General features: G+C 46.1%; 1 protein-coding gene across 1 annotated transcript; it reads left to right on the top strand.

Annotated features, from left to right (window-relative positions):
- The first annotated feature begins 15,910 nt into the window (after positions 1-15,910).
- LOC144148203 (uncharacterized) lies at positions 15,911-68,936 on the top strand. The gene is made up of 4 exons (XM_077679787.1): positions 15,911-15,951; positions 16,303-16,359; positions 17,877-18,845; positions 68,762-68,936. Exons 1-4 carry the CDS (start codon positions 15,911-15,913, stop codon positions 68,934-68,936), a joined length of 1,242 nt encoding a protein of 413 aa, XP_077535913.1.
- Positions 68,937-72,089: the final 3,153 nt, after the last annotated feature.

The raw sequence follows: 72,089 nt of genomic DNA, 5'->3' as shown, positions 1-72,089 counted from the left end.
GTTACTGCTAAGGCGCTTGAAAGCTTTCATTGGACGTTATTACCTCGCACGAATGCTATACAACACAGCGTATTAACATAACCTCGCCGAGAAGGGTCTGGCAATCGCAATCGCAGCTTCTTGCCATTACCCGGCACTGTATTAACCCTAGGCGATTTTCTTATCATTAATATCGATATTTTCTCCCGTGGCATCATCTAGAGGACCCACTGACTGCAATGACTTGTGTTTCGGAAATCTAAAACTGTTCACAGACATATGCGCGAAAGGACAACGATGACGTCATTAGGGGATTAACGATGCAGCAAAGAGACTAACTGCATGCGTCTCGTCTTCCCGTTACTCGTTAGCGATCCGCGGGGACGAACAGTTAGTCCGCATTTGTGCACACGGCACATTCTTTGCCGCCGATACTCCCCTTGAAGATGAACGGTGGCCCCTGAAGACTAAAGGCTGTATTTTAGTCTCTATTTTAGTCCTTTTTGCCTAAGAGTGTAAGGTCTCTAAAATGTGTGAGGTGAGTCAGCGAAGTTAACAGAGGTACGAAGGAAATATCAACCACATCTATTGTGTCAAACCAATGTCCGGGAGGTAGGTTTTGCGCTGGGTTAGCTAGCACAGAAGTCGGAAGCACGATACACTGTTACGATCGTATTTAAGCGCAAAGAATTCAGTCGCTAACGATAAGATTTTTGGGGCAATTTAGGGGACGTTTACTCAACGGGCGCTTTTCAAGATATACTCACTTTGGTTGCTTGGGTGCAAAGACTAAATAAAAATGTAAACAGGAACCCAATAAATTGTCACGTATTCTAAGAAGGAAAAAGAAGTTTATTGAAGTGAAACTGTTCTCCCGTACAACTCAATGAATACGCAGGCGACGAAGGAGCATTGAACAAATTGTCGTGCGCTGGCGATTGTTGGCGAATCGTATACCGCAGCGTCTGCTATGCGGGAATTTATATTTACGCGAGAGCTTCTCGAGCCGTCGAATAACTTCGATGACTCTGTTGATCAAAAAATATTCTAGGATAGCGATGTTAGGGCGAAACGCTATCCCTATCAACTGAGATAACCCGTGCAACATAACAAATTACTAAGGGAACACGCTCTTCACTTGGCGCACAGACCACAACGCCAGGTGCGGCCATGCGGTAAAAACAAAATGTAAAGTAACAAATTTAATGCATAGCTAGCCTCAATTTACTTCCTATTTCCGCCTCTCACAGCGTTGGCGTATGATTGTGTGGTGTGGAGCACTATTTGGCTATCGGCAGGTTTGAATCTCCCAAAGCACATGTTCCTTTAAAGTTGTTTATTTGTTTTTGTTCGATGGTTCCAATAATGTTCTTACCAGTTTTGCGCTGTCAGGTTCACGGATCCATGGGCGATTCCGCAGAAGACGTGAAGACAGACACAGGCTCGCTGGCAAGCTCTCGTTGGCCTGGCGTTGCCATATGAACCGACTCCTTTGAAGCACAGTCCAAGATCAGCCGACAATTTGCATGGCGCCAGCACACCTTTTAGGATACTGGCCGAAGCCTGGCAGATACAAAGGAGGGAGAAAATCGTGTCCCATTTGAGCGTCTCCGGTGAAGCAGAGGTCTCCGGTGAAGCAGAGAGGTAAATGCCCTGCATTTACTCGTGTCCCTCGCGCGGGGGCATGCGACGGATGATTTTTGACCACAGCCGAAAACAAAATATTTCAATTTTTTCGGCATGATCAAATCAAGTAGCACCTCAAAAGGCCGTCACAGGTTTTGTTGGTGCGGCCACCAACGACCACGCATGGTATTTTTTCGTGTTTCGGGCATTATAAAATAAAAACCGCCTTATGTACCTAGTAAATGATGAAATGTGTGTTTATTTGAAGGAGCCTACCGAATTCAAACAGAAAAATGAGCTTGAAAATTTTACTTCAGTTTCCCTTTGTGTGGTGGTGGCTTTTCTTGAAACATAAACCAGATTACGCACGTGGTTTATATAAGTGTTTCTACTTTAAAGAGGCCGTGAAGACAGAATTCAAGTTACATTCATTCAAAACATTACCTCGTCAGAGTAACACTCTGATTTAACGCTATCTACACTGAATTAAGCTATATATTAAGCAACAATGAAATCGTAATGCGATCCACTACCTTTTTTCCCAGAATAGAAAATACCATGTATTATAGGCAGTGATTGCCTCACGCTGCCGAAAGCACACGCCTTAGCGTCGGCTTTGGGCTTTCAGCAAGAAACATTTTCCCCTAAACTTATTGCATATTATTCGTTTAGCAGTGATGGTGGCGGGAGTAAACAATGAAGGTGGTGAAAGCATGTTTTAGGAAGTTGCCTAATTTGTGGCTTCAGGTGTGTGTAGGGTATTTTCATGTCTTCTCTAATTCTGGATGCAGCAGCAGTCGTCATCTAATCGGTCACCTTATTACCGGGGCGCTTCTAACGGACCACCTAGATGACTTATTAGTACAGGGTGACCTAAATTATTTATGTTAGCCTTATAAAGCAATCGGCTAACCTAAATATTTTTAAAACAAAATAAACAATGTAGTTTTTCTATGACTATCTTGATGACAATATACCGACGACGCTCCGCGAAAATGTTTAAATGATTGGCGTAAGGTTCATGGTCAACTATTTGCCATAAAACAAAAGAATGATCTATGTTCCTATCATAAATATCACAGTAGTTCTACAAACCCGTGCTCAGCACAACACACCATAGTGAAAGCTTTCGACGCATCTTTGAGAAAATCTATAGCCCCAAATATTTCCTGCCGATTGACAAATAAAAGTTGCTAAATACAGAGTTTGCGTATCCTGTTTTCATTAAAATATATTAAAAATAGAAGTCATACGACAGGCGGCGAAGGGGCCATGGTGCTAAAAAAGTAGTGTGAAATGTTGTCAATGTGTTTTAAAAGGAGCCGCCCTAAAACGTCGTTTTCATTCTCACTGTCTGAAAGACGGGAACGCAAATTACCGAGTGATATAAAAAGAGTTTGGTTGTGGTTGTAACAATAAAATCAGATTTAAAGAGATGGTTACCCAATGATGACATTTGAGGCGCATATAAGCCGTTGAGATTTGCTCGCTGCTGAGCTAATGACAATCTGTAGCAGTATACGTAATGACTCTGGGGAAAACCAGTAAAGGAGGCAAAACCCTGGGGGCAGCACTGGGTCGACCATTTGAGGCCACTTTTTGTGGCTCACCCGTAGACAACCTTACAATATTCCAACCGATACTCTAACAAAGCGGTATAAAGGCGCAGCAGTAATTAGTTATGTGCACCATACCTTTGGTGAGATAAAACGTTTACAATATTTGTTGTTTTCCGATATTTGTCTTTCAGTTGTTTGATGTGACGAATGAATGTGGGTGTTTTGTACAACCCCATGACTAAAAATTACGCCCATCTTCCCGCAAGGGGATCCCTGATGTGATGCGACGCATCGGGGGGTTCAATTGGCGTTTCCATTGGTTGATTCTCTATTGTTGTAACGTTGCCTTCAGCGTTTGGGGTGACGCTGCTATTGGATTGCGTCAATCCACTCGCTGAAGAGACTGTCGCTTCCAACACGTCTTCATCAGAAGAATCAAGCCAAGCACGAAATCATCAATCGAAGTCACGCGGAGTCGAACGAGAGCGATCGCTGACTGAACCACCGCAGCGCGCTACCCTCTTCATATCGCAACCCCTGAAGGAGAGGAGACAGCGAAGGAGGGTAGCGCATGCGCGTATTTGCGCGCCGGAGCAGACGGGAGCGGAGCGAAGTGCTCGCACGCAACTGTTGTTATGATAATGACACGGAGTGAGAGTGTTACGCACAGCTGTCGGAGAGAAGAACGGGGGAGAGTTGCACATGTGCAATGAGCGTGCGGACAACGCCGACGGCGGAGGGACATACCCAGAGCAAGACCTAGGTATTCAGTGGGCAAGACAGGTGCAATAGCGGAGGCACTTAAGAAAGATTTGTACTTGGAATAAAAGTGAGCATGTGTAATAGCATGATGGATGTTTTGGAATGTTAACAACCATTAGCCATTTGTTGCAACATTCGTCTCGCTTTCTTAACTATTGCTGGAGTGCTACGTTGTCGGTGGAATGAACAATGGGGCGATAAATGACACAGTCGCCCGCGAACAACCGAATGCTTGAAGAAATGTTATCTGGTAGTTATTGATATAGACGATAAAAGTAAAGGTCCGAGAACTGACCCTTGAGGAATACCAGAGATGACAGGAGATAAGGAGGAAGAGCTGTTGTTAGCGTAGACGAACTGTTGTCGGTTAGGTAAAATGTTTTAAGCGATACAAATACATCTTCATCAATGTGTAAATGTAAAACTTGAGATGGCAAACCCTTGTGAGGAATGTTTTCCAAGGCCTTCTCGAAATCTATGAAAATTGCCTAGATGGGGTTTTTAACTTCTAAATTACAATTGATGTCGCTTAGTAAGAGCGCCAACTGAGTGCCGCCGGAGATACCTTTTAGGGAGCCATGTTGATTGGGGTGAAAAGGCTTAGCAGATTTCAGAAAGCTTGCTATGTGTGTGGAAATGGTATGTTCCATTACTTTAGAGCTAACATATGTAAGACAGATTAGACGGCTGCCGTTATCTGAGGGTTTCTTGAGGACACGTATTGTTTCTGTTTGCCAATCTTGTGGAACGGAACCTGTTGATAGTGAGTGCTGGAAATAATGGTAAGGAATGATGCCGCAGAACTGTGTGGTGTTTTTAGGAATTTTCACATTGATGCTGCGAACACTAGAGGGAGAGGATAGCTTTAGGAAATCAAGAACGTTTGAGATACCGTGTGGTTGAAAAGTAATGCTGGGCATGATGGAATGCAATCGACTAGTGGGGAACGCACGGCCATCCTCAGTGTCACGCGTGAATGCTGAGCAGAAGGTAAAGTTTAAGGACCCAGCAACGTGGCTGTCAGGAATGGCAGTTCCGTAGCAGCCAAGCAAAAAAAACTGTAGGGTTTGTGTGTTTGCATTAATGATCCCCCAGAACTGCTTAGCGTTAGTGCGAATGACAAGAAGGTGGGATATTTTAGAAAGGAGCGAACCGCACTTTCTCGAAGTTGCTCGATACGTTTACCATGTGCGTGGAGCAGTGGAAGATTTGGCTCCCTAAATTGCCTATTTATTTTCCTTTTGAGAGGTTTTAAAGTGACACTGAACCACGGGGATCTGATGCCCTCTGGTATGATTTTTGTAGGTATGTATTTTGCAATCAGACGTTGCATTACACACTTAAAGATTGACCACTTCGTTTCAAAAGAGCGAGTTCAAAATCGTGCAAGAACATTTCGCAAAGGCGGCCCAGTTCAGAGTTCATAAAGAGAATATTTCCTTTACCGTAAATTGTTGCTGTTTTCGACATTTGCTGAGGGCGCTTTTGTATGCAATGCGACGTACCATGAATGACTGCGTCTTGACTGATTCCGATTAGACGGGTGAGCGGAGAGAAACCATCGGAGTGAGAGTCATGACCAGGTCAAGCAGATTGTTCGAGTGCCATCTAGTTCTTGTCAGTGTTGTGAGCAACTGTGAAAGCCTCGAACTGAAGGCACATGTTTTTGAAATTGAGTGCGACGCATTTGTACGACTACGTGCGAGAGGGATCACACAAGTGTATTGCCGGATAGTTAAAATCACCAAAAATACATTACGCGTGTTAAAATGGGAAATTGTGACAAAGCGTAACGCCTAGTAGAATTTGCGTACGAAGGAGGTGTCTGCATCTAGGGGGCGAGCGCATGAGCCAATAATGACTGGAGCGTACGCAGCTGTGGAGTTAATAAACAGTATTCTGTGTGAGGAAATAATGACAAAACGAGAGCATTGCAGACAACGATGGGCTCCCAAAAAGACACAACCGCGTCATCTATTTACACGATCACATCTAAAGACGCCGAAATCTGAAAAAACCGCAGTATTTCTGCATTATTGAATAATGCGTTCAGCCTTAGTTTGGTAGGTATAACCACATTGCAGTCCGTTGAGGTAACGCCGCTGCTTAGCTGGCCCCATTTTCGAAACAATCTACTGATGTTATTGAATTTCATGATATGATACTGTTATTAGAACTGGGAATTGTACCTGCCGTGGTGGCTCAGTGGCTTGTCGTGTATCTATGATGTTGTAGCTTGTAGGAGGTGCCTTGTGTTTTCCCAAATTCTACCAATTACACGCGGGATAGGCATGCGCTAGGAGAAAAGTCTTCAGCTTGAGCAACTCCTGACTCCCTAAATTTCAAGCTGGCACTAATATTCTTAACTTTGTCCTTGAAATTGCGAATTTCCAAATTATCGTTTTTTATCGGTGTGATATGTGCCGAGGGTGTGCTCGCGCTCAATGTCGTACGGTTGGTTATTTATCTCCAGTTCTACTGAATAGTGATTATTACATTTTCTTCGGACAGCGCCCACGTTTCGCCTACACAGTCGACCAGATCGAAAAACAGACTTTTGGCGATTAGCCCTGTCCTCGAAATCGTCAATACAGGAGGATAAATGAGAGACTTGTTTTGCGTTACGCTCGGCTACAGGTTCAATTTCCTGTAACGGTGCATTAAAGCTCACAATGGAAGCGCAGTGTCCCTCTATTTTAGTTATAGTTTTTATGTCGGTGAACATAGTGGCTGTTTCCTTGAGTATAGGTTTCATATATCTACTTTTGTTTAACAGTGTTGGTTGGCTGTTTGTGATGTCATAGAGAATCGCAGCGGCATTATACGGTTAATCAGCAGATGAGGCTCGTTTTGGCGGGCAGTGGTTGTCTTATATATCGCCGCATAAAATCAAAAATTACAACAAAAGAACTCTCCATCAAGAGCAATATTCTGATCAAGAATGTTGGCTCGGCGTCACAACCAAGACGGGATAACGCGTGCGTCACGTGAATAAAGACAAGTGTTTGGTACCTGCGTAAGAAAGACCGTATTCCGGTGAGCCCAAGCCACCGCTCTCGCGCCGCCGAGCCCAATAAAGTGGGCGCAGGCCCCAGGATGATCTTTGTCGGCTGCGGGCGGGGCCGATAGCGATCCGAAGTCCCTTGGCTTCTTGTGGAGCATGCGCAAGACCGCGCATAGCAAGGTTGACGTGTTCTTCACAGCGCAGTGACTTTGCGGCACGTGCCAGAATCAAAGATTCCTTGCCTTCTCAGCCGGAATCCGAGTTTTCGATGAAGGCACGTGTAATCCTCTTATCACGTTCATGACTTTGTCGTGGGCCATGGTGGGCAAGGGCAAGGGCGGGCAACAGCAAGGCCGTGGAGCATGCGAAGATCAGAAGCTGCGTGACAACGACACTATCACGGTGAGTCCAAGCCATTGCTCGCGCGCCTACGCGTGGGCTCGAGCATGAGTATAATATTAAGTACAAGAATCAGTATAACATCAGGATTCGGTGGCATCCCGGACGTCTTTGAAAACCAAACCTATATTTTCCCGGGACTAAATTTAAAAGGATTTTCGTCTGCTCAGCGAGCAAGCACATTCACCCCAAGCTAGACCATAGACATGTTACACGAATTAAAAAAAATTGTATACCATCCACATACACTGAAAATGACATTGTTGGTGGCAATAGTTTTTGAACCAAATTTATCTAACTATAAACACGGTGGAGTTCACAGCACGATCTGAGGCTACCCATTCCCCTGCACGTGCAGCTTTGACAGTGCCTACCCAACTCTGATAAGAAATGTTCATTTGGACATGCGACAAGAGAGAGGGCTCAATATGTTACCCTCTAAGAAATCCAGAGCACCATACGTCTTCATATGCTTTTCAATATAAAAACTACCATAATGCAACATTGCTTATATATGTATGTAGGCTGCTTTATTGTGGGTAGGTGGAACGAGCTCTGCGGTGTAGTTTTTATCTATAAGATAGCCTGAAGATGTGCTCCGCCTTCCAGTCAACGGAAGCTCTTTTCGTGCCCACGCCGCTGCTTCAAATTTTATTGTGCATTTCGGGTTTACAATCTCACTGGCCAAGTACACATTTCCGTATTACTGGAACGCCTCGCTACAAAATCACGTAGGTGCCGCGCTAAACCAATATTTGGGAAGCTGTATTTGTATACTTATATCGGCACCATAGCAAGCAGGTAGCGGATGTGTTCCGCTTTAATTCGGGTGCTACATATCTCATGCCGTCTTCACACCAACACAAATCGTTGTCAAAAACCAAGATTGACTAATGTCCGCCATTCCAATGCGCTAACGTAACGTGCATGTCGCTACTAACGAACACGATCAATGCTATCGTCACACCTGTGTCTTAGCTCTATCTCGCGGATAAGCTATGAGAGAATTATTCACAAAAAGTGCGCTGATGCGATTTACTTGTTGCGAATGGCACGCGGAAGCAACCAATAGCAAGTGTTGCTATGGGCCACTCCGACCGCTACATGGACAGACATTGCCGAACAGCCTCCTGAGTCCCTGGATAAAACTTCAGTAGGATAATCATGATGAGAAATAGCATTTAATTACTCTCGATGTACGGAGTTCTTGATGACGCAATCACTGCCCTCACGGCACATTAAAAAGGCATCAACAATTTTGCTTGTGTGGAGCGCAGATGGCCTTCTATGAGGCGATATGGTATTCATGAAAACTAAACAGCATTTACCTGCATGCATAGGTTATGAAACGAACCAACAGGGTCAATCGAATATCTGCAGGAAAGTAGTATATTTGCTAATTACAACAGTACTTCTCGAGCACAAAATTTGACACCCGTACTTGCAACCCCATCTAAGATTGGTTGTACGGCTTAATGCGCCGACGCAACGCAAGCGATGAGGCACGCCGTTGTAGAGGGCTCAGAATTAACTTTGACCACCAGGGGATCTTTAACGTGCACCGAAATCTCCTACGCTCGGGAGTTGTTTTGTTTTCGCCTCCATCAGAAAAGCGATGCTTATATGTAGAGAATAAACGCAACTTACCTCAATTGGTTTGCCGACTGCAGCTGCGCCCAAGGAATGGGCTCGATTTCCTGTAGCGGCGGATGCTTTTTTTCAGGGTTTCTCTGCGTCGAGAATAGTTGCGCTCTCTTTGCGTCGAAAGGGTGATTACAGTAAAGTTCCCAAGATGTAAAGCTATTTGGGAGCATTCCATTTTGACCGACATCACCGAAAAGGTGTAGCGTGGGCGCGTAAAACCCCTGATGTATGATATTACTACCCTAAAGGGTGGGTAATTCGTATCGTCATTGCACCACATACAGTGCGCGGACTTGCCGCATCGCTCACATCAGATCTTTTTTGGTTGCGACTTTGTCTCATCGGAATCCACTTTTCTCTCCTGTCACCCTGCAGACATTAAATGACGGCCACAGATGATTTAAGCGTTTCAGACGCAACGCCGCGGCGCTTACTGGCCAGCGTTGCTTGCTTGCTCGATCCTAGCTTTGACCAACTCATATCCGGTAATTTCGGCTGGCTTGGTGCTGGTGAAGTTCTGGTGTTTACCTGTCCATCTTCGATGCTTAAACATCTAGTTACTCCTGCGAGTGTCGTGCGTTTTTTACACGAAACGTCTCTCATCGCCGTTAACAGGAATAGTGAGCCAGTGATCCTACCCCAAAGCACAAGAATTCGTATTTCGGCTAAATCAACTGTGTTTTCATTCTTTGTGTAGTCTTTTTCAGCACAAGTGGTAATTTTTATTATCACGTCTTCGCTCGAACCTGCACAGGGACTTCTGACGTTTCTCTCCTGAGATAGAATCTTTACAAGACCTCCGAAATAAACGAAATTTTATTTTCTGTTATCACTTATCACAACCTGCGGGAATCGCATTATTCACCGCAGTCTTTATCGTGTGGCGTCCTCAGGACACGAAGTTATCAGTCTCTACGTCACCAACATGCTTTAGCGCCACACAATTTGGCCAAAAACCAGCTTGGGATCGTCCATTATGATACTAGTCCATAAAAAGACGCATCGGTGCGTCTTTGCATCTATTATTGTGCTTCTTACAAAATAAGCCGAAAAGATGTTGCCCGATACCCGAATCGATGACGTGTTTACTTGTCGATGAACGCCGACAAGTTGGTGGTTTATATCTTTTAGAACTCCTAATCTGTGATCCGGATAACGAAACATCCCAATCCACATAGATGATAAGGAGAAAACCGAGTTCGCCACCAAATAACTGACCGTATGAATGGAAAGTTCTGGAATTGCGAAATTGCAGTGCTTCTGCAACGTTCAAGAGGATTGTTTTTAATATTCTCCACTTTCTGAATTGGATAACTTTCTTACATGTCGAAGATATATCTTTTATTCGAGTTTTTTTCAGCCTCAAAGCGAGTGGACTAAGTTCAAATCAGGCTTGCCAATCCAAGCCTTCCGCGTAACAATGTAAATCGTGGCTTTGTTAGTATAATAAATAACGGTTTCGGGCACATAGTAACCAAATACTGAATTGCGCCCGAGCATTAAAACATTGTTTCTGTCATCAACTTTGCATTACCGTCCAGAAAATAATCTCAGAACCTCCTATGTCTGTCTTGGCACTTCTGTAGCTTTATTCGTACCTTGGCTATTTTGGATCCCCACCTCACACCCGTTTCAATCCGGAACAGCGCGGGTATTAGAAAAATGTGGACATGCATTTCAAGAGTAAAAACCACACACCATTTCACCACCATTTCACCACTGTGGTTCACCACTGTGGCAGTTTATCAAGCCGCGAAAGGACATTCTTCACACGAGCGCAAGTAAGCGTGGCATGAATTTGTTTTTCTTTCAGGACAAAAAACACGCAACAGAACGTTCGTTAATCACAGAGCAAAAGTGTTTCCCTTTTGCTTTTGTGGCAGCGAAATTTCGCAATTGATCATATGCTCCTATTTTCTCGTGGTGGCCCACCCCATGAGCGGAGTTGGTAGCAATTACAGAAGATATATCGGTTCGCCTCTGACGCTGGAACATTTGTCTGAAGTATTATGACTCTGCGGTGAAGATGGAGTTTGGAAAGAAGCACTCCGAAGCAGATACCCTCTCATAGTACTGCTGTTGTCACTTGAAGCTTCACCTACGAGCTCCTCGCTGGGAGAGGCCCTTTTTATCACCCCGCTTAGGCGCATAGCAACTGGAAAGTTTTATGACAACACAATCCTTCAAGAATGGCTTTCTTTGACGTGTAATTATTGAACACTTTTCGCGACACAAACATCCGGCGCAGAACCACTGCGCCGGATGTAATTCTTCGAAGCAACTGTGAAGAATTACATCTTTTTACAGAATGATTCAATATTCGATTCACCACTTCTGAGGCTGCGCTATACCGTGCCTCCTCCGCGAAATATAATACATACTTTTCAAGACGATGGCACAGCTGGTCGTTTAGGCTTGCATGAGGCACATGGTATCACGCCCAGCCTCTTTTTAGGCTCTCCACATTATGCAGTGAGCCGTCTTGCTGAATTAGCAGAAACTTTCAACGTGACTGCTCTTCCAAATAATACAATCACTTTCTCCATTACGAACTCGTAGTTAACTGTGAAAGTAGCTTCAACTGGATCATGGCCTTCCACTGCTGCAGAATATCCCTCGATGGTAACCGCAGTTGAAAACCTCACAATGCAAGCGAAGACCTGTCCCGGTGGGTCTCCTTTGCTACTGATGTCGCCAAATGTACCCAGCCATCCTCTTGCCCCGTGGCGCTCATCTACTCTTCTTGAGCGAACCCTGAAAGCCTTGTTTTGCTTAGCATTGTTTAGAAAACTCTCCAAGCCTCTAAAACAGTGCACAAAACCACTCCAGCTTAACAGCTGCAGGGAAATGTACTAACTCAACACATCTATATGGTTCGTGTATTTTTGGACCCACTATACAAACTAGGGCACAATTTTCACATTTTACGTTTGCCAATAACAGCGTTGTTTAAAATGATAACGGTTACTCGTCTTTTTTCGTTTTCTGTCCACGTGGTTTGTTTACTGATAGCACCTTCCCTACTTTTAACATGTCTAAATGAAGTCCGTCATCTAAACATTTGTCTCTCGTCTCGACCACTTCAATAACTGCACACACCTGTACACTGACACCTGAGAAGGAAAAAACAAAACTTCGCCATGACACCAAGCACCATGCTGACAGTTTCGTCAAGCTTACACCGTGTGCTCTTTGTCTCCCTACGTAAGCCAGGGCTGCACGAGAAATTCCGGCCGCAATTTTGTGATCCTTACAACAACCTGCAAGAAACCTGCAGTGTCAATTATCGAGTGGGACGTTTATCTCCGTATATCGACTGCCAGTACTGGGGCACAGAGATCGTGCATGTATACACACTGAAACCCACCTCACCTTGCACTCCACGACATGCTTCTCCTAAGCGACGTATTTTAAGAAGGGAGAAAAACGGGAGCATGCATTGGTGCGGCAAGGTAGGGTACAGTTTGTATACAAATAAGGTGTTGCCTTCCGATGTTAGGTGCAATTCACCTGCCACTCACCATCTTGTTGTAACTCGTAGCTTCTCATAAACATTCACATTACATTCCCACCAGTGAAGTTTTCCATTGCTGTTCATTAAAAAACGCTTTCCCAAAGACTCCTCATGCACCTATCGTAAGTAATCGCTGTCCTTGATTCTTGCAGCAATATTCATAACAAAAAGATGTTTGTGGTGAACCTTTTTGTTATATTATGCAATCACTTCCAGTTTTCGCACCCCGAAACTGAGTAACATTTGAGTGTGGCTGGGAACAAAGTGGTGGGTGACGCTGCTATATTTAACCCTGCGACTGAATGCATACCCTTGATTGTTTTGAAATATTTTGCACATTTCTGCAGCTACAATATATGGAGTTAAAAAAAAACTGTTACTAAAAGTCTTTGATATGTTTACTTTTACAGATCGGAACTGTAAGTATTGTTGACGTGTAATTGCTAAAAGAACGTCTCGCCAAAGACCAGGCTAAGTTTTGGATATTCGGTTTAAAGAATAGCAAAGTCGTCATTTCAAGCAGACATCCAGTTTCACGTGTTTTGTGTAATACAAGTGTATTGAGATGACAAGAACTTTCACAAACCTTGGTAATTATTGTTTCACATGTACTCTACTGGAAGAGGCATTATTAGTGGTTTTCCAAACGTGGTAGCACAAAGAATGGCTTGTTTTTCTTACGAAAATATTTGGCTATGAATATGTGTGTACAAAGATGTAGTAGGTGTTCGGGGAATTCCATCCTAACTCGATATAATAGTACGGACATATTGTGTTATACATTGAGACACAGCATTTTGGCAAGTATTCAGTGTTACTGCCGTCCTTGAAATAAATCTAAATCGGGATTTTCATAAAACAAATGCTATACGTCATTTCATATACATACACGAACGTAATGTATGTTCTTGGGAAAAATATCAATTATGGAATATCCGCAATCTTTCGGTTTTTTTCAGCAATGGCTATGTGTTCTGGGCGTACTGATATTGCATGCTGGACACCCAAAAGAGAACATTCAAACAGATGATAAAGACAGATAATTTGGCGTTAACCGGGTTTTCCTTCTTCAGCATACGTATACGTTTAGCGCTTTATTTGCCTACCTTTTGAACCGTTTGACAGGGATACGACAAGGCTCGTGTCCAAGTAAAGACTGCAGTGCTCAACACTACGTACTTAAAACGTGGTCTAAGCACTACCAGCTTAAATAGCCATAATGCCCTTCTGATAATGTTTACTGAACTCAAAAAATAATTCCGCGCAATTTGAAATTGGTGTTTGAAGCACTGCTACTTGAACTTGCGTTATGAACACAGAGACGTGATTCCGATGATTATTTTTTCGGTGTGAGTGTACCTGAGAACTTACATTTGTACTTGTGGGTTCTTGGCACATAATGTATTTTAATAAAGCCGATTTTATAAAAAATCAGTGCCCTTGTATGCTGTGAAGAAGAATCTCCTAGGAAGCTCCTCAGAGTGCAGAAAGCAAAAAAAAACGCATGTTTGTAATTAGCAATTAAGCTTATTGAATGAAGCTTGGCAGTACGCGAGCTTTATTCTAGAAGACAAAGATGCAGCTGCATGGTCCCCCCCCCCCGTGTCGTTGGTATCTCAATGTTTTTGTACGACACCAATATATTCCGGTCACTGGACAGGTCTTTGGTAACGTTTACCGTTAACACTTGAGTTTCCTGCAGCACAACAAACCTGTCGTCAGTCAGGACATAAATCCTATAGTGCGCGACCACGCAACCTTCTTCACATAAGTACACTCCCAAACCGTATACTACGAAACTAGCATGTGAATATCTGCCCAGACTTAAGGGTGAGTCTCTGCAGAAAATGCTGCTCTGGCAGCACTTTTAACTGTACAATATTGGATAATGTATAAGTTCCAAGCGGGGAACACGCTGTTAGTCTGGGAAGCATTCGCAGCTACACGACAAGTTGGAATGTGAAGCGGCGAAGGCGGCGGCAGCTTTCTGTTCTTTCAGAGCATCATCGCGCTTGTATACGTGCCCTGACACTCCATAAACTTTGACTCTTCCCCTTCCAAGCGAACCACATACTGCCGTCTGAAGAACGAAATGCGGTCACTGACCAAGTCAAGGTGAAAAACACAGAGACGTTTCGGAACCTGTACGGGTTCTTTGATCACACTAAGCAGGCAAGAGCCGTAAGTCGCTTCTTATTCTAAAATGTGACGTAATGAACGGGTGTAGCTTGCCGGCAGATTGCCATCTGTCCTATTGATAGTGTCCTTGGTCTTTTGAATGAACACGGATTCTGTAAGTAATCTCGTGGTCGGGTTCTTTTCCTTTGCTATTATAGGGCGTTATCCCCGTCGATGGAATGACCGTGATCATCGGCATGCTTGGCCAGGGCATTTGACGCTTTCTTGTTGCTGCCCACGTCCCTTTGGTGTTCCTTTAATCTCCTTCTGAAGTTGCCAGTTTCGCCGTCGTAACTGCAGCTACAGTCTGCGCATTGTATCTTGTAGACAACACCGGGGTATCTCTAGCTGTCCAAGCGATCTTTCACGTTCACGAGCTGATTCCTCAGCTTGTTGGACGGCATGTGGGCAACGCGAAGGTCATACGTTGAAAAGATACGGCTTAAAGCTTCGCTCACCCCAGGAACGTATGGGATGCCGGCGAGTCTCCTATATGACTTGCCCTGGGATGGCGTGGGATTGAGAACACGGTCTGCGGCATTCTTAATAAATTTCTCCGGTTATCCGTTCGTCAGTGATTCTTTATGTATGATTTCAAGTTCTTTCTTCCTTTCGTCGTCACTTGAGCAAATACGTGTTGCCCGCGTCACAAGAGAAGAAACGACGGATTGCTTGTGACAGGCTGGGTGGCACGAATTAAAATTCAGGTAATGTCCGGTGTGCGTCGTCTTCCTGTGCACAGCAAACGAAAGACTAGTTCCGGTACGCCTCAGCTGGACATCGAGAAAAGAAAGGCTGCTGTCACACTCATATTCTGCAGTGAACTGTATGGATGCTTCTATCGAGTTAAGAAGAAGCAGGAGCCGTGGAGCATCGTTCCTATTGATGATGCAGAAGCAGTCGTCCACGTAGCGGACGAATATCTTGGGCTTGGGATCAAAACCAGCGAGAGCCTTCTGTTCAATGGCTTCCATGACCAAATTCGCCGTAGTAACGGATATGGGAGCTCCCATGGCAGTTCCGTGGATCTGCTGGTAAACCTGCTCGCGGTAGGTGAAGTATGTGTTGCCTAAACAAAATTCCAGCAACTCACACACGTGTTGAACCTCCAAAGGTGTGCGTTCCGCGAGCGTTTCGTCCGCCAGAAGGACCTCATTGCATGTCGCTACGGCCAAGTCGACAGGAACCGAAGTGAAGAGCGACTTGACGTCGAAGGACACCAATACGTCGTCTTCAGCCAGGGAAATGTCCCGGACTTTCTCCACGAAAGCTGAAGAATTGGCAATGTGAGTTGCTGTCTTTGCGGCGAGCGGGGCCAACACTTGGTGTAGGTAAACCGAAAGTCGGTGCAGCGGCGACCTTGTGAAGTAAACGATGGGCCGTAGCGGAACGCCTGGCTTATGTACCTTCGGTAAACAGTACATTTCAGGTGCAGACCCGTTTGTACACAGGAGGCGATAGTAAAGGTGCTTCTGCTGCGGCGGTACCAACTGAAAAATCTTTGAGAGCTGCTTCTGCAGTTTTGCTTGAAGGTTTCTTCATTGCTGCGTGAGTATCCCCGTCCGAGAGCAAATCCATCATCTTCTGGTCGTACTCACTTCTGTTGAGTATCACAACGGCGTTTCTCTTGTCCGCAGGAAGTATGGCAATAGAGGCATTATTCCGGAGTCCCTTGATGGCTTCTTTCTCAGACGGTGAGGACCTGGGTTGAGGGCCGCGCGTCCTCCACTTAGATAAAACACCGATTGCGCGGGTGCGAGCCTCGTCTCTTACTTCGTGACAAAGCTGTGCGATGGCTCTCTCCACGGCACAAACCACTCTCGTCGGGTTCGGGGAGTCGCCTGAATTGAAGTTTATTCCTTTGCGTAGAATGGCAACTTCAGATGCAGTAGGTTTGTACAAAGACAACTTGAGGACGGCGGCTTTAGTTTGGGTGGGGTCCTGCGGCCTGAGTGCGTCCAGTTTCCTTTCCTGCGACTTTCTGCAGTTCCGTTCCTTTAGCGTCGCCATAAAGTTGGCGTGAAACTGCACGTCCCGGAAGTCCTCAACAATGATGTGTTCCAGCTGGCGCCTTGCCAAGAACGTTCTTGTTTCCAAATTCTTGATTGTCTGCCGGCATTCTTGGACGCGTGCCGACACTAACTTTTTCTCGGCGTCTCGAATTATCTTGTGGCCCCACGCTGACGCTACCGGTGACTTCAAGCGTAGACTTTTCGGCACAAGGCCTTCCACTTTGCACGTTTTGTTGAAGCAAAGATGGCACTTGAAGGCAGCCATTCTTGACGTAAGAGACACGAACTGGCGAATCTTCATTACGGCGTCTTGCCCGTAGTTAGTTCTGACCAAGGACACTATCAATAGGAGAGATGGCAATCTGCCGGCAAGCTACACCCGTTCAATACGTCACATTTTAGAATAAGAAGCTACTTACTGCTCTTGCCTGCTTAGTGTGATCAAGGAACCCGTACGGGTTCCGAAACGTCTCTGTGTTTTTCACCTTGACTTGGTCAGTGACCGCATTTCGTTTTTCATCATGATACCTGACCAGACGAACTTTCGTCGAACTCTTGACTACATATCATACAGAACTAACTACGGGCAAGACGCCGTAACGAAGATTCGCCAGTTCGTGTCTGTTACGTCAAGAATGGCTGCTTTTCAAGTGCCATCTGACCTTCAACAAAAAGTGCAAAGTGGAAGGCCTTGTGCCGAAACGTCTGCGCTTGAAGGAACCGGTAGCGTCAGCGTGGGGCCACAAGATAATTCGACGAGCCGAGAAAAAGTTAGTGTCGGCGCGCGTCCAAGAATGCTGGCAGACAATCAAGAATTTGGAAACAAGAACGTTCTTCGCAAGGCGCAGCTGGAACACATTATTGTTGAGGACTTCCCGGACGTGCAGCTTCACGCCAACGCTAAAAGAATGGAACTGCAGAAAGTCGCAGGAAAGGAAACTGGACGCACTCAGGCCGGAGTACCCCACTCAAACTAAAGCCGCCGTTCTCAACTTGTCTTCGTACAGAGCTACTGCATCTGAAGTTGCCATTCTACGCAAAGGATTAAACTTAAATTCAGGCTACTGCCCGAACCCGACGAGAGTGGTTTGTGCCGTGGAGCGAGCCATCACACACCTTGGTCACGAAGTAAGAGACGAGGTTCGCACCCGCGCAATCGGTGTTTTATCGAAGTGGAGGACGCGCTGCCCTCAATCCAGGTCCTCACCGTCTGAGAAAGAAGCCATCAAGGGCCTCCGGAATAATGCCTCCATTGCCATACTTCCTGCGGACAAGGGAAATGCCGTTGTGATACTCAACAGAAGTGAGTACAACCAGAAGTTGATGGATTTGCTCTCGGACGGGGATACTTACGCAGCAATGAAGAAAGATCCCACGACAAGGCTTCAAGCGAAACTGCAGAAGCTGCTGTCAAAGATTTTTCAGTTCGTACCGCCGCAGCAGAAGCACTTTTACTATCGCCTCCCGTGTACCAATGGGTCTGCACCTGCAATTTACGGTTTAGCGAAGGTACATAAGCCAGGGGTTCCGCTACGGCCCATCGTCGACTTCACAAGGTCGCCGCTGCACCGACTTTCGGGTTACCTACACCAAGTGTTGGCCCCACTCGCCGGAAAGACAGCAACTCACATTGCCAATTCTTCAGCTTTCGTGGAGAAAGTCCGCGACATTTTCCTGGATGAAGACGGCGTATTGGTGTCCTTCGACGTCAAGTCGCTCTTCACTTCGGTTCCTGTCGACTTGGCCGTAGCGACATGCAAGGAGGTCCTTCTGGCGGACGAAACGCTCGCGGAACGCACACCTTTGGAGGTTGAACACGTGTGTGAGTTGCTGGAATTTTGTTTAAGCAACACATACTTCACCTACCGCGAGCAGGTTTACCAGCAGATCCACGGAACTGCCATGGGAGCTTCCATATCCGTTACTACGGCAAATTTGGTCATGGAAGTCATTGAACAGAAGGACCTCGCTGGTTTTGATCCCAAGCCCAAGATATTCGTCCGCTACGTGGACGACTGCTTCTGCATCATCAATAGGAACGATGCCCCACGGCTCCTGCTTCTTCTTAACTCGATAGAAGCCTCCATAGAGTTCACTGCAGAATATGAGTGTGACACCGGCCTTCCTTTCCTCGATGTCCAGCTGAGGCGTACCGGAACTAGTCTCTTGTTTGCTGTGCACAGGAAGGCGACGCACACCGGACATTACCTGAATTTTAATTCGTGCCACCCAGCCTGTCACAAGCAATCCGCCGTTTCTTCTCTTGTGACGCGGGCAACACGTATTTGCTCAAGTGACGACGAAAGGAAGAAAGAACTTGAAACCATACATCAAGAAATACTGACGAACGGGTACCCGGAGAAATTTATTAAGAATGCTGCAGACCGTGTTCTCAATCCCAGGCCATCCCAGGGCAAGTCATATCGAAGACATGCCGGCATCCCATACGTTCCTGGGGTGAGCGAAGCTTTAAGCCGTATCTTTTCAACGTATGACCTTCGCGTTGCCCACATGCCGTCCAACAAGCTGAGGAATCAGCTCGTGAACGTGAAAGATCGCTTGGACAGCTAGAGATACCCGGGTGTTGTCTACAAGATACCATGCGCAGACTGTAGCTGCAGTTACGACGGCGAAACTGGCAACTTCAGAAGGAGATTAAAGGAACACCAAAGAGACGTGGGCAGCAACAAGAATTGTCGAATGCCCTGGCCGAGCATGCCGATGATCACGGTCATTCCAACGACTGGGATAACGCCGCTATAATAGCAAAGGAAAAGAACCGAGCCACGAGATTACTTTTAGAATCCGTGTTCATTCAAAAGACCAAGGACACTATCAATAGGACAGATGGCAATCTGCCGGCAAGCTACACCCGTTCATTACGTCACATTTTAGAATAAGAAGCGACTTACGGCTCTTGCCTGCTTAGTGTGATCAAGGAACCCGTACGGGTTCCGAAACGTCTCTGTGTTTTTGAGCTTTACTTCTCAGTGACCGCATTTCGTTCTTCATCGTGATACCTGACCAGACAAACTTTCGTCGAACTCTTGACTACTATACTTCCGTCTCATAGCGGGTTCAAATCGGGGAGGTCTGCACCTTTATTCTATCACTCAAACATGAAACTGTCCGAATTCCTTCCAATGTCCTTGGCATCCTACACTCTGTAAAGGACACCAACCCAAACTGAAGCCGCTCGACGAAGGTGGACAGGTAGCATTGAGATGTCAAACTACCAATTTTACATCTACCACCACCACAATGGCACCGGCATAAAGCATGGTTGGACATGCAATTCCCCACCCCCGTGCATCCCCGACCTGTGCACTGATAAAGAAGAATGCGCTGATGCCGGATACATATTTAGGTATGAAATATATCGGCAAAAAAGTCGCTTCGAAAGCCCTCGAAGCTGAAGAGCTCTTGGCTCACGCCGGCGTTCCAACGGCAGAAGTTGTCTTTCACCTTGCGGGATGCGCTACTATTCGACAAGGTGGTTTTTTAGGCATCATCGGCGTATTCAATTGTTGTCATTTTTAGGCCTAATCGGGATTCTGTTGTTCCCCGCAATCATCTGATAACGGGGTTACTGCCATTGTCATCCAAGTGCAGAACATGTGAATGTGGCATTCGTGGTGGCGAGGATAATACCAGTAGAGAAAGAGGGTTTAGTGGTGTCGAGGAGTAGCCTCGTAGGGGTGCGAATTAAAGCAGCGTCACCGGAATAAATACTAGGTGGTTAGACAGATATTCTTTTGCAGCAAAACGAAACAACACCGGAAGGGGCTTAGTGCAATGTGTCGCTGCCTTCCAGTAAGAATGCACTGGAGACAAAGTTATGGTCAGTAGCAAAGTATGGACAAGAGCAATAAAAGAAGTGCTAGACGACGTGGAAAAATAAAGCCCACACGCAATGTTTACATTTTCTGCGGAATGTGAGGAGTCTATTTTTACATCAGTATGTTACATTTTTTTTATTTGTACTCAGAACTTTTGACATCCTTTTGCTCAAACCGTCTTAGTTCAATTTTTGTTTTATTTGTTATTCCTAATAAATTTCTACTATAATATTCCTATCTGACATTGCCAATATCGAAGACACGTAATTGCCAACAATTATTTTTTGATACCGACCAACCAACCAACCACCCACTCGACTGCCCAAAATACTCCAGCTTCATGCAAAATAATGCCGCCAGGTCACCAGCGCCAGTCATTACGCCGCCCTTACCCAACGTCGCAAATAGCCACGCAGTTAGGCTGCGACCACTATAAGGTATTACTCTTTTGATATGCTCGCCAGGTGGGTATATTCGTGCTTCGCTGCTATCACTCGTTACCATTGGGGAATCTTAAAATCACACATTGGTTCGGCGACAGTACTACTAATTAAAATTCCGAAGCTTTCAACCAATGACTGGAAGTGGGGATTACGAGGTTGGAGATAGTGAACATGAGTTACAACGAGCTTGAAAACGTTTTTAATGAAGGCCCCAATTTGGAGATGGAAAACCAAAAGTTTCTACATGGGCTTAAGGTTAGCGTAAAAGCTTCCGGCGCAACGGGAGGCTCAGATTGCTGATCCGAAACCGGCATGACAGGAGAAGTTGCCCATATTACGAGCAGTTGGCCGAACAATTACCGCACGGAGTTGAATAAACCACTCAGTAGTCATTACATTATTATTTGTGGGCATTTCATACTGAATGTCAACAAAACGCCTCAGCTCGTTGCTATGACAAGACCAAAAATTTACCTTCCCATGCAGCAAAAATGAAGAAACGTGCAAAAGCTATCTCATATCAAATCTGCGTCAAACGTGCATAAAAAACCACACTAAAAGTGCTGCCAAGCATGTCTGAAAATGCGTCTTATGGATCATCGATGGTTCAAAAACCAATTCGCAATCGCAAAAAAGGATGCAAAGATTTTTTCTTGGACTAAGTAACAGCATCTACGAATTAACTGAAACGTATAAACATACGTTTTTAATGGGGCGACGTGATGGTGTCATGCTCCTTCTTTACGATCAGTGCGTGTATTGTCTTATGTTGAAACGTGAGTTTTTTTGCGACTTTCAAATAGCCGTTTAGTCACATTAAAAGCCAGTTTTGCCGACGCGGAGTGTGTCCAAGATGGATGGATGGATGGATGGATGGATGGATGGATGGATGGATGGATGGCCAGGTTTTTAAGATGCGGCCCTGTCCTTCCTGCGTGCGTCCGTTGTTGTTGTTTGCAGCCACTCTCCCCCTCTCCTCTCCAATAGCGAACACTCTCTCGCGAGGGGCGTTAAATTGGATTCGATTGGATTGGCTTGGCGTGGGTTGGCTTGACTTGGATTGGATTGGATTTGGATTGGATTGGATTAAAGTGAATTGTGTTGGATTTTGTTGCGTCATAGCCGCGGCACTCTCTCCGCGGTCTCCTCTGCTTCGGGCGCGCTGCGCATATAACCGGTGTGCCGCTCTTCGGCGGCCTTTCGGTCGACGGTTTCTCTGGGCTTGCGCTTGAACCCCCCTCAACGTCGCATCACACCAGGGTTCCCGCGAGGGGAGGTGGGCGTAATTTTTTCTCTCGAAGAAAAGACTTGAGAGAAAAATCTGCAAACCGATGCTTCATGATATTTTTAGGTCCGACAAAACGGCTGGGTATTACACCACTTCAAAATTATAATGGGAAAAACACTACACCAGAAGCCTGTTACACAATTTAAAGTCTGCAGGCAACCAAACATCATAGGAGTTATAAATTTGTGCAGTCATACAAAATTGCAGACGTCTAATTTTACGCATTTAAAATTTTCACACAATATATGTTACACAGTTCTGAAGGCCACATAGTCAAACCAAGAAAAACATATATATGTACACATACATATATGCACGTATATCTACCTACGTACGCACACATAAATACACCCGACTATACAGCGCGAGTTCAGAGAAATTCTTTTGATTGTAGTGCAAAGGCATTTACACACGTGATTCAAATCGGTCCAAGGCTGAAAAATATTTTTCAGTTCAATGAACATTAGTGTGGGAAACAGTTTAGCACAAATTTTATAATTATATTCCAGAATAATTATATACTTTGGCAATTTCAGCGGGAGAGTTTAACGGTATTTAATGCGAACGAGAGGTATGGTTCATGAAATGATGAAATGAAGTGACGTAGATATGTAGGTCGATACTTTGTTAGCTCTAGACTGTTTTTTGATGCTACAGAACTTTTGTAAAGGCATCGGAGCCTAAACACGTGCAAGCTAGGTACTCCAAGCTGCTTGAAATGTTTCTTTCCTTAAGATCATACTACGGTACATTAGCCAGCACCCTCATTGCTCGTTTTCGTGCAATGAGAAGGCGATGCGCATTATGCTGTGCGGTCATTCTCCAAACACGGTGGCAATACTTAATCAAGGTGAAGTATAGGGAACCTAAATTAGGAGTTTGACTTTTGTAGAATGAGTTAATAGGTGATTACATAGGAGGCAGTTTATGGTGTTCATTATTCTATTTCATATTATCAACGTGTATGTTCAAACCAAGGATCTCGAAGAACACAGGTCCACAAGATTTTATTCTGAGCATGATGTGAATCCTGTCATAACCTAAGAAGAATTCTATATTCTCAGTTACTAGCTTATTTCATGTTCAGTGTCTGACAGTTTTGGTTTTATTCGTATTACTTCAGGGCAATTTGTTTGCCCGTGTAATACGAATATTCAAGAAATGCGTTTGCACAGCGGGAAAATTCGCCTGTTTTGTATACCGGGCCGCAATTGCGATATCATCAGCTGAGCTACCACATGAATCAGAAGGGGATGTGGAAAATGTGCTTTACATATACAAAAAAAACAAAATATGCACTAAAATACTTCCTGAAGGGAGGGGACCAGATGACTCGACATCAAGCGCGATGTCATCAAAATACACCATTTATATAAAATACTTGAAGCAAAACCGCCCTTAACAACATGTTTACACTAAGGCCTCAAGGACTGGGTTTTTGAATAGTAACGAGTTGCCAGTTAGGTCAAACACCTTGGAGAAGGAAACAAATTATTGTATAACGTGTCAGCGCTCTCTCTTGGCAGGAGTTTATATGCTGCCTTCGCGTTACCATCGCCTTAGCACGACTTACCATCGCTCGTTAGGGGAAAGGGTGGGGTGAATAAGAAAATAAAAAGAGGATGGGTGGGATTTTTTTTGGCTTAAATAGCACTCTTCTATCATGGGGTGAAAATGAGCTTGCTGTTTACGGAAAAAGCAGCCCTTTTACTGACTAGGGAACTATCCCTTCAGGTAGTGCCGCTGAAGGAAAGAGGGTGATTGGTTCTTTTCGATACAGTGCTCGCCGCTTACGTGTTATGTTAATTATGTCGATTACATCTCGCGATCCCCTTGTAAGTGACCGTAGGTTGACTTTTGGACCAAACCTTATTCACTGCATAGTAAAAATATCCGCGCGCGTTGGTCGGTAGGAAAGTTTTTGCCCTCCACAAAAAAGAGTGCGGGAAAATATACTAATTATACCTTTCTCTCTCATGAGGCATGCAGCTCCTCAAAAGACAAAGCACCCACCGTGATACCAAGCCTTACTGAAAGTTTCTTATTACCTGCTTCGAATCTCGACCCCCTTGGCCATGATCAGGAGATTGAAACCTAGGGCAATCGCCAGCTCTTCCGTTCCTTCTAAATATTTGAGTTGAATAGATGGCCTCGTGATCATGTCCCTCCTGGTTGCCAACACCGCCAGTGCTCTGGTAATCGTCTTGTTTTTTGACGGGTCTCTGAAGACGAGACACTCTTTGCTCTCTAGCAGCTTGTGGAGAGCAGGAGCCCTGGCTTCACACCTGCCAGAGTGGCGACTCGGATTCATACTGGCGCAAGACTGCCCACAAGACTATCGACCAGTCTAGTCCGAGTTGCGAGAGTCCGAGGAGTCCTGGCGAATCGGACTCCACAATTTTCCTCTTTTGTTGCTTGGGTGATCTGAAGAAAACCTGCGTCTCCTCGAATAAGGCCTTCGCTCCCCACATTTTGCAGTGTGCGGACAAGCTTCCAGCTCCACTGGTCTGCTCACCCGCGTAGCGATGCTCTCTGAGCCTGGTGTTTAGGCACCCACCTGTCCGATACAGCTTCTTTTCGATACAGCTTCTGTCCGATACAGCTCGCGAACCGCATGTAGTACGTGGAAATGTTCAAATACTGTCCCCAGTGAGAAGGTTGTGTTTGGTACCTCCATATCTGGCCGTCAAACGCTCACTTCCCCACTACATAACTGACGTGCTGGCGCTACCACAGCAGGGCGAGCGGCTCGACCGCTGACTACCCCGCTCAGCTCGGGCAGCCAGCATAAGGCGGAGCATGCCCATCGGTTGCTAAAAAACGAAAAGCGGACAAGCATAGTCAATGACCGTGCGTACCTCGAAGCTGTACGGTCTCTAAGGGGTATTGTGCGCGTTGGTGATGTCATGGCATCCACAGCGATTTGGAGGGGCGAAGGGAGGGTGAAAGCTGCAGGCCTTATTGCCAGCCCTATTGATGAACAGAAGTTACCTAATACTTAACGCTTTTAAACCATTTTTGTGGGATGCCGCCCTTAGATAGTACTCCAGTGATTGCGCACGTAACATCGCAACCTTTGGAACCCTGTTTAGGGCCCCTTTTATTCAAGAAAGAAGAAAATGTGTGATCCAAGTGGGGATATTTGGGCGAAAGTTGAGAAGTAGTTCGTGGAAAAACTGCACGAGTTTGTAAACCTGCATGAAAGGCTGAATGTAGAATATGAAGAAAACTGGAAAGTTGCGTTTTACAAACGTATTCCTTGAGATTTACTATTACCCAATATAATTTTCGAATATAACGTTGTGATTTTCTAAGTACTTGGTGTATTGAGAGTGAATAAAATAACCCACAACCTTGGGTATGGTGCTTGGTAGAAAAATTACCTTGAAGTTTAAAGGTGAAGTGCAGTCCCCAGATTGAAAGGTTGGTACTACCTCGGCTATCCAGCCATCATTGAGCATAGCACCGTTCATAAAAGACTGAAACAAGTGCCATCAGAGTTCTACAGACTGTGGGATATACTTTTCAGTACATTGTATATAATACCAGTAGGATCTGAAATAGATACAATTTAAAGTTTTCTTAAAATGGACAGCAGTTCCACGTCAGTTTGTATGGAGAGTTTCCAAGCCCCATTGAAAGATTCGATAAGGGTTGCGTGGCTTCATTTCATGCGAATGAATCCTTTAAAGAAAAATTCGATCCCTCATTCTGCGCCTGCAGGCTCTCTTGAATATCCCCATTAAGCAATACCATGCATAAAATGCGGATCACTGCTTCACGAAAATGTTTCAAAATACCAGAGGCTACAAAACTGCTAACAGGTATACATCACGACTACACAGGTTTGCACAACGCGCAATACATAACCTGCTAGCACATAATCAGTGGGAGTGCAGATAGAGCAGCAGTGCCGGGACCAATGGGTCGACCTTCTATTTGAGGTGTTTTCCCGGAGACTTGGTTCCAGGTTGCCAACTGATAGACGAAGGAATAGATAGTCCTGGTTGCGAATGGTACAAAGCACCAAGGGAAGGCCGGCTGGTCCTTGCCCAGCAGATGCATTGTCGGTTGGCCAGGGGAGGTCCTGGCAAAGCTTTTGAACGGCACTGACGGGAGCCGACCCACGACAGCCAGCAGCAGCACCTGAAGGTAAGTAATCTGTGAGTGGACTGACGGTTGTTGAAATACAAGAAAAGGCCACACAAAGATCAAATGCTCAGATCAAGCGGATTTGTAATCGCTTAAGAACAATAACTTTGGAGGCAAAAATAAGAACATTCCAGCAACATATAAAGTTAAATTTAGGTTACGCAAAGATGCATTTGGGTATTTATGTATAACCAAAGCTCACCCCTAAGATAATTTGCATTGAACGCATGCTAGCGAGCTTACCTGGGTCCCTAGCTTTCAATTGTGACTGGTGTGTGCTCGGTGAGGATCCTCTATTGACTGCCTGGCTTGCCTTTGCAAGTTAGGTTCTCCATTATAAATCGATTTTAGTCCGGGCCCACAGCTTTCTTGTTAGCCTTTGTACGGCCTGATATTTGGGATAATGTGAAGTTGACATCTTGCTAAACTTTAGGCACTTAGTTACAACAATCGAGCTTTGTTGTAACTCCGATATCGAGCTTCAAAGTTACCGTGAGCTGCTTCGACGAAATCAAGTGCACGCTCTTCAGCATGTACTTCGACGTCATCTGCTGCCCACATTGCTTTTTCGTATACCGTGAGCATTCACGAGTGTGTACTGATCACAGCGCTGTGCAGCTCACGCGAAATTCAGACGGAATCTGCTGTAGCGAAGGCAGACCTAGCGCACAAACACCAGGGTGGTACAGAACCTCACGCGATGTCATATAATAACAAGCCCTCTACTACAGCGCGAGAATCGTAGCAAAGGTCTAGCTCCGCGTAATTTGATGCTGACTGGCTCGGAAACCGTGCATTGGTAAATCCAGGTCGCCCAGCAAGTATGCAAGTCCCGTAGGATTTCAGAGAAAATGAGACGAGGGTTTAGTGAACCCCTGACCCATAAACACCAAAACCCATTCCAAACAAGCGCAGGTTAATACAACTTTTCTACTTACCCTAGCAGAAGCGATGTTTCCTACGTAAGATACTCCTTTCTTGACGTCTTCACTACCCTAATACCTATGCAAATTGTACGGCAGCTATGCTATTCAATTTTAACACACAGTCTTTTGACACGGGCGGTGATGATTGTTCATCCATTCCCGTGTGTTCAACACATGAACATGTCAGAAGAACTGACATTACCCAATGAACTTATATAAGTACAATTTCAGCTGGAAATCTGCAGATAACTGCGAAAAAACGTGCGAGCGGTTCTGTGCACAGCAAAAATGCGGGATCTTCACAAACGCTCACACAAGGTTAGACATATTTGCCGGGCTGCATAGCAGCACCTGTAGGTTTAACAAAAGTCGGATTACTACAGGAATATTGCTAATAATTTTTCTGTTTCGGAAATCTACAATGTTTATATCTCCAAATTGAGGCTTTTTACGCAGAAGTACATTTTAATGAAACACCCTGACATATTTAGCCTGATGTTCAAGAAGTTTTGAAGTCCGCTTCTCCGGTTAATTTGCGGCGGTTTCTTTTATTTGAGAGAAAGAGGCAACAAATATTATGATTTTTACAGACTGCAAATATGAAGGTGGTCGCCAATGTCAACGTGGTTGAAAGCAAAGTACAAGCAGGTATTGTTGTAAAAAAGAGCTAATTAATTCCTCACAGCGAAAAAAAAAGGCGTGGCCGAGATTCGAGCCAACGACTGTCAAAACTGAACCCGAGTATCCTACCGCTGCGCAATATCAACATTGTTTTCTTCTTTATTGCTTGATAACGATACAGAACATAACTTACCCAAAAGCACACAAGTACCCTCACCAACTCATTTGTTGTGTCCTGTGCCTAGAATTTCTTTAAACATGCCAGAATATCAATTACGCTTGTCCACTCCGTCGGGTAATGCTGGGTTGACGCACATCGCACATTTAGCACGCACTTTCGATGAAATTTTCTTTTACGGGATTGGCGTGGGAGTCTGTATTGTCGACAGATTTTCTAGTTATCACCACGCATGCAAGATCATTAACATCATCATGTCGTACGAAATTCCACCATTATTAACAACGGGCAATTAGCGAATACTGTGTGGGCTGATGGGCAGTTCTTTTTAGAGGGTTCTTTTCAGGCCTCCCCAGTAAATCATGGCGTCCCAAAAATAATTAAACACATGTTCTACGATTTCTAGGGTTTTTCAACGACAACAATGAGTGTCCCATGGTAGAAACATACCTTTTACATACAGCCACGTTTTTACTCCTGGTGTGTTTGTATGTAGCTTGAAAAGTACGTATTACTGATAGTATTACTGGCATTTTTGCACCCTCCTCCGCACGTCTTTACCCGGTGTGCCAATGTAATTTGTCCAGAACAGTGGAACAGGCATCATTGTTTTTACTAAATCGCTTCAGCGCTATCTCAACAACTTGCACGCGGCGACGAATAATTTCGTATACTTACCAAAGTGTCAACCAATATTGTTGCTTGTGTATTGTTTTTTTCGTATTTTAGACATTACGACATCTGTAGCGCTTGTTTCTCACGCGCCGATCTTGCTGACAAAGCCAGAAAATTTGGTAGTGCTACAAGCGATTTAGCCAATGCTCATTCCAAGAATGCTATCGCAGATCATCCTCGATCTCTCCCATGCAAGCCACGGTTGACAGAAAGAAAATTATATTCGCCGCTAGTTTGGTAAGGCTAGCTGGTGACGCACCGATCTTGCAGACAAGCCACATCACGCAAATACGAGAATTGATGACAACAAACCTGTTGTGTAAAACAATTGCTGACAGCAGCGACAACCTCTGAAGTTGATAGAGTATGTGGAGATAGTGCAAGGCAACATTAGAAAGCAACCGAAGCGACTAGCTACGCGAAAATTGTAATGGGTATAGCAAACAGATACTTTGGGCGGCAGGGATGAGCGGAAAAAATGTTACTGGCCACTGTCAACGGCGCGTGTAAAAAAGGAAGATAGAATTTCAGAGGACACACCACGTCTGTAGAGCGGATTGAGTTGTCCGCTAACGAAAAGCAACCAAGACTGCACCAATAAACTGCGCTTGCCTTGGTATTACCAAAGCATATCTTGACATCGTTGTTTGGTAGGGCTTCGACTCTTACTTAATGGAGAGAAAAGACAGTGGGGAAGCCCTGAGACAAACGTGTACGTCTAGTGTATGTCATTCATTGTTGTGGTGGATATGGCGCAACATGCTCTTATGCCAAAGAAATACTTCACAGTGAACAGTTTGGTTATACATGGCACCCTCCTTTGAAAAAAAAAAGCTGATGGTATGGCTAGACCCGCCTTCTTGTGTTTAACAGTTTGTAGCTTCACTCCAGTGCTTCTATAGATTAAGCATTTCCCTTCAGCAGCTGTTTTGAAATACTCAAATTCCTATCCAATTTGAGCACTGTAAAGTGTAAACTCAGGAATTTTTTGTCCCCTTCAACGTCCTCCAAACACCCCACGAGGAGAATTTCGACAACTCTCCAGAAACAAAATTCTGGATAAACCCCTCTTTCAAATTGATTGATTCATCTTCCAGAAAGCTCAACATTGACATTCCCTGAACGAACAAGGGATGTCAATTTCAATGAAAATGATAAATGGGGCTTTTTAGTGTTGGCCTGTTGTCATCCTGTAACATCATCGGTAAACATGCAGCAGGCTTGCCCCCAAAAGTGGCGCCATGCACATTGCCCTGTGACGGTGCGCACCGGCACACGGCATTGATCGAGGACAAGCTGAGTGGTTCTACTAAAGCGCCATCTCTTAAGCTAAGAAGCAACTCGTGAAAACATGGTATTAATTGAAGGCCAATGGTTATGTATACATTCAACCTATATCCGTCACACTGGCGCGACAACGCACTTTCACTGCTTCGGCTAAACAGCTACATACAAGCTGCTTATCATCTTCGTTAGAGCCATAATACTAACTCCTGTTTTACTCCGCCCTTCCCCCACAGCAAAGCCTGTAGGTATTCATTGTCTATGCACTCTAGTGACTGTTCATGATAATTCAATTGAACGAAGCGAAGGCAAGTCTTCAACTGAACGGCAATTCATGCCACCTTTTTTGCAGTACACGAAGTTCGGGTCCTCATTTGCAATCTCTGGCCGTTGGTGCCACCGTTCGGAGCCCCTCACGTCGTATCCCTATGAATGCGCAACCAAGTCATCCTTGTCAGCAACAACGTACAGCTCCGTCCACCTTCACCCAAGTGCATCGATGCGCCGGCACCACCGTCGCTGCAGCAGAAGGCGCAGGAAGGCACTTCTCTGCGGTTGTTCGGAATGTATCTTGTGATTGCACCACGGAGCCCCGTCTACTCCCTCGGTGTGTGTGGGGGAACCAAAAAGTGCTCCGAGATTGTGTGCCCCTGTTAACCGAGGACAAATGGTGCACACAGGTGCAGATCATCGAGGAAGAAAATTTACACCGTTGCAGCCCGGTGTGCACCGGTGCAGTTTATCGAAGATGCTATTAGTAGCAATCACTCAGTGCGTTTTTACGTGTCATGTTTAAATGTGACATTATAATACTCTCAGTTCAGCTGGTGGTAGTGAAGCAGCCGAAATATTCTAGTTTGCTCAAGTGAAATTTAGAAAATAACTGAATGACAGTGTCCGAATTATGCATTCTGTTGAATCGTTGACAAAACAACAGGTTAAACAGGAAGTTAAATTTTGGTTAAGTAAACTTAGTGTGCAAAATGTCACCGTTTGTACTGCACTTTGTACTTTGTGTCCTTCCAGTGTCGACAAGGCAGAATATATGCTGATGATAATGATTAGATCTTTTTGTGGCGCAAGGCTAGAGGGGGAAAAAGTGCACCAAACAAAAGTATATAAAAGAAAACAGTCGCTACTAAAATGTGTGCACTAGAATAACAGTAAAATAAAAGTAAATGCACTGGTGATTGCTTGCATACTAGGCCAGTTTTCATTGCGCATGATAAGAAATGATGTTTAAAATGTTAACATCAGACAAATATTTAAAAACTCGTTGCAAACAAATCATGGAATTGTAACCCAGAAACAAGGAATGGTGTAGCTGGTTGTGTTGTCGGTATAGTTCCTTAAAGTGTCTGCGCCTTGTTGTGTCGAGTGCCTTGCATGTGATTAGGGTGTGGACTACGGATAGGCCATTCCCACGCCTTTTTCACACAGGTCATGGAGAGCTAGTCAGCATGTGTGAGTGCGTTGTATGCGTATGGCTCAACTGTAACCTGGCCAAGGCAACTTCCGCGTGTCTGTTGCGCGTGTTCGTAGTGTATGGTCCCAAGTGTGGTTTTATTAGGTGTAAATTGTTGTTTATTTGTGTATTCCAGTCTCCTTGCCATGTATTGCGAATGAGCTTTCTAATGTGTGGCTTGTGGTTAGGGCAAATACTGTTGCTATGTGGAGTGTATTTTTAAGTACAGGAGCAGCGGCCATCTGATCCGCGGTCTCATTACCGGCTATCTCAATTGAATCACTCACCCAACACACAGTCAATTCAAGATACGAGGCTTATGCAGAGATTATGGTCTTTAGGACAAGATTGGTGACAGTTTTTGGATGACATTGGGGATGACAATGCCTGCAACACACTCAACGAGTCGGTGCAAATACAGACATGGATGTCATAGTCAATGAAATGTTTTCACATAAAAAAATGGCATTTACCTCCGCGTTACATGTACTAGTGTTTATGTTCATGCTTCTACTTGCTTTAAAATTGGGACCGTGTGCAGCACAGACACAGATGATGACGTTTTGCACGTATCGCTGAAAAAAGTAGGCACAGCGACACTCCTGCTGTAAAAACAAGAAGCGCTGCAGAATTTCCGTTCTTGGAACATGATTGTTTCTAATTTTTACAAATGACAAGTCGCATAAACTAGGGCGAGCTTGTCATAGGGGTAAAACGTGCTACAGGTTGTTTTATACGTATCTAAAAGGAGACAGTCAGTTCAGACAACTGTTCATTGACTCTGAGTGAGAAAGGTCCAGCGATTGTTGGGCGATTTATCAAGATCTGGGTTGTTGAGGCATCATTAAAAATAAGAATAAAATGATGGTTCCAATGATGAAACTTTAAAAGTATATAAAAAAGTCAACATAGGTTCGCTGGTGCGATCAGCACCATTTATCACACTCTGCATAAAGGCTCTAAACAGGGCTAGTACAGAATGCGCCACACGAAAGGCGAAGCCCCAAGTGAAGTACTGTGTCGAGCATTTTGAGTGCTTTTTTTGTTGCCGACCCATAAACCACACTACGATAGTGCATGCGAGACTCCATCAAACCGAAAAAAAAACCACGAAAAAGGTGTTTTTTGTCGCAACATAGGACTTGTGTGATGGCATTTTAAGAATGTTGATTGTTTTCAAGCATTTATGTTCGAGCCGTTTGATGCGGGGAATAAACGTGGATTGTTTATCTAGAAATACACCTGAAAAATTGTATTCCTTTTTTACAGGTATCGAGTTGCCTTGAAGTGTAATGCCAGGATCCGCGTAGATCCAGCACTTTGAAAATACGGCGCACGTACTTTTTGTAGGATTCAGTTTAAATCCTTTTGATTTGCCCACCGAGCCAGTTTATTAATGGCAACCTAGAATTGGCATTCGCCAATGGACAGAAAAATTTTTGTGAAACATATCTGCACATCGTGTATATACATAGAGTAAGAGAGTGTTCAAGGCAGTGCTTTGCGTAGCGAGTTCATCTTCACAGTAAACAGCGTGCAGCTCAATCCTCAACCCTGAGGCACGCCATTTTCTTGTACATGAACTCTGGAATGCGCAGATCGTACTCTCACCGGAAATGTTCTGGTAGACAAGTAGCTTGCAAGTATGTTCAACACTTTATCGGATATTCCACATGATTTAAAGTCAATGAGGGTGTCATAGCGTCATGCTGTGTCATATGCTTTTTCAATGTCACAAAATATGGTCATGCAATATTGTTTGTGAACAAAGGCATCTTTTATATATGAATCTAAGGCAACAAGTTCATCAATCGTGGATCGCCCCACCTTGAAGCCTTCTTCACAGCTTTCGAGAAGAACATTGTACTCTACAAAGTACACTAGCCTTCTGTTATTAGTCTTCTCAAGAAGCTTGCACAGGCAGTTTGTCAGTGCGATGGGACGATAACTTGCCGGTAATGCGTGATCCTTTCCCTCTTTAAAAAAAGCTACTATATAGCTTCTCTCCAAGACATGGCAAGACAACCCGAAAGCAACATCTTATTGTATAAGGGCAAAAGTGTTTCTAGTGGGTCTGCATGTATGTGTGTATCATTGTGTGTGTAATGTCTGCACCTAGGGCTGAAGGCTTGCATGTGCTCAGGGCAGGAGGGACGCGACTGCCAATCAAAATGTGTGTTGTGCGGAGACGCACACCCGGCCCCGGACCCGACCTTCCCAGCGCGAAAGCGCAAGCCGTATAACAAGTCGCACCTCCTCCAAAACGCTGGAAATGTCTGCAACTGTACTGACACTGGCACCACAACTAACGGTTACCATCAACCCATAGAGCCAATATTTCACGTTGCTAAGACGGCTAACGCAGGGCGAGGACGGTCACCCCGACGATCTCTGAGGAAAAGAAGCAAATCCAGAGACAAATCCAAGGACAAGTCCATGGACAAGTCCAGGTCCAGATCACAAAGCTGCCCAGGCGCGGAGACACCCTGGCATGATGGGAATGAGCCAGTATCATTCGGCCATGAACTGAAACACAGCTCAACCACCCAGGCACTGGAGACAGCGACGACCAGAGGGACTACTGTCACGGGTGGACCCGATACGCAAGCTCCTTAGTTAAGCTGGGCTAAGCGGCCTTCCATCCCTCCTTCCGCACATACCCACATCACCACCTTTCCACCACTTTCTACAACACCGACGTACAACTCACCCACACATCAACTCCCTGCTAAGAGCAACTTGGCACTACTGCGCAGGTACGAGAAATGATTGACGACATAGCCCTAACACTTAGACACGAGTTGAGGTGGCGCGCTCGCTGAGAGAGGAATTGCATCTACATAAGGGTGAGTTGCACGAAGATAGGCAACAATTCAAAAACAATAGGCAACATGATAGAGAGCAACTGAAGCAAGAACTTCAACAATACCGACAGGAGTTTCAGGAAAAACTACAAAATACCCTCCAAATATATGTTCATGGATCTCGCCAAAGAAATAAAGCAACAGATACGACACGAAAAGCAAGCAATACCTAGGCCAACACCATGGTCGCAGCCGGACGAGCACGCAGGATACACGTGTTGATACCTGAGTACACCCGTACACACGCCCCCACTCTCAAACTAGCTCGCAACAAACCATGGCTACACATAAAAAGGGAGTAGAGACAGAACCAACCCGAATCTGACAGTGTACCTGCGTCAGTTATAGACAGAAACGCGGTATTCTCACGCTATTCCTAGAGGCACAAGAACACATACCCGATATATTGGCATTACAAGAAACTTATGTGGAACCAAAATTAGGAGGTTACACCTGTTTCGTCTACACAGGCTCCGAAACCGCTCCTATTAAAGCGACGACCATGGTTTCAAAAAAAATACTGTAATAGGCCACATGCTCAGCACCCAACGTATACCGCATGCGCTGACTGAAATCTCAACTGCGCATAGGAATAAGTCCAGCTTCTTTGTACTCCACGTCTAAGTGCGCCCAAAGAACGGACAGACTCTTTTAACCGACTTTTAACACATGCTCTAAAGGAAGCAAAGGAAAGGCTAATAATTTTAGGACACTTTATTGCAGCCTACTCCACCTGAGCTTATCAGACACAAAACCCAAAGGGCCGGCGGCTAGCTACAACGATTGCCCAATAAGGCTTGACCATCCTGACCCCACATAGCCTACGAGGGTGGGCAACAGTGTCAGTAAGGAGACGTGCACAGACCTGACACTCGTTAAAGATCAAAGATACCAGCGATGGCGCAACGGAGACCAGACCCTAGGCAGTGACCATAATAATATAGAAACTAAACTTATTACTCCGCGAATGAAAATCAAAGAGCGCAAAGCACAAAACGTGAAGGAGGGGTACACCGCCCACCGTAGGTACCGGGCACAGAGGAGGAGGTAGTGAGCGGCTGTGAGAGGCGCCGAGCTGCTCGCCCTCGCGAGCATAGCCAGCGTTGTTCATTTAAGGCAGATATTTTTGAGAAAAAGAAAATTTTCAAAGCTTTTACAGCGACACTGTCATAACAACGCTGGAAAAGTGCAAGTGTTGTCATACATATATGTACTTGTTGAATTATAGGTTTTTGCTTTGCCGATTCGTTGGAACAGCGTCGCTTACGTATTAGTACGCCGAGTTTCTCTCTAATACGGAGAGCTTATATGTATGCCTGGTTTAGACAGCGCAGTAAGTGAAAGTATCTCTCGCAGTTTATTTTATTATAAGTAAACATTGAGGAGAAATTCTTAGTACTTTTGTTCATTTGAGATGTATTTTATCGGGCACTTAAGATAAGTGTACGTGAGTCTTACGATGCTCCAACTGAAGCAGCACCTGTAGTGTACTCGGATTGTATTTCGGCAAAGCTTATTTATTACATTTAAAATGTATTTTCAATACATAGTTTTCCTGCCTTGAGAGTGTATCTCTACCATGCTCGTTCCACGAACGTAAAATGCATTAGTAATATATTTCGAATATATTCGGAGTATATTTCTATGCTTCAGAACACTTTTAAAGTATACTCTCAGAGTGCTTCTCTAAACGTAGTTAGGTATGCGTATTTTGTATAATATTTACAGTGCATTTACACCGTGATCGTTTGGCGGGAAGAAATACATTTTCGATGTATTCTGAATTCCTTAAGCGCGCATTCATGAGGTTCAGTACACTCTTAATCTATTTGTAGGGTACTTAAAAGGCAATGTAGGGTACTTAATCTATTTTAGGGTACTTTCGGCATTTTCAATAATGTCCTTTCAATATTTTAAGAATTGAGAAAATGCAATTGAAATCCACTTGAAATACATGTACAAATACCAAGCTTATTTGAAGTGCACTTCAAGCATACTTGTAGGTATTTTAAACGTATTACTTTTCGCTAAGGGCCCTTATCCTCCCTATCCTACCCCTCGTCTTCCCTCAGTTACTATCAGCCCGTCGTTTGAGCCCACAGTAGACTTTCGATTGATTGATTGTAGGGTTTAACACGCCGACGCAACGAAGGCGATGAGGCGCGCCTTAGTGGAGGGCTCCGGATTCATTTCGACCACTTGGGGATTTTTAAAGTGCGCCGAAATCTCATACACACGGGCATTTTTGCTTTTCGCCCCCATCAGAAAAGTGGCCGCCGTGGCCGGGAATCGAACCCGCGACCTCGTGCTCAGCAGCGCAACGCGTTAGCCACCGAGCCACCGCGGCGGGTGACAGTAGACTTTCACGTCCTGCCATAAGTATTTAAATAAGCATATAGTCCCGCGCAGAACCGATGCTTCTTTTTTTATCTTTCGAGTAACGAAAAATCCATAGAAGTAGCTCAAAAGCGTTTTAATGACAACTAAGGTGCACTTGGCCGGAAATGTTTGTGAAAAATAAGGAAGCGACTGGCGCAAGAGTAGTGCGCATGCGGGAGAAACCGGATGGGGAGCCGGAGGCGTAGGGAGAAACATTTTTGTGTTTAGGCAAGACGCGACCTCATGCTGGATCTTCCTTCAGCAGTGTCACCAGTAACCTCCATTGGTGTGTCTTTCACTTTATAGATGGGTTGTCATTGACGATATCGAATATACTACTGAAGTACTTGGCCAACTGATAGCCTCACAAGGAAATTGTACGGAAGTAGCTATTCGTAATGCTCTCGTAATATTTGATTTTGGAGACAGATTGATTTTGGAGACAGATTTTGGAGACAGATTGACAGAAAGGTCACGATGAACAATTTTGTTTTTAAATGTAAGACCTGCATGCTTATGTAGACAGTTCAAGGAATGGATGGAAGAATCTATGGGTAAGTCAAAATCAGGACGAAAACTGTGATTCTGATGACGTTGTCTAAGTATCGATAAAACATGTTCTATGTTTCACTACTAGATTTCGAAATGCCATTCAAGGCAACCGAAGCATATTCTAACTGAGGGATACATATTGCATTGTACAGAGTTAGAAATGGATTTCAAGAAGAGAATTCCCTTCTCTCGGTCGCTGGGTGATGAGCTCAATATGACAAAAAAGAGAGGGTAGTATCGCAAAGAACCCCGAGGTCCCTAATGTCCTCAACCCTTTGCAGAGGTGCTCCCTCAATACTGTAGGAAAACAGTACAGGATGGGTTTTCCGGCTTTACGTGACAACCTTTGCTTTGGCGGAGTTCAAAATTAGACAGTTTTTTGCTGAACCTGAGCGATAATTCCGACACATCCCTCTGCAAGAAACAGCAGTCCTAAAAAACGCAAATGTGGCTAAATATTTTGACATCATCAGCATAGAAAAGATATGGAGATTTTTTTACACTGTTGACACATTGTGGATAAAGATAGAAAACAATAGTGGACGCAGCACCGACGAAACCTTGAGGTACACCAGTTGTTGCAGTGTGACACAAGACTTTTTGTTGTTTACATCTACGTAAAAAGACCGGTCATGAGATAGTTGGACAATAAGGCAACAATAGTTGCGTCTACACCGGACATAGTGAGCTTGTTAGTCATCAATTTATGGTTCACCCACAACAGACACCTTACTTAGGTCAAAATAAAAAATGTGCAACTGGCCGTGTTAAGAAACTGCAGTCGAAGCCTGTGCCACAAAGGTAGCAAGATTTGTAACTGTTGTTCGAGGTTAGAAAAAGCCGTGCTGATTTGGCATCAGAACAACCTTGACGCAGGCACCAAGAAATTTGTGCACAGCTGACTCAATAGTTGTGCGGTGACACAAAGGACTGCGATCGGGGGATAGTTAGTAACGGCTGACTTATCACCAGACCTAAATATTGAAAAAGTTCGAGCGATTTTTTTGCCGAAAACAAACAATTATTTTAAATGGAAGTCTGGACAGGCAAAAAAAACGTTCAATTAGGCCTTCATCAGGGCTTCTGGAATTCCATCTGCACCATAGTAAAATGATGCTTTCATCCATACTGGTTTCATTCATGGCGCAGTGTGTAGGATGCTGAAGACATCCGTGAGGCTGCCTGAGCCTTTAGACCCAGTATCTCCTCAATCCGCCAAGAAATAAATGTTTTAATTCCATTCTATTCAACTTTACTGTGATGGGAAGCAGTGACCTCGACAAGGGCTGCATACGGCCACTGATGCCGAGCACAGTTGTGGTAGCATGGCAAATGGCTGCGGCCATGCGCATAAATTCTCCGATCCGACAATGAGAAGCCCTAGGCCGAACCTAGCTTTTTAATGCATGGGTAAGTGAAGCGTGTACAGATACAGTAACAAGGCTTCAAAAAAAGTGAACAAGATATGTCAATCCGACCCAGCAATATTGTGAAGGTCGGTTATTGACGCACTAGCTCTATTGCTCGCGCGTGCGAGGACGGCTCTTCAAAATTGTGAACAGATTGTTGATGACGTAATGTGTTTGTCGGTGCGACTGGTGCAGACCTCTTGATAAGAACACACTGACGATTTAATTTATGTAAATTCTGGTAATTTTTCCATGGTATAGTGTTTTTTTATGTGTTGTGAGTCCAAAAAACTTTCTTAAGAAAGGAGCATTGTGATAAGGTAGAGGACAGCGGTGCAGTGTGTATATTTACGAAAGCTTGCATGACGAGCATGATTATTGCGAAGATGTACAGGCCAAGTAGCGCAGTCTACTCGTGTGGGTATATGCTCTCAAGAGGTCGCCAGAAGGGAAGCGAAATAATACCGTGAAGCAATAAAGTGACGGGGTCAGATGACGAAGAAGGCGTAGAGAGAGAGAGAGATCAAACTTGATTTAGAGCGGTCCATGTCCCGGCAGCCATAAATGTGGTTCTGGTGGGCCTGGAAGACGTTCAGGTGGGAATTCCGCAGATTTCAGGGCCCCGCACGTGGGCAATGTGCCGGCGAGGCGAGGCCAAATGATAGGGCGAAGATCAGGCGGAGGAGCAGCCCAGTTTTCCCATGAGTATGGAATGTGGGATGGTAAAAGGTGTGGATGAAGAATGTGAGGTGATCGCCTGGCGCGAGGACAAGTCCAGTAGGTGTGTTTAACGCCTTGATAGGCACCACACACCTGACAGTGGGGCGTGCCATCTCAGGTCATGATATAGTGAAGAACGAGGTCACAAGGGAGGGAGAGAGTCTGAGCGTGGCGGATGTAAGTGCCTTCGCGGCGTGTGAGATCAGAAGTGGGAGGAGGAAGATTACGGCGGGATCTTTGAAGGTCCTTCAGCTGTTGCCTCCGGGCCTTGTGGTGGGCGGCGCGTTCTTCCTTGGGGCTGTAGTCCTGGGGCCAGGGTTGAGGGTCACTCGGATTTCGATTTGCACGAGCAAGTGCATGAGCCCTTTCATTCCCTACAATTCCCTGGTGTACGGGAACCATTCTAGAAATATGTGCAAGTGACTGTGGGTTGCCACGTAGCATGTCAGCTCGTGATGAATGGGCGCAGGTAAGGAGTTAGTTGCGAATTCTCTGAGGGCAGATTGACTATCCGTGCGGATGATAATTTGGTCAGTTGAATGGGTTTGCAGCATGATTGAATCGGCAATGGCTTGAATTTCAGCAGCTGTAGAAGAAGGTACATTGCAGTGTTGACGGATGGTTTCTTCACGTGGACCTACCGTGACAGTTGTGGCCATGTTTTCGGTAAACGTGGCGTCTGTGTAATATGTGTCATGTGGTGGGCTGGAAAGATGGAGGGCTCTATTTCGGCGCCTGCCGGAGTCTGAAGACGGGTCCATGTGGCATGCGATGGGCTTGACCATTATTCTAGGACTTGTGTCCCATGGTGGAGGTTATTTTGGTAGAGGAGATAAGTGAGATGTCGCAAACCCTATATCAGCCAGGATGGTGCGACCTTGGGTTGACGTCGGGAGCATGTGCTGTTGGGCAGCGATGTGCGCGGGTACTTTCTCCTCAAGAGTATTGTGGAGGGCCGTGTCGACAAGAAGATAGCTGGGGGCGTACATGTGCACAACGAGCTCAGTTCGTAAGAATTTGCGGATGGCGATCTCTAATTTATTGTTTTGAGTTTTCGTGAGTTAAGGCAGGGAAGGGCGTACAAAACTCTGGAAGAGATAGTTGCTTCCACTATCTTGCGAAGCTCGTGTTCCTTGAGGCCTGTAGTGTGGCGGGTGACTCGACGAAGCATGGTATTGAATAAATTGATCTGATTGGTAATACTTTTGGTCCATACTGTGCTCTTCCCATCTTGTTGCCATATAAAGCCGAGGATGCACATGTGGGGTCGTCGGGGAATTGGGTGGCTATTGACAGTGAGGCTCATAAGGGAACGATGGATGTCTGTTTGTTTGTTACTCTGATTAAGAACAACGATGTATTCTGATTTTTCTTGGGAGCATTCCAAGCCTACAGATTTTGCATGAGCTTGAATAATATCGAAGCCATCCTAGAGGGTACGCTCCTGGACACCCGGACTGCCTCGAAAACTACAAATTGTAATATCGTCGGCATAAATGGCATGACGGAGATCCAGAACCGAAAATAATTTACAGGGCAGGTTTTTCCTAGTTTGATTAAACAGAATGGGCGATGGTATGAAACCTTGCGGTGTACCACGGCGTATGGATAAGGGGGCTGGTGGTCGGTGGTCGGGTACAATAATGCGGGCAGTGCGATTGGATAGAAAATCTTTGATATAATTGAAAAGCCGTGTGCCAGGCCGAGTTTCTTGAAGGCTTTGGAGGATCGCTTCATGGGCAACGTTATCGAAGGCCTTGTTTATATCCACGCCGACGATAGTGCGGAGTTGGGCGGTGCTTGGAATTTCAAACACGTCTTCCTTAATTCGGAGCGCCATGTCTTGAGTGTTGACATGCTTTCGGAACCCAACCAGGGTAGGTGGGAAGTGGTTTCCGGCCTCTAGATGCCATTCGAGGCGAGTGAGGACCATTTTGTCCATTGATTTGCCGATACAGGAGGTCATCGATATAGGGCGGGGGTTCGTCGTTGAAGTTGCTGTTTTGAGTGTATGGAGATAAGGGTAATGTGGGCCTCTTTCCATTCTGGCGGCAGACTTCCAGAAAGCCACACCGGTTGATATGCGTCAGAAGCGCTTTTATTTAGAGTCAGGAAGGTTACGGAGCATTTTAAACGTTACGCCATCCGCTCCAGCGGCTGTGCATCGGTTTAGTTGAAATAGAGAGTTCTAAATTAATGCCATAGAAAATTCAGAGTTGATGCCGGTATCCATATCTTCTGGTTGATCAGACATATACTCGACAGTGGGTATTCGATGGGTGCATGGTGGGTAGAAAGTGCTTTGAATTTCTTCTATGAGGGCGGGTTGATCGAGGTGCTGCGCCAATACTAGTTTTTTAAGAGTGTGTGGAGGTTTTCTCCCTCTAAGGAGGGAGCTGAAAACGTTGCAGACACGGGAGATGTGAAGATGGCCATTCATGGCATTGCAAAAGTCAAGCCAGTGCTGTGTGGCCAGTTTCTCGGCGTATTCCCGGCATTCCTGCTCTACAGCTACGATTCTTGAGGGGAGAGTCACATTGCATTTGTTAAGGCGCAAGCGTTGGAATGACATGTGACGCTTGTCCCATATTGGCAAGAGGTGGCTGTCAACATGTGGATGGTCTTCGGTGCGGGCGGTCGCTTTACTGGGTCGGCAAATCGTTGACTGTATGGCAGTACTCCACATGCCTATTGGCAGATTACGCGTGCCAGTGGCGTCCAAAGCTTTTCTAGCGTCTGACCAGTTGACGAGTTTTGCACGACGGAAGTTGGTGCTAGCTAGGCGGATGCGGGAAATAAAATGAACAGGCATTTCGAAAATGTAATGGTCGCTTCCTAGAGTTTCGTCAGTATTCTCCCCTGCTGCTCTGAGAGGTCCTCGGATCCATGCGAGATCTGGGGTGGTGTCCGACTCCCGACCTGTCTCCAGTCGTCTAGGGGCAGATGGCTCGGTGAGGAGCGTGATTTGATGACAGTCAACAGAATTTGCCAATATACGGCCGAGTGGTACCACACGATCGTACCCCCACGTAGTATGAGGACAGTTGAAGTCACCAAGGAGGAGGACAGTATCACGAGATCTCGCAGTAGGAACGAGGGTGTGTAGCGGAGGCAAACGTGCCGAAGGTTGGTTGGGTCTCCAGTACACATTGATGACCGTGAGTTGATGGTCGCCTACCAGATTAGTGGTGCTGACATGTTCGTGCGAGGGTGTATTAACATGCGTGGTGTCATTTTGGGTGGTAGGGAGGTCTTTACGCACGTGGGTAAGGGTCATGGTAGGTGTGGCGCTGGTGTCTACGATGCCTCGGCGACGATGGGTAATACTAGGTTGTGAAAACACTTCATAGCCGCGAAGTGAAAATGACCCTCCAGCGTCTTGAACAACTAAGATATCTGGGTGTTTTCCAGTGAATTCCATGTGGTGTAGGTGAAGGTTTTTCCTTCTTTGGAGCCCACGACAATTCCATTGCCAGAATATGAGGAATTTACGGAGATGAGGAGGGTTTGGAGCCAATGCCGTATTATTCATTTTGCATCGAATCGCAATCTTCGGCAGCGGTGGTTGTGTGTTTATGCGGAAGTTACGGAGATAGAGCTTGAGATACGATGTAAGGGACTACTTATTCAAGCAAGGAGGGGAGGATGTGATCCAAGGTGGCATGAACAATGTTTTGAATATTGATGTGCGTAAAAATGGGCCTCACAACATGGGACGACGAGGTAGAAGCAGACAAGGGGTTGACTTGTGGGGTAGGGAAGGTAATCAAGGGTTTGTTGGGTGCATAGTTTGGGGGAGTGAAGTGTTGGTGGCAGGAGGATTGACGGAGGGTGTAGATGTGGGTGAGGAGGGATTAGCTGGGCCGCTCACCTCTCGAGTTGGAGGAGGAGCCGGGCTGTTGACACACGGTACGTTTGAGATAACCTCGTGCTTTCTGGAATCCAGGCGTAGAGGAAATCCAAGGGTTTGGGGCAGCAAGGAGTGGTTGACTTTCAGGCCCACCCGTTGCCCGCGCTTTTGGGAGCGGCTCCGGTTCCGGTTCTTGAAGCCATGGGGGGACTTTTCCCGCAGTTTCCTCCGGCTTGGGTTCCGGTTCTTCAAGCCATGGGGTAACTTCTCCCGTTCTTTGCTCCGGCTGCATGAGGAAGGTAGCAGTTCAAAACGATTAGACGTTTGCAAAGCAGGCCAATCGTTGGCTGAAGAAATCAATGGAGGTTGCTCTTGTGTTTTCATGTACGTGGAAGTTTTTCAGTGTGGAAGTTTTTCAGACTCGAAGCAGTGTCGAATCGAAAGAGCCATGCTTATTATGGCTGCCGGCAAGACTACCGCTATTCCAGTAGCAGCCATGTTCTGTTGTTATCGTAAGCGCGACTAAAACTTCAGTCCGGCTGTACTGTCAGGCGTGTATACTAGCTGGCTGTTGACCTTGCATTAATTCCTCGGCATCAATTGTGTGACCTGGTGATGCCCTATGCCGATCTCCTAACGGATGCCGAGAACCGAGTCTGTTCAACGCATCTGCTTTGGGTGATGTCGTAACACGAGATATCTTTTATTTATCTCAGGCAGGTACCTGGACTGAATTGTGAACTGTTATATTTTGTACGTCCTCACAGTACTTCATGTCTTCAGGAGATAGTTAATTGCGGCGTCCCTTTTTAGGTGTAAGTCGTACGTGTAAATAAATATTCGTCCTCGTCTACTGTGTACTTCTCAATTGCCCGGGTAATTTTCCCAATGCAAGTTATTACAACTAGACAATAATAAAATCACACATAGACATTTCGCTCGATTATACCCAAACGGCAATGTGTTTTAACGTATTCACTGAAACCGCGTAATGAGAGTGATCAGCTCTTCGGAGCCCTTGCAGAGTCGTATCTGGTGGAAGTCAGATGTACGTTCAATCGCGAAAAACGTTTTTTCACCAATTAGTGAACCCAGTGCTTGATCGAATGTTTGAGAACTGTTTTTTTTCTTAATGTAAGAAAAAAAACAGCTCTCTTATCCAATTTTTTTATCCAATTATGCAAGGTAGGCACAAATACTTCTTTTTTGTAGAGACTTTGCAAGGGCACAACCCCGACATGCCGCTGTTCAAATTCTCTTAAAGTAACCAAATGCGCCCAGTGGTTCCGTCTTATCAAGTTCTTGTTGAACAGCCTCGTGAGCCTGTATGAGAATCCTGCGTCAGGTTTATTGGGTAATTAAAGGCAGCACAGCACATCTAGTATATATTGCCGCGAATCATGCATTGTATTTGTTTATGTTCGTCCTTTTACCACATCGCTGCGCCAGGCTGCGTTAACTATGTTCCGAGTGGTGCGCATCTTTCCTCCTTTCTTTCTTATGCCGCACTGATAATTTATTTTATAGGGAGAATATTTTTCCCTAACGCCACTAGTCAAAATAGCCTTATTTTATCTACAGTGTTTTCGGTGTAATTCAACGTTTTGAGGAACACCCGCACCTAAAATTGAATACCCGCAGAGCAGACGCCGCAGCATTATATTACCTGACCCTTGCGTGCGCACGTCACTTTGTTGACTGCTGCTTCGTCGCCTGTATATTTTTTGAATTGTTAGGAGACACAAGTTCGCCCCAATGAACTTCTTTTTCTTTCAAGCAATCTGGCTTCATGACAATATCATCGGGTACTTTCATAGAAAACGATAGCCCTTTTTTCGCTCCTGTTGGATGTGGTGTTCGCTTTATGTATGTTGAAGCCGAGCACGAAGGCCACAGATATTACAGATTCATTACAGTTCAGTAGGCCAGCTACTGAAGAAAGGAGCGAATTGATAAGTGGGTATTCGAAATCATGGACTAGAAAAATAGGAGCGCACATAGCACTGAAAAATTTGTGGGCTGACAGATGCGTGAAGATGATAGATTGCCCTCCCCGTTCCTCCCCGTTTATCCTTTCGGTACTAAAGGTGGAATATAAAATTCATGTTTTGAAAAAAAAAAACGCAACAAACTTTGACTTTTTAATGAGCCGTGCTTCAACGTGAACTATTGTCTCAGCGTCGATGTCTGTGCTAAAATTGCGTAGCTGATTTCTTCCATACGAAAACTGATGTTTATGAAAGCAATATATGTCTACAGACAGTATTCACTTTTTTGTGTCCGACCTTGAGTGCTTCTTTTGCGTCACTTGGCTTGTACCTCGCCTCTGAGACGCAATTTCAAAGCGCTTGGTTAAAATGCCAGGGAGTATCTGCACTTTAAAAGGGCATCTGTTGCTCGTTCGAAAAACTCAATTGAGGCATCCCATCCAACAGAAACTTTCAAAAGCAGAAGGTTGCGCCAGGATTACTAACACATCCATATCCGAGACATGTGCACACTAACAACTGTTTACGCCTAGCTGACTTCACCAGCTTCAATAGTTATAGCCCCTCACGTGCCCCCTTTTTCGTTTTTTCGTTTATTTTTTTTGCTTGCTCTTGATTTCTTTTTTTGTGGTTTCATCTAGCGGTATTCAGCCTTATATGGAGTATAAAGCTACACCTCCCGTGAAGGTGACCTATCCGGCTTTGATTAAAATTTCTGTATGTCTTTCTCTCTGTGGACCTTATCATCATGAATTTGTCCCGGCAGTCGCTTCTGATTGGATAATCCCGTCACCTGGAGATTCTTTGGAAAAAAAATATTTCCTTAAGAACCGTTCCTACGGCTGCTCCTCTCCTGCTGTGGTGTAGCACTTGCTTTAACACGAGGAGGCGCAGGTGCAAGTCCGGCATTGCGGAAGTTAATGCGAAGCATCTCATGCTCGGGGCTGTGTCCCTCCCTCCCTTGTTGTTGTCCCCCGTCCACACTATACTGCGCATGCACGTCTCTACAGCCCCGTCAGCGTTTGGCATGACGTCAGCGCAGTACACTATAAAAAGAAATACTTATTCGGCGTCCGGTTTTGATCCCATGACTCTCTGGCCGCAACGGAAGGTACGTGGCGCTCTTCTCACTACGCTAGAGACCGATACGGAAGCTCGTGCTACGAACGCGCCCTATGTCCTTCACTCATTCAAACTACGTCAAGAAGGCACTGATACAACGAAGGAACGCGAAGCTGAACGTCAACAGAAACGACGAACTGAAAGCTTTAGAGGAGGATGTTGAATTTCCAATGGGAAAGCTGTGACGGGAAGCGCCACTCGACTTGCAGCTCAACCAGGGAAGATAACGAGGAGGGCGGGCAGCGGGGTAGGAGCGCGAGCACGCAATAAAGACGACAACCAGGACGTGTTCGATGAGGTAACGCGGGGGTCGGTGTTCTCGCTGCTCTACATTTTTCTACATTTCTCTACATTTCTCAGTGACTACATGGGGGTTCCCAATACGTTCCCATTTTGCTCCGATAAATGAAACAATATAAGGGCAACACAATGGAACCTACACGAAACCCCCTGATGGTTCGCATCCTCCTCATGGTTCAACACGGGAAGGCGGTGTCATGTTTTTTTGCTGTGGGAATATTTGAAGTTTTCTCTCGTGGTTGTTTTGTTGCACCTTTTTGATTCGGTTAGTTATATGTGAGGAGAACGACGCACAGGATTTCTTGAATAGTTTGGATTTGATATATTATAGGATGCGGTCTGTGTCTTTGCGCTTGTTGCAGTTAGGCTGGATTTGGTTGGGTTACAATTTGTTAGGTTAGGTCACGTAAGGATTGTTTACGTTAGGTTACGTTGGGAGGCAATATTACTCAGCGAATTCTTGGGCAACCCGCTTTTATGGAAAGTGCCGTGAGAATTTTCCGGAGGTTATTCCCACGGTTGCCGAATTTAAACAGCCAATTTTTTTCTTAGTATTTTTTGTGAACGCCAGCGAACCAGCATAACATTACCTGTTCTGCCGTTAAAATTTGCCAGCTAACGGAGCTCAACATCCTACTAATTAACAGCCGCAGCATAAAATATAAGCGAGATGCTCTTTCTCGTTTAATAATCACGACGCAGGCCGAATCAAGGTTAAATGATACCAAAAACAACGCCGAAGTCTTTTCGCCAGATTTAGAATGTTATCGTCCCGACCATGACGTTCATGGTGGCGGTGCACTTCTCATCCAACATAATGGCGAACACCTTGCAATACGGTCTTTTTATCGCAGCCCCAGATCAAATTCACTGGAAAAATTTCGGTCCTTATCAAAATCATTGAAGAACGCAAATACTAATCTCTTTCTCCGCGGCGACTTTAACATGCCCCGCGTTCAGTGGGTCAACAAATCTCTACTCTTATCTGCACAGTCAGCTCTTTCCGATAAATTCCGTAACATGATAACAACGCATGGTCTTTGTCAATTCCATGATTTTTCCACCAGAAGAACCGCCGAAAGTAGCTCTATACTCGACTTGGGTTTTTCAAATGCCGAAGCCTTAGTTCAATTTATTACAGCAACCACTGGATTCAGTGACCATGACGGAGCCTTTGCTAAAGTTTCATGCAAGCGACCGCAAAAAAACATATCTCAACCGCGCAAAGTGTACAGGTTTGAAAAGGGTGATTACAGTATAATTAGGCGTAGTTTGGATAAGCAGTACGATGATTTCATTGAAGCCTCAATAACTTTTAGCGCAGATGAACTATGGGAGCGGGTCAGAACTAGGTTCCTATCCCTTATAGATGAACACATTCCACCGAGTTTTTTGTCTGGTTCACAACATAATGTAAACCATGGTTCACGTGTGAGATTAAGCTTTTGCTCAAAAAGAAAACACGTATCATCAAGCGATACGTCAGCAACAGGTGCGAATAAATTTTCAAAAAATCCTCGAAGAAACTTCCTGCGAAATTACGAAGAAAATAAAGTGTGCAAGAGATATATTTTATTGTTCCTTAAGAACCATAGACGTTTGTAAAACAAAGTGGAAAGGAGGAAGAAACAAATCCCCCGTTGTCTACCGACCAAGGATTTGTAAGCAATGATGTCGATAAAGCCAATCCTTTTCACAAATACTTTAAATCAGTTTTTTCTACCCCCACCCCCCTTGGTGGTGCACCTAGTGCAGGAAGTTCCGAGAGCCATCTACCGGGCATTCCAGATATAAATGTAACATTTATTGGGGTATTAAAACTTCTTCAAAAACTGAAGCCTTATTCTGCTCCCAGCCCTGACGCGATATCCTGCCTAGTTTTGAAAAACTGCGCAGCCACGGTGTCTATATTTGTTGTGGTGATATTCAGATTATCTATATCTACACGTCAGTAGTCTTCGGAGTGAAAATATGCTAACGTTATACCTACTCATAAAAACGGACCCCGTTGCCAGGCGGCCAATTACAGCTATATATCTTTGACAAACGGGTGTTGTAAAATCAATGAGCACATATTTACGCAAACATATTCCATCATTTGCAAGAAATTAATTTATTTATGAACTGCCAGCATGGTTTCCGAGCTGGGAATTTGTGCACAAACCAATTATTAGAATTCTGAAATGACATTTTTTCTCATTTGATTCAGGTACTCAGGTTGATTGCGTATTTTTAGACTTCCGAGAGGCATTTGATGTAGTTTCTCACCGTCACTTGCTTCATAAATAATTCTATCTTGGTCACCCTGACAACGTGTTTGGTTTGGAGTGCACGTATCTTTTGAATCGTTCCCAAAAGGTTTTGATTAATGATTTTGAATCCGAACCCATCCCCATTACCTCGGGTGTCCCGCCGGGGTCCGTCCTCGGCACCCTGCTGGTTTTATTTTTAATTATGATAGATGTGTAAACCTGTAATGTAAACTGCGGCTATACGCCGATGATTGCGTATTGTATAAGGACATTATCAATCCGAAGGACGCTACTCAAAACAGTTCGATCAAAACAGTATTGTTAACTGCTGCGATAAATGGAATTTGAAACTCAACATCTCAAACTGCAACTGTATCTGTTTCAGCGGGAAACGGTAAATACATTAACTACCTACTAGTTCAAAGACAGACAGCATGGCATTTCCAGATCCTGTTACGAACCTGGGTCTCACATTCTCATCAAACCTGACCTGGACCAAACACACTGAAACTGTTGCAATGTAGGCAGTCTGTGTACTAAATTTGATAAGACGATATTTCTAAAAGGCGCCACACGACGTAAAGGAGACTGTGCGTAACTTATGTTTCCCCGATTCTAGAATCGCTGCTGCTGCTCGGGATCCCGACACCAAAGGTGCGCTATAATAAACTAGACGCAATTCAAACTTGTGCTGCTCGCTTTGTCACTGGTTCGTTCGGCAAGAATACCTGTGTTTCCGCAATAAAAAAGGCACTGTTTTGGGACTGCTTACAAACTCGCCACACAGCAAATCGCCTACTATTCCTAAAACAGATAGCGAACGAAAAAACAGGTATTACCCACCAGACCTAATTAAAGCCGCCTGCGAAAGTATCAAAAAGGCGCGACAACAGCAAAAAGGTTACAGATATTCATTGCCACCCGTCGCTTTTTAAATCAACTTTTTTTTCCTACCCACAAAGGGCGATTGGAATAAGCTTAGAGAAAACGTCGTTTCCGCATATGGTGTTAGATTTGACACCGCTCTAGTGTTACCCGTGTCGCGTCATTGATAACGATGTTTCTTGAATTGCCGTGGCCTTGTTCCTGTCAATTATTTGTTTCTTTTTATTCATAAATGCTGCTGCGTGTGTCTGCGCACCGCAATGTTTGATGACCGCTGTGACTTGTTTAATAGAATGTCCATTCTTTATTTCTCCTTCGTATGGAATTCCCTTTTTCTTTTTTATTTTACATTTTTGCTCTCGGTTTTGTGGTCATTTGATGTACAATGCTCTTTGCTGCAAGTCTTGAAAACATGCCTCTGTTGATTTTTATTTACACATATTACGAGATTCATAATTATATTCCTGCACTGAACCCTTTTTTCTGTATGCCCTACAACAACAGCATCAGGGCGAATGTAGTAAACTTAATAAATAAATAAGGAAGCAAAAATAAAAAGCAAACAAAAATAAACCAGACTAAGGAATACCAGCGACAATTGCGGCAGCTGGTGCAACAAGTATTGATGCAAATATGAGCAATTTTGGGATTTTAACATCAACCTCAAGAAACCCCCTGACACCACAATTTATTTCAAGAGAAGAGGTTTTTTTAATAATTAAAATTCAGTTAGAACGAATGGCTACTGCCATTCCTGAAATGGATAACAGCTGAAAAAGCCTGATAATTACCAAATATAGAAAAAATAATGAGGAAAACGTTAAACATCAACACATAGCCCTGCCCAAAACAATGAAGACTATAACGCAAATCAACGACTTTTAATTTGGCAAAAAATTTCGCGATTTTTGACAAACAACTAAACCTTTGACCACTAACCAGACCGAAGAAAATGGATTTGTGTGCCCGAAAACAAATAATAATATTCACAAAAACTACACAATAGCGCCAAAAATACATTATACACACATAGCAGGTGGCAGGACCCGAACCACCACCCTAACCTTGGAATGACTAACGGCTCAGCAGCATTCCGTGCAACACAAAATTAAAAACACGTCAGTGAAAACAATAGCTACAAAAAACCACGAAAGTTGGTTTATATGCAGCCAACGCTGTCGCATGCTAAGGCACCTAGACCATCTCTTTTTTTAAGTTTTGATATTGACAATTACAAACACGTCTATGAGGCTTGGCAAGAACCGTAACAGACGGAGAAAAAGCCCGTACCGAACACTAAAGAAGGGGGCAAAGGTCATCCATGTAGCACGACAACAAGGCCTCGCTCTATGTGTAAAAAGACACCAGCCCTGATATCGCTTTCCCGAGGGATTGGCGCATGTAGAATGGGAGCGGCTACAATAAACACTGTGCACTAAGCAACACCTTCTCCAAGTGTTTCCGAGCTACTATCACAGTCGAACAAATACAATAATAAAATCAAAAATTGCTGATTGCGAGGCTTTCTTTGGGTATATGGGGGTAACCATCCTAATGATGAGTGCACAAAGACTAGTTGAAATAGCAAACAAGTAAACAAAAAAGCTAGCTCGAGATACTCCGTCAGTATAACCCGTACGTTTGACATATTTTCATTATTTGAAGTGCAATAAAAACACGAAAAAGAAGCAGAGTTGACGAGACATGCCCTATATCTGGGACGTACCTCGGAAGCCCGCCAGATTTGTCCGCTAGGCACATATCTGGGAATCCCGCCGCAGCCTCTCCAAGAGAAAAAAGAAGTAAAAGTGCGGTAAACTTCCATATTGCCAAACTAACGAAGCAACAGCAAAAATATGTGATTCAGTACTAAGACAGAACTGGAAGCAACTATGTTGCTGAGGAGCACCTCTGAGCTCCAAAGATACGTTGAATATCTTAAGATCAGTCATTCCCCAAAACAAGAAATCTAAGTCGTATAGCAAAAGAAAAGTGCCATGACAGTAAAGATTGATGTGGCTCGTTTCCCCGAAGTCCGGTGTCGATGAGGAACCAAATCGCCCGGGATCCGGTTGATTTGGCAGGAGACTGGCAGGGCGATGGTGTTGAAGTTCTTGGAGATCGCGGTCGAAATGACGAACTCGAGGCATTGGGGTTGAATAAGTGAAACTAAGAGTTTATATACAGCTATTTAAAGTAGGAAAACTGGGTACATGAGTAATGAAAAGAAATTCTTCAAGCTTCAGCTAGACCCTAGCTCCAAGCGGGAACAAATCACTTGTGTTTCTCAACTTCGTCTAACTCTCCTACCCTCGGAGCGTACACAAACCGCTCGAGAATGGACGGCCGAGACTCAGTCTCGCCGCAGGATCTGTCTAGTTGGCGGCACAGCGCTGTACCCTAAACCTCCAACGCGTTCTTAACCTCAAGCTTAGGGGGCTCACAAATCCCAACCTAGCTTTAACGGTCGAGACTGCTTGTCCAGCCTGGAACTGCCCAGCTCGGTGCTCAGACGAGAACGATTTCTAACGGCCAAGTTCGGCACTCAGCGCGCTATGGAATATTCAATCAGGCGCCGCCATCTTTGGGTCAAAGGCACGCTCACGGACGAGCAAGTGCACTAGACCCCGAGGGGTAAGAGCGAAAGGCGGCGACATTGCACTGTGCTGACCGGGGCGAGTTGACAATGGTGTATGGCGCAGCGGGAGCTTGGGCGCCGGTAATTCCACCTCCTCCGCGCGTCACGTTGACGGTTCTCGGAACGCTGCGGCACTATCTGCGTTCTCAATTGGGGATTATTCCCGTGGTATTCGGTTGGCCAGACAATCCGTCTCCCGTGCGCGCCGTGACGAATTGGCGACGGCTGCAGGGTAGAGTCCAGAGTGCTGAGCCCCCTGACAGAGTGGCGGGTTCTCACGCGCCGCCCGGGCGCCTGGCCGCTGATCTCATAAGTGGACCTTACAACTCCCCCCTTTAAGAGGGTTACTTTACCTCTTGGTTAAGTCAATCCAAGAAGAATTCAAAAGGGCCACTCGTTTCATTTCTCCTTCAGTAAAAACAGCGGAACAAACAAACAAACGAAAGACACTTGGAATGAGCTAGGTATATCCACAAATGCACCCCCTTCAATTTCTGCAGCTGATCCGAACCCTCTCTCACCGAAACAACAAACACAACCTATTTACTAGCCGTTCAACAGGGACGAAATACTCTAGCGAACTGCAAACACACACACGAAAATGCTAAAAACACTAAGAGCGAGTAAAAGGAAATCGGGTCGTGTCTCCGGGGCGCGTAAACGCCACAAACAACGACACAACTCAACATATAACACTGATGCGTGCTATCATTGCAAACAATCACACACACATTCCGGCAGCCGACAACAAGAACAAAAGAAATAAGGACTGGCAAAGAACACAGGCAATTTTGCAGTCAACAAAAATAAAACGTTAAGAAAGTTCGCATTGTCACTATGCGCATGCACGCAAATGTCCTACTTGACGGCGTAGCCTCATAACGTTCTTTCAAGAATGTTCGGCTGTGCTTTCGCTCACTTGCGGTGCTCAGAAAGTTCGATTCGGTGCTCACTTCGGTGCTCACTCTATTCGCTGCACGGATAGAGCACCCAAGGGATCTCGTCGCGCACAACCACTGCACACACACACACACACACCGCCGACGAAAAAGGACGTGTGAACGGGAACGTTCACGTCCGTCATGGCGGTATTAGGGCTGGGAGGCGATTCAATATTGGACTCCCCAAGCAACATTCCGAAAACAGGGTAGTGCATAAGAATATTTCCAACCCCTCTGAAGATGATCCGGACCGTGTAGCGTTGCAATGTCAACGCAAGTCGCGGCAAAATAGCCCCATGAGGCGAATACAACTTCGGGGAAGATGGAGTGGTATCAGAAAATGCGACTCCACTTTCTGTCCCATAGGCCACGCAGCCATGCCTCTCTCATGCCCAAACATACGGCAATGGTGCGTGCTGGTAGCGTGAGCGAAGGGTTGATGCTGGAGCGGAATAACGGCCCGCGAACGCGACGACCTTCTCGGGGTCGTTCTTTCCCTTGCGTACAGACGGCCCCACAACAAAAACCTCACTAGCACCTGTTATTACCAAAAACCGCTCGTGCACGCTATGTGCATTCTGAGCTCCGGCCTGACAAAGACAGTTTTTCAGCTGTCCCAGCGCACACTCATCCTGACAAAACTCAGAACCAGGGTCTGTGACACACTGTCAAGTTGCAGAACTTAGCGCGCCAACCTTTCCAGCACGGCTCCCGAATAAATCTCGCTAATGGCCGCAACCGACACTAAACCTACGAAGCTCTATCTCAGACACCAGTTTCGCGAGATCTCCGATTGTGCCTCGTTCCTCGGTTTCAAAGGTAGCTGCCTCCTCACATGGTTTTTCCCTCTCCTTCGCAACCTCTTTGGGGGCTCTCATTCTCGCTTTCGCAGTCTCAACGCATGCGTTTTGGCGTTCTCCATCAGTCTCCTCGGTTACACTCTCGCCATCAAGACTACCTTACTCACACGACATCTCCGTATTGCTCCTACCCTCTTCAAATGTTCTGAGCTCCTCATCGTCCAACTTCTCGCGTTCTCTCTCTTTCTCTCTTCCATTTTCTACATGTTCAACCCAGTCTACCTTCTCAGCTCCCTTATCCGCCTTTAACTCCTGCTTTTCTCAACCTGATCGTCTCCGTCTCTTTCGCTCCATCTCGTCACATGCGTTCTCGTCTTGTATCTCCTCTATCTCCTGAGCGAGCTCCTGAACGCCCGACACGGAGTTCGCTTTCTCGTGCAACTTTCGAGTTGAATTTGGAGCGCGTCGGGCCCAAACACCTTCCTGCGCGGCTCCAATCTCCCCCGATTCACCGATTAGAATTTGGGCACGGCCCGTGCAAGCAAGTTCAGCATGCATTAAGGCAGTATCTGGTGCAACACCAACTGGCGGCCTTACGCTTGTGACAACGCGGCTACCCCTTTACTCTGCTCCTATACCGGACGTGCTCGCTGGAACGCTCCGCGTGCTCGCTTCTCTTTCCGTGCAGCTGTTCCCGGCTGAGCCACTAAACTTTGCTGTCAGTGCATAACTTAGCCTGTACAAAGGTATGTGTCTCATGCGCTACAGCTCCATCCCCAGATTTCGCCCTCGAGGCTGCTCGTCATGTTGGACCATTGCTTCATTACATCGCACTAGGGTATCACCGGACGCGCTTACCTCGTCACTCCTCATCCCAATGTCCGTCTCCACGCGTTCGACACCGTCGGGAATGCTAGCCTCGTGTAGGGAGTCACGGCTGCTTACTTTCTCATCGCAATGTTCAACTTCCAAACACTGGCCGGAACCATTCAACTTCGCTGTCGCTATATGACTTGCTGGGTCTGTGCCCCATTGCTCCTGCTCGCGGGTGTCCGAGCGTAAGGGCGTGTGCCTTTTCCGCTCCAGCTCTCCAACTCATACCTTCGAAACCGAACTTCAGATTCGAGTTTCAGCTTTTGCATGCGCTCCTTCAATTCTCGCGCCTCTCTTCTCTCTCGCTCCATCGCCTCGCGGGCTTTTTCCTCTGCTTCGCGTGCTTCTTTTCTCTCTCGCTCCGCCGCTTCGCGCGCTTCTTTTCTCTCTGGCTCCGCCACCTCTCATGCTCTTTCTTCGGCGTCGCGTGCTTCTTTTTTTTCTCGCTCCTCCGCTTCGCACGCTGCTTTTCTCTCCCGTTCCTGAAACTCCAACTTCGTTCTTCTAAAAAAATGTGTCTCAGACTCCGCTTGGACCAACCCTCCTTACGCCGTTCTTCCCTGAGGTGGCGCCTCATGTGTCTGACCAGTTCCGTGTCCTTCCGCCATCTTCGCCTGCATGCTCCGCGTTACTAACATGCAACCCCAGCCTCAGCATACACCGCCACAACGAAGCGCAAGAAATTCCACTTACCCGCACCTCCGGTGGTCGGCTGCCGAGTCGTTGGCCCCGTACGCGGACTTGGCTCTGACACTCCATTCCGCGCGGAACTCGGCTGCTGCCGATGAAGGGTGGCTTGCGTCAGCTTGCTGCCCCTGGCCGTGGCCTGCTGATTTCTTCTGCCAAATCCTGTCGACTGCGCCAGTAGAGATTGATGTGGTTCGTTTCCCCGAAGTCCGGTGTCGATCAGGAACCCAATCGCCCGGGCTCCGGTTGATTTGGCAGGAGGCTGGCAGGGTGATGGTGTTGAAGTTTTTGGAGATATCGGTCGAATTGACGAACTCGAGGCCTTGGGGTTGATTAAGTGAAACGAAAAGTATTTTATACAGCTATATACAGTAGAAAAACTGGCTACATTGGTACTGAAAATAAAGACTTCAAATTTCAGCTAGTTGCTAGCTCTCACTGCGCACAAATCACTTCAGCTTCTCAACTTCCTCTAACTCTCCTACCCTCAGAGCGTTCACAAACCGCTCGAGAAAGGATCGCCGAGACTCGGTCTCGCCGCAGGACCCGTCTAGTTGCCCGATACAGCGCTGTACGCTAAACCTCCAACGCGATCTTAACCCCTAGCCTAAGGGGCTCACAAATCCCAACCTAGCATTAGCGGTCGAGACTCCTGCTCCCGCTGGGAACTGCCCAGCTCGGCGCTCAGACGAGAACGATTTTTAACGGCCAAGTTCGGCCTTATAACACCTCGATCACATTCTCTCGGGATTTCCCCTGTAGCGTTCGTACACGCGTAAGGTAGTGCCCAAATTCACGTAGACCGCTCTAACTCAGCGCACTACGGAATATTCAATGAGGTGCCGCCTTTGTTCGGTCAACGGCACGCTCGCGGACGAGCAAGTGTACTCGACCCCTCGAGATGAGAGTGAAAGGCGGCGACAACGAACAGTGGCGACCGGGTGTGCTTAGAAAGGTGTTTCGTGCGGTGCGCGCTTCGACGCCGGGAATTCCACCTACTCTGCGCGTCACGCCGACGGTTCTCGAAACCCTATGGCGCCGTCTGCGTTCTCAATGGGGAATTATCCTCGGGGTATTCGCTGGGCCAGACAATCCGTCTCCCGTGCGCGCCGTAACCAAATCGCGACTGCTGTGCGTATTGCCCACACAGCTGAGCCCCCAGACAGAGTAGCGGGTTCTCACGCACAGTCCGGGCGCCTGGCAGCTGATCTCATAAGTGGACCTTATACATGACTAATAAAACTTTTCCCATTACGGATAGGGAAGGCCTTCCCACGACGAAATAAAGCATGGTGGGAAACAGCACCGCCAGCGGGTTCATGCCGTTTACCATTATTTATTCGGACTACACAGAAACTCTTAACAGTGAACTAGACCCCGCATTTACCATTGGAGCCTGCGTCGTCGCTATGTCCAAAACAATAAAAAATACCAGCCTGAGGGGAAAGAATGTTTATACAAAGTAAAGTGGTATTTACACGGATGTATTTAAAATGTTTGTTTGCAGGCTAAGTATAGCCAAAGACAGGGGAGGGAGCACCGCGCAAGCTAGGGAATGAACGCCGCGCTCTTCACAGTCAGCAACCTTTTCATCTTCATTTGTGAGGATAATGCCAGCTGGCCCAGCTCATGGGGCGCACTCTTGGTGGGGAATTTATTTATTGGCCCATAACACAACCGCCCCCGTCGGTAGGAACGCTGTGTCGGTGCTTGTGAGGGAAAAGCTTTAGGTTACGAAGACGCGCGACGTGGACGACGTCTGTATGATGATTGGGATTAGACTGATGAAACCAGCGGGGCGACTTCGAAATTTACCTCAGCCACTGTGCGTAGGACACGTTGGGGGCTGTAGTACCTGGCTATAAGCTCTTCCAAACGGCCTAAGCGGCATGCAGCACACCAGAGCAGCACAGGGGATGCCCTTGCAAAATGGCGGGTGCGGTGTCGGCAGTCGTAGCGATCCTTTAGAGAGCGCTGGGACAAAGCGAGCCTGATGCGAGCTATGTTGCGGCCACTGTCGGCGTGGGCGATGGCATCTTGTGCCTGTATGAAATGTGGCATGTGGTGTTGAAACAAAATGTCCAGCAATAGCGGCGGCTCTCGGCCGAATAGGAGGTAGAAGGGAGAGCGTCCGGCAGTATTAGGCCACGTCGAGTTGAAGGCAGACGTTATGTAGGGCAGGACAATGTCCCAGTCTTTATGGTAGTCATAAACGTACATAGAAAGCATATTTGTCGAAGTCCGGTTAAGGTGGTTTGTGAGGCCGTTGGTTTAAGATTTGTAGGAGGTAGTAACCTTGTGAATGGTAGGAAAGGAGTGGAGGATGTTATCGACAAATGGGGAAAGGAAGTATCGTCCACGGTCTGTCAGTAGTTGGCGAGGAGCACCGTGATGGAAGATGATGTCGTGCAGGAGGATATCCGTGACATCGGTTTCGCAGCTGGTTAAAAGAGCCTGTGTCATTACTTATGGTGTCGAATATTCAGTGGCCACTACAATCCACTTATGCCCGTTCTTATACCGGGGAAAGGGACCGAGGAGATCCAAACCAACTCGGAAGAATGGCTCAATAAGTTTGTCGAATGGCTGAAGAAGACCGGCGAATAGCGTGGCAGGCACTTTTCTGTGCTGCTACAAGTAACATGCGAAGACGTAATGGCGCCGTCGCACGCTGTCATGTTCCAGGAATCCCCTACATGTCCAGCCGTTGGAAAGTCGTGGAGCTGCCCGAGGACAACTAAATGAAGGTGCTCAAGTAGTAAAGGAAACAGCTTAGGCCCATCCAGGCGGACATTACGACGATAGAGTTGCCATCCTTCATTTGGAACAACCACAATGAGGGGTCAAAAGAGCATGGGTTAAGCTGTCGATGATCCTGATAAAGTAGGCACCAAGACGCTGCTCAGCAGCAAGGTGTTGAAAGGAGGGAATTGACAATCCCATGTGGCGAGCGACTCGGCAATTGTAGCATCGCGAAGCTCGACAGGGTAGCATGAGAGGAAGTCAGCGTCTTTATGTACGCAAAAGGATTTGTAGAGTTCCGAATAGGAGTAATCCGGCGTCCGCTAGGGTCTTTTAAGAAGGCAAGCCAAAATAGCATGTTGTTATCAGTCACGATAGAAAATGGTCGACCCTAGAGGTTTGAAGAAATTTGCAGGCAGCCCAAACAAGAGCAAGACATTTCCGTTTGGTAATTGGACAATTTATTTCAGCTAACATCTTTCAGCTAGTTTAGTTTAGCTAACAGCTAACATGACCTAACATCTTTTGATGACCAAATACCTTAACCGTTTTGATGTTGTCGGCTCGAGCTGCACTCCATTAGCGTCGACAAGGTGGCTTAAGATGGTTAGCCAGGCGCAAATGTCAATTTGCGCCTGGCGAATTGACATTTCGCGGATATGAGTTGTTGATTTCCCTGACGGAAAATAGCAAGGATTTGACACAGGTGACGGAGATGAGTAGAACAAAGAAGAAAAGATAATGACGTCATCGACGTAGCACAGGCAGTTGGACCATTTGAATCCCCGCAAGTAAAAATAAATCATGCGTTCGAAGGTAGCTGGCGCGTTGCATAGACCGAAACGGAAACCTCTGAACATATATAAGCCGTCAGGGGTGTCAAAGACGGTCTTTACGTGGTCCAGCTTATCGACTTCCATTTTCCAGTAACTTGAGTGTAGGTCGATGGACGTAAAGTACTTGGCAGAGTGCAGACAACTAAGGCATTGTCGATTCTGGGAAGAGGGTAGACGTCCTGCTTGGTTACTCGGTTCAGGTGGCGCTTGTCAATACAAAATCGCAACGTGCCATCTTTCTTTGTTAGAAAAACGACCGTTGAAGCCCATGTACTACAGTAAGGTGGGCTAATGTCCTTGGCGACCATTTTCCGAAACTCTTTCTAGATCACGCCCCGTTAAGTTTTGGACAAACAGTACGGACGGCGATGGATGGATAGCGCATAACCGGCATCGATGTGATGGTTGACAGAGAACCTTGCCACAATGATTTCTAGCCTAAGTAAAAAGCGTCGGCAAATGATGTCAGAAGACAGCGCAGTGCTGGTGAAAGCTTTGGGCTCATCAGTGGTGCAAATTTACTGGTTTGAAAGGAAGCGGATCAAAGACTACATGTCGAATTGGCGGATGGTTCAAAGCCAAAGCAGAAATGTCGTGTGCAATAAAAGGAGTAAGAGTTAAGAGTGACATTTTTCAGGAAGCACTTCAGTGTGAAAGCTGGACTTGGTGAGAGGCATCGTAATGCTGATACGCTTTATGTTAACAACATTGTGTGGAAGGGCCACACCGCGCGTCAGGAGAACGTCCACGATGGAAGCGGCAAGGTAGTCGCCATCACGAATTGCCGTGGAATTAGCGAAAGAACCATATTTCGCTCTTTGACACGGCCGGCAAAAGTATTGGGACGAGCATAAGCGCAGCGGTGGTGCGACGCTATCAAAAGCCGGTAAATCGAGATGGAGAAGTCCCGCTGAGCAATCGATCAGCGCGGCATGTTCAAACACGAAATTGTGGTCAATGATAATATTGTGAAGGCATTTGAACCAAAACAAAAAATAGCAGGGGTGTTCTGGCCGGCGATACTAACACGAGAGTTGCACATTCCAGCAACGACTGGCATACCACCATTAGCAACTTGAATATGCAACACAGCAGGAGTCAGAAACTTACGTAGGTGGCGGCGGAGATGTGCACCCATGACGGGGATATGCGCCACGGTATCAATCAAAGCACCAACAGGCACGCCGTCAATATTCACGTCAAGTAAACTGTCTGTTGCAGGCAGCGTCAAAACAGGACTTTCAATCGAGGTTGATAATGCCGCATCATTTCCGGGAGCTGCATTCACTAGTTTTCCGATGCGGGAAGTGGGTAGTTGTTCGTCGAGGAGGAGTGGCGGGGCTGTGGAGAGTGAGACGGTCGGTGCTGAGAAAAAGGCGAGTCTCCGAAACCCAGAATGGACGCGGCGTTGTTGTCGGCAGTGCGCTACTGGTAGCAACGTACAAAACTACGTGGCCCATGCTCAACGGTATTGTCGTTCCAGGAGGTTTGAGCGGAGGGAAACCAATGACTGCGGCAATACCGCGCCGCGTGGCCGACGCGCCTCCAATTAAAATATATAGGCCATCATCGGAAGTCCTCTACCTCGCCGGGATTCTGTAAGGGGAGTGCCGACACTGCGGTCGGAATCTCTGAGGTCATTAAACGTGATCATTGTGACTGCATTACGCCGACTTCGAGGGAACTTGATAAACAGCCGAGTAGCTCACGTGACAGACTGGTTGCAGGCCCATGCTCGCAATTTCGTCGCGCAGAACCACTTGTATGACCGAGATCACCGGAAGTCGCCATCACGATGGCATGGAGTGATGACCGGTGACTGGTGACATGGCATCAATCTGCCGGCGGACAATGCGTGTCACTATTTAAGCTGTTGTCTCCAATGGAGGTTTGTTGAAATCAGCACACGGTTCCTCGCACGAAGAAGTGGCGGCCGTATTAAGAACACGATTGAACTAATGTGTAATTCCACCGCTTCTTGCTTGCTCCAAACGCCTTCAGTTACTCAAAATTGAGTTTACGGCAGAGCGGTCCTTGCGAATGAGCTCATTAAGGCATCATCAGCTATGACTTTCAAAATGTGGCCGACTTTATCTTGCTCTGACTTCTGAAAATTAACTTTGTGGCAAAGGGCCAGAACGTCGCAGATGTAGCTGATGTAAGGCTCAGTTGATATCTCCGCTCTCGACGCAAGCTCCTTTTTCGCCGCGAGCTGGCCACCTGCCACCTTTATGAAAATGGTAATCATTTCCGCCTTGCAGCTATCCCGGCTAGTAAGTTTGGCTTTGTTCGGGTCATACGACGTCTGCGCCGAACATTATAGGTGGAACGCATGGTTCGCAAGCATACCCGTGGGGTCCCAGCAATTGTGCACACTCAAGAAGTTCAGAAGGCTAATCCTTGGAATAATCGTGATATTATTCATCTGGTGCGGAAAATTAAGCGAATAAAAAAACAGGGAAATAATGAAAACCTTCATACCCTATAGCTCTTGCTATCTCAGAGAATTAGCGAAAGCAAAAAATTTTACTTCTCTAATACTTTTCCCCAGTTCATAAAAACAAATCCATCTAAATTCTGGCGCCACCTCAGCTCTAAAAAACAAAAAAACTGTTCAATGCATTAAAATAGGCGAAAGGGTCGTTCGCGACAATCTGGACATCGCAAATGATTTCATTGTATACTTCCATTGTGTTTTTTCAAGGTCGCCTCCTTATGACATACCCAGTTTAAACTTGGCAGATATCAGCGCAGAATTTATAATATTTGAAGGCGTTTTTTCGATGCTCCTCCACTTAGATCCAAAATGCTCGTGCGTGCCAGATAACATACCCAATGCTTTTCTGCGCCGCTACGCCGAATCATTAGCTCGCTTTCTGGTTGCTATTTTTCGTTTATCTTTTTCAACTGCCATTGTCCTTTCAGAGTGGTGTGTCGCCCGTGTTTTACCGGTGTTCAAAAAAGGGGATAACACATATCTTCCAAATTACCGGCTCATATCCCTGATAAGCTCTGCTTGCAAGCTCATGGAGCACATAATTGCTAACTACATAGTTGATTTCCTAGATAAGGGCAACATCCTTTCCCCTTTCCAGCACAGCTTCGGGAGGGGCTTGTCCTGCACCACTCAATTAATTTCCACTATTCATTCCTTCTCTTCTGTGATTGATGCATCGGGCCAAATTGACGTAATATTCCTTCACTTAATTAAAGATTTCGATAAAATCTCTCACTCTGGAAAACTAATTAAACTAAACAAACTCGGTTTTCATTGTTTGCTTGTGAAATTGAATATATTATAACTTAAACTTCGCGAACAATTTGTTGATTTAAATGGCTTTCACTCTGATACCCTCGCCGTTACTTCCGGCGTCCCCCAAAGCAGCGTGCTCGGGCCGCTGCTCTTTCTCATTTATATTAGTGATATAAAAACTTGCATAAACCAGGACCTGAATATTTGTCTATTTGCAGATGACTGCTTGCTTCTCAAAAATATTAAAAATTTTAACGATCAGGTCTCACTAAACGAAAGTCTCGATGGCGTGCTCACGTGATGCAACCTAGGGGGCATGAAACTAAACCCAGATAAAACAGTGTTCATGCGTATATCTAACAAAAAGAACCCTCTTGAATACCACTACACAATAAACCACACCCCTGTGAGCTTAACAAATACCTTTAAATACCTCGGTGTAACGATTACCCGAAACCTGTCCTGGTGGGCTCATGTTGACAATATTTGCGCTTCGGCTACAAGAAAGCTGGGACTCTTAAAACATAAATTAAGCACGCCCCGCCCAACGTTAAATTGTTGGCCTATAATACGCTAATCCGATCGCGCCTTGAATACGCTTCAGTGGTTTGGGACCCGCATACGAATAAAGATATTGGCAAGCTCGAACAAATTCAATGGCAAGCTGTTTGGTTTAGTTTTAACCATTATCAAAGACACGATTCCCCTACCACTCTAATGCAGAACAACGGAATTCTAACGCTAGAATCACGAAGAAGAATCAACTTATTATAATTTCTTGCCAATCTTCAGAACCGCAAACTACGCATTGACCAATAAACATATCTGACCTGTCTTTCTTCCCGGCCCACCAGGCAATACCACCGGTTTAAATTTACCCCATTGTACGCCCGCACAAACACTAATAAATACTCATTTTTCCCGTGACACAAACTCGAGTGTACGACATCTAAAAGTATCGTATAAATTTTACATTTTTATTGTACAGCGCCTAACTCTTCTTCAGTCGTCCGATTCATTCTGTTCGGTTCTATTTGCCCGAGACAAAGCTGGAACTTTCGCGAACGAAGGGGCGGTAACACGACCACTCGGCGGCTCGCCGGCAAGAAAATACCAAAATAAAAAGCTCCGCCGCTCAACTTACACCGAAGCTTCGAGCACTCTCGAGGAGGCACGGGTGGCCTTGCCAGTGCTAATAAGCGTCGATGATTCTAGAAGGGAGAAGAGTGAAGTTATTGGCTGACGGCGGCGGACGCGTTGTGTGTTTTGCTCTCCCTCTCCGCGCCGGCACGGTTATAAAAAGGGAAGCCGCGCCTAAGCAAACCAGCTACGTTTGGCAGTCGTGATGTGACAACGGCACCTGTCAGTTTGTGCATCACACCATCGGCGACCCGCGCCCTGGAGGACTCCAACGTATTCCCGGGACTCGAATCACCGTGATTGTCTCGGACGGCGTGGCCTACAACGAAGCCACGCTTTCCAGGTAGCCGAATCGCCTCCGACAGTGGTGCATCGTCCGGCCCGGTGGGTGAATATGCTAGGACTCTGTCTCTCATAAGCATGGAACTATTCATTTTCTTTTAGTTAACTGCTCCGATTCGTAATATTCATTTGTTAACGCTCCTGTTTGTATCATTTTGTCTAATTTTGGACTGTTTCTTGTATTCAAATTCCATCTAAGTTGTCTGTCATTATCGATCCCTTACCTCGTGCTCCCGTTTGTAACTTGCCTGTCTAAATATAAGTCTTTGTGCTGTTTTTCGTTCAAGGCTCTTGCTCATTCTTGCCGCTCCGGTCGGCAAAAGCCGCACATCAGACGGCCACCCACTTTATCACCTGTGCCCTGTGGATTCGTTGGGGTTTGTTGGCTATCTTGAGTCGACTCCCGATAACCTCTAACAGAGCACCCTAATTTAAGGAAATGGGTGACATCCCGCGAACAATATCCGATTGGAACACTCTTCCCGCCTCTGTGTTCACTTCGTCTAATCTGCATGCATAAATTGATCAGCTTTTTCACAAGTAGAATTTTTTGTTGCCGTTTGCCATTTTTATTTTTTTAAGATAGAGATTGTATACTTACATTTCGCCTTATATGCTATGTTTTTATCTTTCCACTCCTGCTTGGGCCTAATTCGGGCCTACGGTATTGTGTAAATAAATAAAATAAAAATAAATGCTCGTAGAGGTTAATCCAGCCCTCCACGTTGACATCATCGGTGCCGTAGGAGAAACCAGGATCTAAAGCAGGCTAACAATGGCTACCGTCGTATTTGCGCTCGTTGGTTCACAAAGCGGTGCCATTGTATGGCCTCGGAGATGACGCCCGCTTCGGAGATCCGTGTTCAGCACCTCCGAGTAAAACGGGCCTTTGGCTCACTTGGGCGAAGGAAGGGGTTAGGTAGACCGGAATGGGGTCGATGCAGAAATCTCCAGCAAGTGATACAAGGTAAATGTGTATTTACACGGCTCTGTTTACAATACCTGTTTACAGGCTAGGTTTTACAAAAGACACAGTCGAAGAGAGCACCACGCAATCCAGGGAACGACTGCCACGCGCTTCACTGTAAGCATCTTCTTCATCTCCCTTGTTGATGAAGATCCTGGCTAGGACAGTACATGCAGCATCCTTTTCGCGGAGAATTTAATTAATGCCCCGCAGCAGAAGTTTGGTGTCCAGGCAAAACGGCTAGCAACATGAAAACGCTCCGAGGTTACTGTGATTCTAAAATAAAACAAACCCTTCCACATATTGAAATTTATGACTTTATTCCTGACGTCTTCTTTTTCTGCCACATAGTTTTGAACATGACTGACTCCCAATATTGTTCAAAACTACAGAATACAGGGGACAATTTTCACACCCTACGTACGCTTTCCTCCGCCGTTTATGAAGACTGGATTGTTTATTACAAATAAACATTGTTAGTAAAAAATTCAGCTCTACGCAAAAAGCGCCTTCTTTCCCTCGACGACGCATGTGTGGCATTCAGTAAATGGGACAAGGTGTCGCATCCACCTTATTTTGAGAACCTCAAAAAATACGTGGTTGCCGAGAAAGCGTAAAACTATGTCGGCGACTTCGTCTCGTCACGAACGGCAACCGTGAGGAACTGGCTCTATGCAGCGAACAAATTTATGAACCAGTGAAAGACATATTACAAGGCTTTGCGTTTGCGCCATAATTATTTACCCTGGCCATGATCAACCTGCCATCAGTGCCAAAAGCTACCTTATGGCTTTAAAATGCCTTATATGATTGCTATACACTCTCGACGATGACAGGACCTATTTCAACCAAACAAACTAACCTACTATGATCCGTAAACTGCAAAAAAGTATTGCTCAATACTTGTTCTCTTTTTTTTGAAACCGTAGGAGGCTAAGTGTACTTGAAAAAGAAACGGAGAAGAGCAAGAGCCCCACTGGGCCCACAAAATGAAGTGGAGGGGCCGAGAATCGTTGTTCCGAAAGTAGACACACTGAGCGTCTGCGGCTTTGGACCGAGATACCCTCAACCGACTCAACTAGTGGTGTCCATTTGAATGACGAATAAAAAAACGCGCCATTGTCACCAAGGCACGGAGATTGAAGTGTCACGGAGCATGCATTCCACGGAGCATGCATCCGTCTACCAAAAGGGGCGCATAGAAGCCAGGGTACAAGCACTCGACACATTTTATTGGTTAGAGCAGTGAATGCACGTTCACGCAGCGGAATATGAAAAAAAAGTATTTAAGCAAGCACATTCAATTAGCCTCGTGGTGTGTAGAGGCACCTCTACTTTCTGGGCAACAATCAAGACGGGAAAAGCAAGCTCAGCAAACTAGGCAACGGTTGCACTACCCATCTCTACTACTATAGAAGACCAAGATAAGGTCACCATTCTCACAAAATATCAGGCTGTTCGTAGGAGGTTTAAAATTCACGCAATACAAATACCTCGCTTCACATCAGAAAAACAGCACTCCAAAAAGTCCAGAACCCGAGAAAAGCTTATAAAAAGGGGATCTCAAGGCACAGCTTTTAGAAGGTTCCTTAGCGACCGACACCGTATCCTCAGGCCTTTCACACACGGCAGTCCCCTGATCAGGAAATAATTACTCCGCGGGATGCCGAACAGACAGCCAAGTTCCAATCGAAGCCGGATACGCAGATCGAGAAGGAAATACTCGCCTCCACAACTCAAAGACGCAAGAGATAATGCAACGCAACAACGCAAACGTAAAGTTTACGTACACACCAGTGAATTTTATATGTCCCCAGCATATGGTTAGGAAGGCCACTTGTGTAGCTGAACCCCAAGAAACCTGTACACTCATGGTACGGGCGCGTAACGGGTTTAAAGAAATCCCACAGACTTCGTCACCATCGCCGACGAAGTGGAGTGTGGTCATACAACATGGACCTGCAGAACCCACGCGGTCTCGTGAACGAGGCAATTTTTTTGTCGAGAAGCCATGCTGCCATGAATACCGACGCCAACCATCGAGAGAGAGAGATATATAAAACTCTTATTTCCCCGAGTAATGAATCGCGTGAGGGATTGCGCCCGAGGGATGAAGGCCTTCGGTGATTATTGAGTAGCAAGCGAAAATGGCTTCTTCCACTGCCAATTCCGAGCTGCCCTACGCCCTTGCCGACCGCTCACCGTCTTGATGCGGCGGAAATAGTTTGTGGGGGCATTTGCCAGAGGAAGTGTTCCATGGTTATAAGCGAGCCAGTGGGGGATAAGAAGAGCGGGATACATCAGGTGCAGGTGGTAGAGGCAAGGAAATGTGTTCCTGAGCATTAGGCGCCATAAGCGTTCTTCGGTGGGACAGAGGGCCAGGTGTTCAGGGGGAGTAGACGGCAGGAGAGGCGATAATAACAAGTAATCCCATGAATGAAAAAGACCCAATCTCTAGTTAACAGCGCTGCATGGAAGGAAAGGTGATGGCTCAATCAGCTCTGGGTGCTGCCTTTTTCGGTCTCACGCCATGTGAACTAGGGTGCTCCCCAGCTCTGTGGTGGATCCAGGGGAATTTAGAAGTATTTTGAGTGCCGGTACACAAATGCAATCTCAGAAAAAAGCTAGAATAGGCGTGTTTGAATCAGAGATTTCGATCGCAGGAGAAGGCCGAAGTGTAAAGCAAGAGCAAAAGCCACTTGGTCTGCAGTCGCCGGGGAATAATTGCGAAGGTTGAGGGTGGTATGAGGGGAACTGGTGGGACGGTTTATGATTTTATCCGTGTAGGCGTCATGGTGCCAATAGCCAACCGCGTCAATATCAAGAGCTGCCAAATGTACGCGCCGCGTGTGGGGGAGGAATAGTTCAATGGAGTGGTCCTGGAACGTCAGGAATGGGGAGGCAATCACGCCACTCAATACCTGCCAACGCAATCCAGCACCTCATGAGTAAGCTCTCTCCGCGAAGAGCCAAAAACACGAGGCTGATAAACGAAGCTTGCTCGCTACTCGAAGACGGATGTGAAGATATCGCCCAGCTTACTGGGTTGCAAGATCGGTTCGTGGCCAACCTCGCCGACCTTTTGAAGACCAGCGAGAAGCTCGAAAACTTCGTTGCAGCGGGCGATCTCCCCAACGAATTTAAGGCGGCCGGAGAATGCAATGGTCGGACCCGCAGCACGTTGGCGCAAATTTGCTGCTAAATGGACACACTGGAAAAGGCCGCTCAGAATGCCTCACAAGCGCCAACCGACAACAAAGTAGTCCCGTTCAGACAGGGCAGCACCGCCACGGCAATAAGACGTCGCCTTCCACAGCTGACATACCAGTCTTTCAAGGTGACGTCCAGCGTTGGACAGGATTTTCGGAGCAGTTTGAACAGATCGTTCACAACCAGAGCACCACTACACCCACGTAAAATTTCTATTATCTACGCCGCTACTTTAGGAATTAACGGCCGCAAGAATACCAGCCTTACCAACCACAGAGGCCGGCTATGCGGATGCTCTAGAAACCCTCAAGCAGCGGTACGGAGATAAAAAAAGATATAGGAGCGTCATTTTTCGGCGCTGAGGACTCTGAGTCCAGTAGAATCGTCTGCCGACATGAGGAGGCTCAGAGGGCTCAGAGTTTAACATCTGCTATTTGAACGCCCTGAACGGGCCAACTTGCAGCTTCTGGGCCATGCTCGTTGACATTCGGAAGCACTTGATCCCACGCGGCGTCATGCTCAGCTACACCAAAGAGAAGTGGCATCGAGCACTGAACGACCCTTCAGCAGACGAGTCGCCTACAGCTAATCCATCGGTGAGCTCCCCCACAGCGGACGACTCGCTGCAAGTAAATTGACTGAGTCGGACAATGAGTTGAACTAAGTGCTAACCTTGGTTAGGATTGACCTAGAGAGTTGCCAACAGTGCTGTGGGTTGCCCCAATGACAATTCGATGACAACCATCTAGAGAAGCAGCGAAACAATCTCCCCTCGGCTTCGGCATTACGCGTACTGACCGTAACAGGATTTCGTTTGCCGTTCTAAGAGGCACGGCACGTGCTCATTTATCGCCTACATCTCTTAGGCCACTAAAACAGCACTTCGCGAAGGACAGATATTTTAGGTACACGTCTAAGGGTCATCAAGTGAGAGACTATGGCTACATTGAGTTCTTTGTCGTGCCGCGAAAGACATGCTACTACCATGCGCCACCCTTTGTTTTGGACGAAAAGTGCACACGGAAATTTGACGGCTACTACCGTTTGCCTATCACCCACGGCTCATGCGTTTTCGAAGAAGGAAGAAGAAAACGTTTGTGCTAAGGACAAAGGGGTGTACCTCCAGATCTTCCGGGCACGGCTGAGCCGCGACTGGAGAAGCAGACTGGATCGAAGTATACTCGACGGGGGAAAAAAATCATCCTCCAATACCGCAGACCTACCAATCAAGCTGTATTTGACGATTGCCTTCAACACGTTCGGATGTGCCTCTACGGCGGGCGCGCAGAAGCGCAAAATCGTACCAGGCCCCCGTTTAAGCCTGCCGGCTACAGACGTCCACCCAATCAATGCAACACCTGTACACGTCATCTGCCAAAATGAATCGGCCCCATCAGTTGACAACTTGTTCGTGCGTTAACGGCGGAGGCTGGGGAAGGCCTTCACTGAAGAGCAGAATCGGACAGCCGTAGATCCGCAACCCGGCCGAGGTATCCTCATCGGATCGGACAACATATGGCGCTTACTTACGGGAGAATTAACTGCACCACTGAACTTGAAAACTCGCAGCCGCAGCAGTGAACATTATGTTCGGGTGGACACTTTGAGGAACCGCTCGCAAGAAGTCGTCCCTGCAGTGTGCGACTGGTATGATGGTCTGCGTTTTGCGACCAAAGGGTGCCGTAGCAGTCGAAATGAAGTGCGAGAGAAGCTAACACAGTCAGGAGAAACAGTACAAGCATTTGCCTACCAGCACTGGTACTCCACTCCCACAAGAGGAAAACCCAAGTGTCTGAAATAATACAGTTCATTCTGCAAAGTATTGCACCATACAACTAGGCACGCTATCATCAAACAATGCTGAAGAATCGCCACCTGTTTGTGTGGCCACACATGCTGAGCAAGTAATCTTTTGCCAAAGCCGGAACCGGTACTCTAAGCTGGAATTTAGTCGTAAACTGTGTCGGAGGTCCCCTGTCGCGCCTGACACTACGATAAGCACCGAGAAGGAAACGGTATACAAGCTTACTTCTTGACAGAAAGAAGCAATGCAAGTGCAAACTGGAGAATCAGCTAGATAGTCCGTAGTAGAGATGGTACGAGAACGGAGAAGAACCTCGCGTGTCATACTAATGGGTACTGTTGACCCGCGGGGAATACTTGCAACGACATTTCGTCCCATGATGGCAGACAAATCAGCGCCACCTACGGGTCAGCCAAGCAGTAGCACAGCATAACGAATCTCATATTTCCTCAATCGGAGACGCCCGAAAAGGGCTGGTCAAGGAGTCCCTGGCACACCTAAAGAATCAGCCAGACCACGTCTACAAATACTAAGGTTCTACGGAATGACCTTGGGACAAACTTTGTAGCGTTGTGAATCGGTGCACATACAGAGAGTGGACAGGCTGTACACTACAAATTTAAGAGATAAGTCCTGCATTTCTCGGCATGGGGAGCATGTTGAACGGGAGTTCGCGGGATTGTTCCTGCATCTTCCTGCGGGGGGAATGTAGAAAATAATGATGAAGTAGAAGTGATGGGGAAAAAAGAAGTGGCAGCTCAGGACGGCTGCTTATAGACTCTCGGTCTTCTGTTCGCCCGTCCCTTTCTTTACACGTAGTATTGGTGCGTAAGCCGCCGCCACACTGTGCTTGCGGTGGGTTCGATTGTGCGTAATGTGCATGTTACCTGGAATAGGCCGGAAATAAACTAGGTGTTGGATATTCGAAGGAATGGGAAGAGAGTATTCTATAGAGAAAGGGAAGTTGAATTCAGATTGCCAGAGGAGAGCTTGACGGGTTTTGGTCGTGGCAAGTTGGGTGTACTGAGTAACAACCGGGGTTTCGACGAGATCAGACGCGGTGTTCTAGACGCCAAGCCCATAAACACGAACGGTGTACAGCGCTCGCCGAAATCCTCAGTGCCATCTTCTATACATTACGAATTAAACTATGCAGTTTTTGAACGCATTGGAATAGGGGGCTAGATAAGGAGGGGAGTAAGAAAAGGGTGTTACGACGAAAGCTGTATTAGCCTCTTTGAGCGCTTCGTGGCGGTTGATCATATGGCGAATGTGGTTGGTGGTTTAATTCACTTGAGGTTTGAGGTGCGGGCAGCAGAATATTGTATTGGCCTGGAAGTGTTGGATATTCAGGCCTACGACTTTACGGCATGTCACAAGAGGAACAGAAGGTTCATCCAGACGGATGGTGATGTCCGGAGTTGCGCGGTAACGTTTGTTCTTATTTCCAAAGAGATAAGAAAGCACTGCTTTTTTGGCAAACAAGTTAAACCAACAGCACGAGAATAGGCAGCGAACCAAGCTGCTGTCTTCTGGGGGTGGTTGCAATTTGCACGTCACTGCCGCCTGAATCCCGTAGCGCGCGTCATCAGCATATGAACTTTCAAGTGGTGTGAGGTTCAGCTTAACTATATTGAAGAATAGTGGTGAATGGCCTTCTCCTTGTGGTGTTCCTAAGGAGAGGAGCGGAATGACGTCGCAGCGCCGATTAATAATTTGAACAACGGCCGTGCGATTAGCAATAAATGCCGAGATGAATAGTTGTAAGTGCTCGCTACAGAAGACTGAGCGGCAATTGGCGCCGAATAGCATGGTGAGAAACCATTTCACAAATCTTTTTAAGGTCTAGCGCTAGGCTAGCGGGATAGTCGGCAGAAGGGCGAGGAAGGAGAAGATTCTACTTTGAAATTTAGTACGAAGTACCGGGTGGAAAGGTAGGCTCGAAATCCACACATTGTGTGAGAGTAGAGCTGCGTACGCAATAGAT

This window comes from Haemaphysalis longicornis, unplaced genomic scaffold, assembly GCF_048455015.1.
Source record: "Haemaphysalis longicornis isolate Haplotype H1 unplaced genomic scaffold, Haemaphysalis longicornis Haplotype H1 scaffold_8, whole genome shotgun sequence".
Classification (NCBI taxonomy): Eukaryota; Metazoa; Arthropoda; class Arachnida; order Ixodida; family Ixodidae; genus Haemaphysalis; species Haemaphysalis longicornis.
The sequence above is the reverse complement of the archived record's forward strand: the minus strand, read 5'-3'. Positions and strand labels throughout refer to the sequence as shown.

Bases quoted from the DNA above. Each gene is read 5' to 3' on its own strand.
- LOC144148203 (XM_077679787.1), top strand. From the start codon at position 15,911: ATGTCCCGGACTTTCTCCACGAAAGCTGAAGAATTGGCAAT. The intron at 15,952-16,302 runs GTGAGTTGCTGT...TCTTGTCCGCAG, and splicing joins AAAGCTGAAGAATTGGCAAT to GAAGTATGGCAATAGAGGCA. The intron at 18,846-68,761 runs GTTTGCTGTGCA...GCCAACTTGCAG, and splicing joins CGTACCGGAACTAGTCTCTT to CTTCTGGGCCATGCTCGTTG.